The sequence below is a fragment of the Molossus molossus genome, unplaced genomic scaffold, assembly GCF_014108415.1.
Source record: "Molossus molossus isolate mMolMol1 unplaced genomic scaffold, mMolMol1.p scaffold_m16_p_13, whole genome shotgun sequence".
Classification (NCBI taxonomy): domain Eukaryota; kingdom Metazoa; phylum Chordata; class Mammalia; order Chiroptera; family Molossidae; genus Molossus; species Molossus molossus.
In genome coordinates this window covers 18392957-18464885 of record NW_023425348.1, presented here as the reverse complement: position 1 = coordinate 18464885, position 71929 = coordinate 18392957, and the positions used below count along the sequence as shown (strand labels likewise).

The following is a 71929-nucleotide window of genomic DNA, read 5'->3' as shown; positions in this document are numbered from 1 at the left end:
GGCCAGTGCCAATGGCACCAGCATTGCTGTCACTGTACTAAACCTGGGGGCACGGAAGACGCCTCCCAGACTTTGGTGCAGGGATTAAGTCCTGTGCCTCAGTGCCCTCAGCAAACAGGTTTTAACAATATGGTCTGGCGTAGGTAGCTTAAGCAACTCTCTTCACCTTGAAAGACGGTTGGGCCTGTTCAAATAGATTAATCGAAGGAAGTAAATTCTGAAATTCAGTTATAAACAACACGGCCAGTTCTATAAATCAATCTGTAATGAGTGATGCATATTTAAGGACCTGAAGCAGAAATTCAGAAATATAAAGTAACAATGAATTCTAACTTTGTGATGCATCAACGGCAAGGCAGCCCTCAGGAGAAAGAAGATCAAATATTTGCCCAGAAAGTTTACAAAACAATACTTTGGAAACAAAAGGAATTATCTACAGGTTAACATTGCTGTGGGAAAGATGTGCTTTTTGGTCATATTAATATTTCATCAACTAGTGTTACATACAAAATACTAATGATTTCTCTGATGTTGCTCCAAGAAGTGCAAATACCTTATTTAAAGGTGGGGCCTCCTTTTGCTTGTCTGCCATCACAGCTGTGTACTCTCCATCCCCAGGGAGCCAAGGTCCTCATCACCGTGAAATAATTTAAATTCATGAATAAATAAGATTAAACTACTGAAGAGTATTCAGTAATTTCCAGGAATAAGTGATATTATTCATACCAATTGGAAACTATTATTCAAAAATGTAAAAAATAAGCCAACACATTTAATAATACAAAATTATTTATTAGTAAAAAAAAAGTTAGAATTTGTTTATTACACAGAAAAGTAAAACAATTGAATGTTCCCTATGAAACTTTTAACTGTAAGCATACGAAACAGGAGTGCCACAGTGACCAGGCCTGAGGACGGCATCTGAATGCCTAAGATAATGTCAGAACATTGAAAATGTTTACATGTAAACTGCACCTGTGATGTTTTGTCAACAGGTTGCCTAGTTCAAGTTGTTGTTTGGCATGACAGAAAAACAGATATATGCATGCACATTACCAATTAATGAATCCTATGAACTATAGCAGAGGTCACAGTTTGCTTCCCTCATATAGAAATCACTGGTTGCTGCTGCTGAGGGGTTCAAGTTCACACAGTCCGTGCCAGGATAGGAGAAGTACTCGGATGCTCTGATGGTGGCCAAGTGTTCTGCCTCACAGGACACGCAACAGCATCCTGAGGTAGGGGCTGGGAAGAAGCAGTCGTACTGGGTGTGCGAGGGCAAGTGAGGGTAGGAGTCCTCTTCTGAGGGATAGCCACAGTTTCTGGTGTCCAGAGAAGGGGGAGAATTGTAATTCTCAGGAGCATATGAAGGTAGATGAGCCGGTGAGTAACTGTAGTCTAACGAGCCAGAGAGAGTGGAGGAATCTGAGGGTGATCCTGGGGTCTAGAGAAATAAAAACCAAGGAACAAAGAGCTTGATAACTTAGACAGGATTAAAAGGACTGAATAGAGTGGATTTAATAACTCAGAATAAGAACATTAGGGGTAAAGAAACAAAACACCCAACCCAACCTAAGTCTGCAGAAGTAATTTTATTTGCTGATTGCATGATTTCATGACACCACATTCTATATTTACCTATTTCTTTCCCAACAATAAATTGCCTTGCTTCACTGGCTTCCTTTGTTATAACCATACTTTAGAGGATGCTTTGTCCTTAAACCACAAAATCCCATTGTGCTTCAAGTCGCCTGCTCATCAAGCCCTGTTGTATGCCACAGTGCACGCTTCAGGCGCGCTAGAAGCTGCAGGTGGCACCTGGACGTTTCTCCACACCCTTGGCTGTGGAGAGCAAGGTGAACACACTCAGGCAGAACTGGGACCATCAATGAACCAAGGTCAGGGAGACTCCAAGACCAGAAACTACTCCTGCAGTCACTAAAGTTGCGTACCCTGACGAGAAAGGTACCTTCTGTTTTCTCCTAAGCAGGTATATGGCTGTTACTGAGGAAGCCTAACTTGGAAGTTGGATGGGAACTGGATGACTGGGGCCTCGTACACATATTCTGTGCAGTTAATTTCCTATTCTCTTATAATTCAGTCTGATACCTGCACAGACTTTTGAAAAACTAAAATAAAAAGAAATTTACATTAAAAAAACTTACTTCTTAAGGTTTAATAAAATCTGTGAGTATCTAAAAGAACTTCTAAAACAACTGATATCCTTCTGGAATTTTAAATAACCCATTTTCAAAGGCTTGGGGTCCATCAAGAACAGACCATGCAAATTCTTTCAAGTATGAGGGCTTCATGTTCCTAACCATCTCTGACTCAAATGAGTTCTGGTGCCTAAAACAGACCAAACCAACCAGTTAATACAGCCAATTCAATGTCAAAATACAACAAAACCCACTCATCAACATGACAGTTTGGTACTGGATAGAAATGGCCTTAATTCCATTTTCAAGAATCCCCAAATCCAAGGGTCATTGTTTAAATCAGTGATTTCCAATTAGTAGATGTCTTAACTTTATAGTTTAAAAACATTAAGTGCATATTGCCTGGAAGCCTTTTTATTGCCACACAGCACCTGGGCAATGTGTGGCTATTTCTACCTCCACTGAGTTGTAAATGGTTCTCTGCTTGCTTCCTGGACGGTTTCCGCCGAGATGGGGTTCTGCGCTTGCTCATGAGATGGTGCAAACATTCTTACAAACATTCTTACCCCGTAGTAAACCATACCCAGGCTTTGTAAGAACTGGAATACATTACCAGGCTTTGATCGAAGCAGAAAGGGGCAGCCTGGAAGCTGTCCAGGAAATAGTGTGGAGTACTTTGCATGGAATTGAGCAAAGGGTCCGGGTGTGTGTCTGTCTGAAGGTAGGAATCCAAGATCTGGTCAAGGCAACTTGGGTTTTCTTCACAAGAAACACTACTGGAAAATTCTCGTGGTTGAAAATAACTGGGTGTGGAGGGAATCGACTCAGGTTCAAAATAGACTAGGAGAGAAAGAAGAAGATTTTTTGTTGCTGTTGTTTAAAAATTGCAGTTATGGATCTGAATGACATTCTATCCTACATTCTGAAGATTTACTATGTCTAAGGGAAAAGGCGGCTAAGAAGTTCCAGAGAAGAAAACAACTGGGATGTGTTAGTTACCTTAGTTGATCCACGTTTCAGTGAAATGAATCTGGTTCATAATGTGAAAATTGGCTGTGAGCGTGGCTAGGGCTAAAATTAAAGGATGTCGATCCAGCCTGTGTCTGTCAGTCAAACAATGGTTCAAGCCTCCACTTCCTTGGACCATATAAAGCATCCACATTCAGCCCCCCTCTGCAGTTCAAGTAAACCTCTCAAAGAGCTTATGGAGTGGTTTGAAGCTTTAGGAAAACTTCTGATGTCATGGGAAATAATTCTTTTTATTTAGGGTTATTACTTTCCTAAACTTTTCACGCATACTCAGTGACTTAAACTTTGAGGAGTAAGATAAATGGCAATGCAAGTTATGAAAACAGAAACCAGGAACATAAAGGACAAGTTAGTAGTACTTGTTTCAAATTACAAAAAGCAAAAAATGTTTTCTTAGGCTTAACATGATAATGGAATTAAAATAAGTTGTTATAAACCAAACAAGAGTAATTCTGAAACCACGACTCCTTTTCCATTTTAGTATTATTGGGCCCAATCTGTGGTTATTATCCTTAAACGCTCAAAGATAGGTTTAGAGTGTATCCATCAGCGCAATTCTTAGAAGTCTTAAGTTTCCTGTGAGGTTAAGTGAAAGTGGCAAGTTCAGTGGTGAACCACCAAAGCAGGTTTCCTTGGATATGAACTCCTTAAACTCCTAGCTGTTGAGTGGCGGAGGTAGGAGTGTTTATGTAATAGAATTATTCATATTGGGCTGAGAACATTTACAGATGTTTGAACTGCTTTCTGGGAAGAGAGAAAAGAAGGGGAGGGAAGCCCCTGTCGGCTGGACACTGAACAAAAGCAAAGGCATGATTCTGGGACCTCAGGATGTCCTGTATTCCATCCAATACATGAAAAAACAGTTCTGATCCTGCAGTCTAGTTTAGTTACTTGGAGATGAGGAACTAGAACAAACGAGAAGAACAAACTCGGGATCGAGTAGACAGCAAAGAACAGACAGTGCAGAAAGAAGGAAACATTTACACTGGTTTCCTTGCGGGGCTTCCACCTGGAGTCACTGTGCCTTTTCCCCCTTCTGATTGGTTGGATTGTAATTAAATGGTGGTGCCTATCTTAACCCCTGCATCAAGCACTGAAAGACTGTGGAGATGCACTTTTGAAAGGATTTTTGAAGGAATTGTAATGCTGGCTGTACTGACCTGCAGAAGGTGGTGTGACTGGATCTGAAAGGTGGACACTGGTCGCTCCGGACAGCTGCAAAAGCAAGAATATAACCATAAAGCCAAGTGAAATGAAAGTTCTATCCAGAGAAAGTTAAGGCATATTGATGTGAACTCTGTTGCCTTCTACTCTAAGGTAAGCCAGATTCTTTCTTCTAAAAAAAATCAAATACAACCGGTGTCATATTTTATCTCAAGTCAATTTTTAGGTTTGCTTGGGGACCCCCCCCATATCAGATTCTCCCACTTGAATTTTAAAGGCTGTTAATTTTGATAAAATTTTAATTTAAATAGTTTTTATATAAAAGAAATGTAACAGTTCAAGAAAACTTCGTGAAGAGCCATTCTATTAAACCATTCAATTTAAAATCAACAAGGACTCACATTTATTTAATCCCAACCTGTATGACTTAGCCAATCATTTTCTTCAAAATTTTCATATAATATTCGGCTACTTAGCCTTAGAAATTTGTTTTTCCCAAAGGACATAATTCCTAACTTTGTAAATCCTGGATAGCTCAAAATATTCATATGTTCTTACTATCCATGAAATATTTCTAAACATTTTTTTTTTCCCTTAGAGCTGCAGTCTTTGAGTTGGTGCCTATCTATATTTTCTTTAATGGTCAGGAAATATTACAACTCTTTGTATGTTTTTTACTAATTTTTATATAAGTTGCTTTTTTCACTACTATAAATACTTGAAGCTTATGAGATTGTTTTTTTTAACTGTTGAAAGTAAAACAGCCTGTATCTTCTAGTTGAATTGATAATTTTACTAACCGAGTAATTTAGAATTTATTATTATTATTATTATTATTACTATTATTAGGTTTCAGGTAGCGGCTTTAAAGTTTAAAGGGACCAGCATTGCTCTGCGATTCTGTGCTAGGAAGCTGAGTTCACCACGTCTCTCTTGGGTTCCAGGGTACACTTACGCCCATACAGAGCCACGGGGAGATCCCACAGTCAGCCACTGCTGAAACGGAAGGTGGTGTTAATTTTGAAAACGATCCATGCTGTAATGTCACGAACCAGGAAGCTGGAATCCTTCACCAGCTTTTCATGCAAATATTTGGCTGCAGCTTGAGCTAAAGGACTTGGAAGGAGTGGGTTTTAAAACCTCTGCTTCATTGTAGAGCTCTCATTAACCCCATCCCGCACCCCATGGTCTGTTTGTCTGCCTCCCCATCTTATCTCCCTCAGGCATGTTTACAATATCCTACTTGATATTATCTTTCTAGTCATGAGTTCAATTTCTACTTTGCTCCAAGAATACGAAAAAAGGCACCTCTCTCTTAGATTTCAAACAGCACAAAAACCCACAATCTACAAGTTAAAAAACACATCAAGGCTGTTAAAAAATTAATGGTTAAAAAAAGAGTAAATTATATCTTTTGATTAGTACTAACTCAAGTTTCCCTTTCTCCTAATGGTAAAAGGTGTGTGTGTGTGTGTGTGTGTGTGTGTGTGTGTGTGTGTAGGGCTGCTTCCAAATTGATCTGGCCTGACCAAAACAAGTTTTTTAAAAAATCAAATTTACAAATACTGCACACACACATTTCTCCTGGCACTGTTTGAGACCCCGAGATTTGTCTCAGTCAATAACCTCCATTCACCATTGCCTTCTTTAAATTTCAAATTGTGGATACTACCTTCACTTTATAACAAATTAAGATAAATTTCTTCCTGCTTTGTATATTTTATAAAATTAACTCTCTCCTTAGCTTCAAGCTTTCTAGAGGTGCCGATACCCAATGAACAACTTGGAGATCATCTCTGTTAAACCAGAAGAGTCTACACCAAGAAGCAGGCATACATTATCTCCTGGTATCTGCCATCCTTGCCTACTGAGCATACCTTCACAGCTTTCCTGGAATCCTAGGTCCTCCTGATGGTTCCCACGGAGGGACTGTACATCTGGCTCTCGTAATTAAATCATCCGTGTGTGTTCCACCCGCCTGTGAGGGCATGGGCGATATACTGTACAGGGAACCTCTGCAGGCACTGGTTTGGAAGTGCTGCTTTATTATATCTCAGGGGGCAATTGAGGAAAACGTAGATAAGTCAACCTCTCCAGGGAACAGATCCTGGTCAGATACACAAGTGAAATACTTAACCCTTGCTTTCCTTCCTGCAGCTAGCTAACAGGGGAACAGTGGCCAAACCAACCTGCAAGAGGCCAACAGCAATAAAATCACCATGCCCAGAGGAACTTCTCCAGGTGTAGCTGAAGCAGAATTCTAACATGTACCAAACCTCCGTAGTGAAAGATTACATTTTGTTATGAACGGCTTGATGACTTTTTAATTTTTGCTCCAGAAGCATTTCCCAGTTCCCTTGTTCCTGTTTGATTAATTTTATAATTATTTATGAATTGAAGGGGTTGATGGCTGAGGTTATCAGATTCCTGCTCAGCTCAGTTGGATCTACAGAAAGATGAATTTAGGGAGCCAACAGGTGGGAAGATACATTTTTGTATTAAAAATAAGAAGACTTCGGTTCTACTTTTAGCTCTACCATCAGTTAACTGCAAGACTTTGAGCTTCAGCTGTAATAGAGGCATAGAGATCCCTGATCTACCTACCTTCCCTGGTTATTATAACAGTTAAATGAAATAATGAGTGTGCAAAAAAAAAAAAAATGCTTTTAAAGAACCACTGTAAAACTCACCACAAGTGGAAGGACGTTTTATCATGTTAGCTGAAATTCTGTACATGGAGGTAATAACTTTGCCAGCAAATTAAAAGTTGTGCTATACGTACCATATCACAGCCAGCTCACAGCTCACACCTGAACCTCACACTCTGTGCAAAGGGTGCAGATGAACATTATTGAAAACCTGGCTTCCAAGCCTTGGTTGTAATTTTAATGTAGTTGCTTTTCACAAATAATAATGATAGCTAACATTAACTGAGAACTTACTACGCGGAAAGTACTCCTCTAAGTGGTTTATACACAATAACTCAGTTAACCCTTACAGAATCTTATCTCCAGTTTAAAGATGAGAAAACTGAGGCAAGAGAGGAGGGACAACTTGCTCAGATACACACCATGGAGGCAGTAAGGTGTAAACTTACTCCACTGGCTCCAAGAACCTGTGCTCACCACCCCTACATCATTTCCTTGTCCCACAAAGTTCATTACGTGAAGTCGTGCCCTGCACACAAGTAGCACCAGGCACAAAACCTGCTGTGAGGGAGACAACAATAAGCTGGAGACAGCACCAATGCTGACATTGGCAACATGGGCCCCAGCTGTCAGATCCTACATGCACACCTAAACCAACCCACAAGCAATTGTACAATCAGGGGCTTTTAGCGATGAATTTCCCTGCCTTGGAAGATAACCAGACCTACTTTATTTGGTTCTGCAGCTGCCCCGAGAGCTTTTGGCGGTACTATCTGCTTAGAATGTATAGAGGTGGCAGGGTACTCTTATGACTGTGCAGGTAAGCTTGTGATAATCTACATAAAACTTCATTACATCTTAAGGAGGAGGTTCTACATTCCAAGCTGTCTCCTCTGCAGAGACATGGCCCCTTTCTGTTGGAAACTTTTAGTGACTGGTGATTTACAGATAAATTACCTCAGAGGCTGGGTTCCAGAAGACTGAGGAGGGAGGGGGTCTGTTCCACAGAGATTCTATCCTTGAAGGGCTTCCTAAAATTAAGTAAATTTCTGGGAGAGATTTTCTTTGCATATGTGTGGACACATGCACTGTCTTCCTAACAGAGTCACAACCTACTTATCTGCAGGCTGCTCTTCTCCCTACACAGAATCAGCAAGCTCTTCTTACTAACTAGGATCAGTGAGGGACAGGCTCCCCAAATACTGACCCCCATGACATGCCACAGCTGTTCTTTGTGGCTTCCTGTGCTGAACTAGGACGAAGCTGGGCACCAAATTTATAACAGCTGAGGAAGGCCAAGTCTGGGTGTGGTGACTGGGGCCCAGGGTGGCCTCCACACCTTCCCAGATGCAAGATTGAATGCAGCCTAACAAGAGTTGGGAGTTAAGTGAAGGGTTTATGCTTACGGTTCCCCCTGAGGCTGCCTGGTGCGCCCTTCTCTGCTGCAGCAGCTCCTTCACAGTGATCTTCACCCGGACACCTTGATACACCTTTGGTTTTTCTGGGGAAAGACAACCGAATCAGTGGTCCAGCTGGGTGCCAGGCTAGGGTGTGGGGGTCCTCTTTATAGACTAGGGCACCTAGAAGCCAGGTTTCGAGGTTTGGAGAACACAAAGAGAATGCTAGAAGGCAGGTGGGAGAGAAGCTTATAGTTGTCAAACTTGAAGGGGTGGAGAGAGGGTGGGCAAGTTGCAGGGCCTCAGCGGGAATCAGAACATGGAAATCTGTAGGGCCGGCTAGTTCCTATGCCCAGACAGAGAGCACACAGGATTCTCTGCTCAGGAATGTGGAGACCAGTCCAGGGAAGTTCAACACGTTGGTGAACTAAGTTGCGGGTACTTGGGCCAGGTTGCCAGCCTGGGAGGGGGTATTATGGACCAGGCAGGGGCAGGGCTCTGGTGCAGGGGCGCTCTCTGATCTGTAGCGGCCGACCTAGCCCACCCCCCGCGATGTTCCCACAGGTGTACAACCTCTGAGTCCCTTCCTTCTCCACCAGGCCAGGTGTGGCTTCTGGGGAGGCTCCGACCTCTATGTGCCCTTGGTCTGGAAGCCAGAGGGGCAGGCTGTGAGTCTGGGCGAGCCTTGTCCTTGGGCCGGTGAGAGACCTGCCAGACTGATTCCAGTAAACGGCCCTGTCCCTGGAAACTCCGTCCCTCCTTCCCGCCGATCTTTTTCTTCTGCCTTCCCTCCTTTGGCCCCTTCCTCCGCCTTTTCCCCTCTCCTTCTTTTCCTCCTCCCTCTTCAGGCCCCGCTCCTGCTCTCCCCTTCCTCCCGTCTCTCCCCACCCCCTCCCTTTCTGGTGCAGGCATTTCTCCGCGGCGCACGGAGGCTCCGAGTCGAGTCCGCGCAGCGCGAGTTCCGGGAAATCCCTAGTGCGGGGATCCCGAGGTTCGCGCACTCGGCTGGGATGCAGCCCTCCGGAAGGGGCCGCCCTCGGGGCCGGCGGGGCCCGGCCGGACTGTGCGGCACCAGCCGAGCGCGCGCCCGAGGGCCGGCGGGGAGGGAGCCCCAGCGCGCCGGGAGCTGGGCAGCCACGGCCCGGGGTCCCGCTGAGCCGCAGTGAGTAGGTCGGGCTAGGCTGTTAGGCTACGCCGGGCCAGGCCGGGCTGGGCGAACTTTCCCGGTCGCGAGTGGCCGCAGGAGCCTAGTGCTATTCCGACTCTGACCTCCACTTTGGAGTGAGCGCCGGGGAATCGCGCGGGGAGGGGCCGGGCCCTGCGCTTTGGGGCGGCCGCGATACCAGCCTGGGCACCTGGCGACAGTGCCAGGCCGCCAGCGCCTCGCCTGGTCATTGCGGAGACCGCAACTGGACAGCACGGAGCCCCAGACCAGGTCCCGGGAACTAGGGGTCTTCCCATGAAAGGAGGTTGCGCTATTTGTCACTTAGATCCAGGAATCCCGCGTCCCGCCCGCAGGACCTGGGGGCCGCGTCCTCTCCCCTGTCCAGTCTGTTCCTGCGATTTCCTCGCCGGCTTTGCGGCTCCGCGGGCTGCGGTCGCAGCTCGGGGTCCGCAAAGGGACGCTGCAGTTCAGCTCTGTGCGCCCCGCACGCCCTGTTCGCTTCCCTGGCTCACCGTGAGCCTCTAGCTCCCCCCGCCGCCGCTTTCGGGCGCACAGAATCCGCGCGGTGAAGTTCCCGAGTCACAACTGTGGCAAAGTGGGAGGGGGCCGGGGTACGCGGACGTCCGCAGCAGCCAACACGGCATCAGGGCCTCTGCTCTCGGGAGCAGGCGCCGAGTGGGAGCGGCCACAGTGTGGCCCGTGCCCTCTTCGGATCCGCGGCACACCCTTGTATGCTCTGACTTTGTGCCTCTCTGTTCTATGCAGGAAAAGCTGTGGAAATACACCCAGATCAAAATGCCCCTGGCCCGCGTGACCCTACCCCAGGAGAAGCAGCTGAGTTACCCGACATGGTGGTCAGCAGAAGCTGGGTCTGTGGCTGGATGCTGCAGCTGCAGGGACTCGGCGCCTAGGAGGGCTCCTGTGCAGGAGAGAAGCAGAGATGCAACATTTTTAAAGTTTCACAAAACATCCAGCTGCATCCAGGTTCCTGGAGCAGGAGACAAACAGAATTAATGTTTTATACCTTCGGGTATAGGTTTGAGTTTTTCCCCCCTCATGCCAAGTATTTAAAACCTCTAGAAACCCATGATTTGACAATCAATGATTGCGCGGTACTTTCAATTTGAATATTCAAAGGCTTAACAAAATGGACTATCTTCTGCAGAAATCCTGCACACAGGCACCCCACAGAGAGTCCAGAGAAACAGGGAGTGAGACCCCTTTGGGTCCTGATCCTTGCTTTTACTCTATTTTGAGCATTTTGCCCTCCTTCTCACAGACAGAGCAGGAGTGCTGGAAGATGCTCTGTATTTCTGCCTCAGAGGCAGCTCCAGGGGCCCGTGTGACTTAGGCTGCCCTTTGTAACTGCTTGGGCCGGCCAAACGGATCCCCACATCCCCAGTCTGTATTTTAAGGGGAAAATCTTACATTTTGGGGAGTTAGCACAGCAGCCTGTAGGTGTGGCACAGCAAGGAGTCACTCTGGGCCTAGATTGCAGGCCAGAGGCCCAGCAGAGGCCTTGGCTGTGTACCTCAGCTCCCTTTGGTCCCCCTTGGCCATGTGCAGGCTTCCCTACCCTTTTGTCCGCTCTCTGTGTGGGCCCCAGACACTAGGGTTTCAGCACAGAATTCCTGCCCATTAAGACCCTTTGCTCCTCCCCAAGGGGCTGGGGTCGCCCATGGGCTTCACAATCTGGAGATTTTCTGAGACTAGTGGTTTCTTCACTGTGAAGTCCTCTCTTCTCCCCCTTTTCTCCCTCTAGAGCATCCTTGCTGGTTTGCTGCAGGAGTTTATGTTGAGAAATGACAGTAAGCTTGGCTCCTGCTTATTTTAGCTGAAAGGACATGATGTATTCAAGCTTTCCCACTTTGGGGTGAGAGGTGGGAAGGAGGTGGTCTAGGCCTGAGCCCCTCACAAATGACCTGGGACTGTGTTGGGTCATCTTCTCCAAACACTTACTGAGCTTCTTCCATGTGATTTAGAAGCTAAAAAGACAGGAGTGCTTTAGAGAGGGAGAGAGTACCCCTGAGACAGAGGTAGGGTGGGATTCCCTTTGCAAAGAAGCCAGACAGTCCCATGAGACCAGGCTAGGCGATGGGCATACGTCTCTGCTCCCATTCCCTGATCCTTGAAATGCAAAAGTGAAGCTGAACCCCATAGGGCGTGAGAAAGTGTTTGAATGTCCTCAAATGGGTCTGATGCAGGTTCGAGCATGAGGTGATGGGGGAATGCGCTCTCTGAGAGTCACAAGACAACAGAGTCTGTGACAGGTAGGAGTTGCTTCGAAGCTGAAGCCTTGTCTCTGGGGGAGAGAATTGGGGCTGGGCATACCTGAGGTGGCACCTGACAGTAGAGGGCAGGATCGGGTGTGCTTGTCTCCAGCCCAACTGGAATCTGTGACAGCTTCTGGAGTGTCTTTCTCTAAAGGCCCCTGAGCCTGTGTCCTGAGTTTCCCTTTTGGAAGTCAGGCTGAAGACCAGACTCAGGAGGAGGGGAAGAACAGGATTTCAGAGCGTCCCCAGTTCCTTTCCCCCTGTCCTGCCTGGGCATTACTCCTTCTGCAGGAACAGGTAAAGATGGAGATGGGGGTGGTCTCTTGTCCTCATAGCTTTGTCTATTATTTCTTTTATCATCTACCTTTTGTGTTACACTTATTTTTTGGTTTTCTTTTAAAAATCTTCCTCTTTGTCATTTGGCCTGTTTATTTTTTGCCAAGTTTCTTTTTGTCTCTCTACCTGTCGCTGCTTTCTTCCATTTCTTGCCTGCATTGTGTTTTTTCTTCCTGACTCCCTGTGTGTATCTGTTTTTCCTTGTTCTGGGGTGCTTTCTCACTTTTTCAGGCTCAGTCTCCTTCCTAGCCTTTCCTTTCACATGGAGATGGACAAGGATGGCAGGAGGCCATAACGTTTCCTGGGCAACATAGCTGAACTTGATGCTGATGTTTGGCTGCCCTGTTGAGAAGTCAGGCAGCACTGGGTGAGAGACAGGCTCTTTGGAAGTCACTGAGTCTGTAGGGACAGTCAAGAACTCTTCATCCTTCTGCCAGAAAACCTCTGCCTGAACCAGGGCAACAGTTCTGGGGGCTTAAGTGTTGGCACCTGCTCCTGGGATGGATGGCCAGCAGCTTCAGACAACTGGGCTTCCTCAGGCCTGAGCCCTATTTTGGGAAATAAATCCCTATTTATTTTTTAGTCCAACATTAAGGGTTTTTAGTTTCTGCTGTTTCTATAATTATAAGACCCTAGGCCAGGTATTCAGGACCAAGCACCATGCTTGTGGGCATAAGGGAGAATCCTTTCTGAACGTGTCCTGTGATTCCTCTTATGGATCGGCATGTGCTAGGAGGCCTGAAGCAGCCGGGTCTGCCCTGATGCCCCAGAGAGTTAGATATTCCTCACAGGAGACTCCCCCCACCCCTACATTCTATTTATTTATTTGTTTGTTTATTTGTTTGTTTATTTATTTATTTATTTATTTTTGTTACAGATGTTTTTCCTTTTTCCCCCCATTGACACCCTACTTCCAATCTCTCCACCCTAAGCATTGTTGTCTATGTCTTTGCTTACCCATACATGCATATAAATTCTGTGGTTTATCCTTTCCTCCCCCCACACCCACCTCTTCTGAGGTTTGTCAGTCTGCACCCCACTTCCATGTCTCTGGGTCTATTTTGTTCCTCAGCTTATTTTGGTCATTACATTCTACAAATAAGTGAAATCATGTGATACTTGTCTTTCTCTATCTGGCTTATTTCGCTTAGCATAATATTCTCTAGGTCCCTCCATGTTGTCTCAAAGGATAAGAGATCTTTCTTTCTTATGGCTGCATAGTATTACATTGTGTATATGTACCACTGCTTTTTTATCCATTCGTCTACTGATGGACACTTGGGCTGTTTCCAGATCTTAGCTATTGTAAATAGTGCTGCTACGAACATGGGGGTACATATATTCTTTCTGATTGGTGTTTCAGGCTTCTTAGGGTATATTCCTAGAAGTGGGATCACTGGATCAAATGGCAGTTCAATTTTTAATTTTTGAGGAAACACCATATTGTTTTCCATAGTGGCTGCACCAGTCTGCATTCCCACCAGCAGTGTACTAGAGTCCCCTTTTCTCCACACCCTCGCCAGCACTTGTTTGATGATTCTTACAGGAGACTTTTTAAAGTTGTCATTTATTGAGTGTTGGTTGTATGGTATAGTCTCCCCATTTCACAAATGAGGGAACAGGCACAGAGGGGTAAGCAGCATGCCCAAGATTACTGAGCATATACATGGCAGGATTGGGAATCAAACTTTGATAGGTCTGATGCTAAAGGCTGTACTCTAAACGGTTGCCATGTCGTTGTCCCCATGACCTTTTATAGCACAGGCTTTCAAACTTGTTCAACTTCAGCCCACAATAAGAAATGCATTTTGCATGTTCTCATACTATATCTACAACAATATTTACTTATTTACAAAACAAACTTTTCATGAGACAGTGTACACCTATGTATACAAGACATTGAAAATTTTTATTCTACTCAACCTTTTCCATTTCATTCTATTTATGAAAAATCTATGTGGGTTGGGACTTACTAAGATAATTTAATGGCCCATTAATGTGTTGTGACTAACATTGGAAAAACACTTATAGGACAAGCAAACACAAGCATGTGGAAGTGTTTTGGTGTGTTGTTCGTTTTACTGTCGGGGTGTGAGGACTTGAGAGGATTCCATGGCATCGGTCACCAGAATCCTAAGAAGAGACACCCTCTATGGGAGTGTGGCTGTTAGTTATGTTAATTATAGTTTGTGTTTCTCAGACTGGGAACTCTTCCCAATCCCTGGGGGCACTGTCACCTCTAGGGTCTCCTAATAATTATTTTGGGGTCTTAATACAAGGCTGGAAAACATTGTGTCTCTAACTGGCTCACTTGCTTAAAAATAGAACACAGGGTCCTGATGCCTGAATGTTGGAAGGGATCTTTGTGGTGCTGAGGAACTGAGTCTTTTGCCAACATCCCTGCTGGTGGTCCAGCCTCAGGCTCCTCCATTGCTTGCTGGGCTGCTTCTCCACAGTAGACGTGCGCTGAGGAAATGGATGCTCACTATTTATCACGCAGTCTGTTTCACTATTAGACTCCTTTAAATAGGATGATCATTGATTGAGCCAAAAGTCAATTAGGCATTAATTGAGCACCAACTATGAAGTGGGCATGGTATCAAGTACCAGGAATGCAAAGATAAGTAAGTCCTGCTTTGTTATCAACTGCTCTGAGTAACATGGAATAACTTTTTCCTATTTCCACGCTACTGCTTCTCTATTAGAGGTTTGTTTGATCATTCATTGGTTGGTTCGTTGGTTCGTTGGTTCGTTGGTTCGTTCATTCATTCATTCATTCATTCATTCATTCAAGAAGCATATACTGATTATGTACTCTGACCAGGCCAGTGCTAAGTCTGAGGAAGTTATCATGCCCACTCCTCCCGCCCCCCCAAGGGCTTTCGTTTTGAGGCTTCCCATCTATAATTTCTCTAGTTCTTCATATATGATAGCTTTTCAGATCTCTGGGCCACTGAGCTCAGAAATCCTTTAGTTTGTCATTGACATTCTTAGAGTCACTCAGCAGGCAGAATAATGAGAACAGACATTTCTTTTTAAAGTTTCAAATGAACTATTTTAACTGAAATTTTGAACGTCTTTTATATGCAAATGACACTGCAAAGCATTATATTTTTCCCCAAAGTAGGAGACCGAACTTAGACACAAATATGAAAAGACTTGCAGTATAAGGAAAAGGGGGGTTATGCCCTCCAAATTTGACTACAGCACCATACTTTACTATTGCAAAGTTCTTTTATCATTTTGACTTTGGGACACTGTTACCAGTCTTTGTGGGAAATATCAAGTTCCAAAAACATGCAGGAAGGAAGTAGTTACTGGGCCCGGAGTGAATGTTTGACCCATATGAAAATGACCAGGAAGACTATTAGGTAGAGGATATTTAATGATTTGTGGTGAGTCAGTCTCTTCCCATAAAACATAGTCAGAGTTTTAACTTTTCCTTCAAAGGCTGCCATGGAGAATGAGCATTTGATAATTTTTGTTTAAATAAGGAAAATACCATTAGATACTGCTTGAAAAGTTCATCTTTTACTTAAAACATTTTTATTATGTAATATATATCATACAAAAACATATCTAAAGATTACCATGATAAAAGCCTATGAATATTTTACCAAGGTTAAGAAATAACACAGTTATGTGTGATCTTTCATTTATGACCAAATTAATTTATTAAGCATTAAACTATTGGATTATTCCACTCATGATACTTGGTTCGAGAGAAGGTTAATAGGGACATCTATCAATTTTCCTAATGCAAAAGGGTTAATACGTAGATTTGTTTTGTCCACATTTTTCCTTTTGGAATTTGTAAAATGTTGTACAGTTCTCTCCTCTTGGCTTGTAATGTACCGACAATGATATTGCACATTGAAAACCCACACATCTTATTTCTCAGAGTCATGATGAGAGGACACTTCTATAACAAATATCAGAGATAACATGGTATCATCGTTTACAGGTAATTATAGAAGGTTTTCTCACTATTTATTTAGTCTTATCTTTGGAGATTCTAGTTCCCGGTCTATTTTTCATATTTGTTTTACTCACCCTGCAGATATCAACCACTGAATAACACTATGGACTTCTTAACATTATAGTACATAGAGATATACAGTGAATATATAAACATTTTTATGATCTACTTCAAATCTTCAGGAATTTTTCTTTTTAGAGACATTTAAAGATACTAAATTAATTATTTAAAGTGTATTACAATTAGAGCCCAATGTCCACAACTGTCAGCATTTGCAGAGAGTATGGCTAGTGTGAAATACTAAACGTGGTGAGAAAGTTTCTCTGAGAGTTGTCACCCACAAAATCAGGGGTTAAATAGTTACTCACCTTTGTAGTATAATTTTAGTTCAACGTAACAAAGATTTTCCGGAGCAGCTACAGCACGTGGGGCACTAAGCGGGATGAGCCACTCGTGAGTCCCGCCTTGACCAGTCCCGGCAAAGAATCACTCTTTAGCTGGGGTTGGGGATTTTTGCATATAAGCCCTGTAGAGTCAATAGTTATAGAATGTGGGGTATAAGAGGCACAGTGTCCTGTGGCTTTGAATAGAGAGGAGATGTGATACAGAATCCAATAACAGAACCTAAAGAAAGATAATGATTTTGATGTGTGGTTGGTAGAATCACTGTAATGTAAAGTGACTTAAACCTAGGACATCAATTGTTATTTCAGTTCTTTTTAAAAATTTATTCTTTATTAAAGTATAGTGGTAATACAGTATTATATTAGTGTCAGGTATACAACACAGTGATTCAACATTTATATCCCTTACGATATAAGCACACCAGGAAGTCTAGTAACCATCTGTCACCATGCAAAGTTAATACAATATTATTGACTATTTTCCCTAGGCTGTACATTATATCCCTGTGGCTTATTGATTTTAAAACTGAAAATTTGTACTTCCTTCACTTTTTCTTTCATCCCCCTAACAATCATCAGTTTATTCCGTCTCTATGAATATGTTGCTGTTTTATTTCAGTTCTTCTAGTACTGAAGTACTTCTTCCCCATCACAGTGACACCATCATACTGTGTTATTAAATGAGCTGTAGCAAGTCATATGTTGTCATAATGTTTGTTCAGGAGCAGTTATCAAATAGAGCAGGTAAAGATGTGGCTTTCTGCTCTCATTTTTAGGGTTTGTGTAACATTGTAAGAGACACATGAACACTGTCTGCCTCCAGTGATTCATGGGAGGAGTGTCTATACTGCAACTTTTGCATTGGTAAGTTTTGCTTTCAAACTCTTTTTGACATTATCATCTAGTAAGCTTTCTTAAGTAGCTTGAACTTGACATCACCATCTCTGTTTCATCTTTTTTCTTTTTAATTGATTTTAGAGGGAGAGGAGAGAGTGAGAGAGAGAAACATTGATGTGAGAGTGCAGCATTGGTCGGCTGCCTCCTACCGGGGATGGAGCCCAGAACCCAGGCACGTGCCCTGACTGGGAATCGAACCAGCAACCTTTAGTGCACTGGACTATGCCCAACCAACTGAGCAACACCAGTTAGGGCATCTCTGCTTAGTCTTAAAGGACCTGAAAGAGATGGTGTTTTGAACCCGAGTTCTCTAATTTTCTCTGGCTTCCCCCGGAAAGCTGAGTGGAAGCACAGCAGGTTCAAGGAAGGAGAGGGAGGGAGAACATGCATTTTGTTTTCTTACGTTGGCATTGTGCATTATTATGAAAAGATGCAGTGGTCCCTGGCATGGAGCAGGAAGTGGAGAGTACTCGGATGGGAAATGGGGTAGGGAAATAGAATTAATTGCCCTGTCATAATTTTATAGCTTGGTTTCACTTTTTAACAAGGTGTTATAAATTTCTAGAACAATATAAAACAGAACCAAATTGAAGTATATGTAACATAGAAACACTCTGTGAAGATAAATAGAATTCTTAAAAATCATTTATGATGTGGAATGACTAGAACCATTCCCCACCCCCTGTCCCCACAAGACTAGATAACTTAAATGGATTCTAGATAGAGGATGGGTCTGTCTGTGTCTCCTTCCTTATAGGTTAATTTTGGCAAGCACTATGAAAGGGCTTGGATGCTTTAAGAACAATGTAGACACCACTGGTTGCTGAGCTGTACTCACCTGAGAGCCGAAGCATCCTGGGTGTGAAGAGGTGAACACGATGTGTGAGAAGATGACAATGAGCTGAGAGAGCTGAGCATGCCTACCGCTTGGCATTATAATCAAACAAAAGCTGAAGTGATGTGGAGGCATCCTTATGATGGACAGAGCCATTCTAGTGTGTGCTGCTTAGTAATAGATGGTAATCAGATGATTGTAGTTGTAAATTTTATACAACCAATCTAGAAAAATGACTTTGAGACCCTGGTGAAGATCCCTAAATCTATAGAGAGGGCTATCGCTCTTCTTTGAGATGCAGGGACCTGCTGTCCAGGTATGAGTGACGCTGGGTGACAGATGGCTCTGCCAAGGACACCAAGAACCAGGGCTGAGGTCTCAGTGAACTTAAAGAGCAGTTATCTCTCCCACAGTACAAGTTGCCCCCAATCCATTAAAGGGAAAATATTGAGCAAAGTAAAGATCAGGGGGTGAAAAAGGAGGGCAGGAGCAGAGCAGGGGGCCCGGGAGGGTGCAGCCCAGCAGCCCAGAAGCCCAGGAGCACCAGTGCTCTTGCATCTGCTCCCCCAGGAGGGCGCTGAGGCATGTGAGGTAAAGAAAGTTGCTCTATCCAAGCATTGCAGTGGTACTCCATACATTAGGAGAGTGTTTGCTTAACCAGAAAATACTCTTGAAGGCTCAAAGAAGGAGGAAGATCAATTTTTCACTTCTGAGTGTTAATTAATGCCTTCATTTGATTTCCTGGACTCCTACCTAGCTGAGGTAGAGTGTGGGACACTCAAAGGGGGCGTGATGAAGGCTCTTGAGAGGCTTTGGGCAACCAGGTGAAAAATGAGAGTATTGGACCCCCAAGAGATAGAGGGAAAACCCATTGGGTCAGGAGGGATCAGAGGGGTCAGAAAATGTGTTAAAGGAATAAAGGAAGGCGGTAAGGAGATAAGAGGAAGGGTATGGGTGTAACCTGTGGGCCTTGAATCATGCACTACAAAATCAAATGTGTGCAGGGCATTTAGATGGCGTAGGTACCGGCAGGCACACTGCTTGGTGGAAATTACTCTGGGAATTAATTGCCAAAGGAATCCACAACAATCAAACTTACAAGAGACAGATGACTGCTTCCAATGTCAGTTTCTTCATTTGTACATGGTAGGAGCTGTACTTCTGACCAGTGAACTACCAGCAGGGTCTTCCTTTAAATGGGAGATGTTGTGTGTAATGCTGCTGGCCCATACCTGACAATGTGTCCTTCTTCAAAGTCCCTTTACCGCTTGGTGTTCTGTAGTTTGTTGTTCCTTATAGACAGCTCAGTCCAGCTCTCTGTATTTTCTTTACAATGCACAGAATGCTCATTTTACTACTCCACTCTGACAACTAGTTCTATTCCATCAGAGAGACAATGTCTAGCTACATTGCAGCAATCATTGATCAAAATAACTTTTGGGCTTTATTGTTTTATTGGTGGCCTAATTTTTGCACATCCTGGGCTTTAGGGAAAAGTAAAGACTATATATTTATGCAGCCATAGTCTCCTGACCTCTTCCCATTCGAATGACAATAAAGCGTACATATATGGTGATATATTTGTCACTGGGCCTTTACAAGCCACTGTAAAGAGAGTGCTTTAAAGTCACATGGTATAAAATGATGTGTGTTTTATGTGTCCTAATCTACATTGTATCCTCTGCACTCTCTTTACTAAATAACACACATAGTTCATAATTAAGAAAAATTGAACAGGAAAATCAGTATGTTTTATGGATCTGCATAAACATTTTAATGTAATTTAAGGAAAAAATATATCAGTGCCAAAAATGACACTTTAAAGAGAACAGAAGATTCAGAATACAATGGGTTACTAGGGCTCCAAAAAGACCCCCTGTCAGGTTGTCTCATTACAATATGGTCCCTGATAAGTTGGGGAGTATTACACATAAATGCCATCGTCCATGAACAAAAGGTAGCATGATGGCTTATCCTGAAACTCCAGTTCTGAGTGAGCTGCCACACCAAAAATAATCTGTAGACACAGCACCCAAGTTAAAGAAAAGCAGAGAAGTTCTTTGGTGCACCCCTCAGTAAGCTCTGCGGCATTCGTATGACCCCCACACCATGCTCCCTTCCTCTCTGGTCCATGAAGAAGGGTCCTGAAGAGCAGAGGCATCAGCCCCCTCATCTGGGGAAAGGGGCACCACCTTGGGTGGTAGGTCATTGGACACTGTCGTGAAAGGGGTGAAGGGATATGGGGGTGGGGTAGGATACCCTGGTGTGTGGTACAGATCTTCCAATGCATGCAAAGAATATGACTGAGCCCCAGCCAAGGGGGGTCCCCAGCTTGAGCTCCTGTGCTGGGTGGTGCTCCCTGACTCCAGCTGGGAGAGGCAACTCGTGCTGGGTGGCAAGGTCTGCAGGGCATCAGTGGGCACAGGGTCCAGCAGGCTGAGGCCATCCGGCACTGTCTGCTCCCACGAGTCTCTCTGAGGAGAATGGAAAGGTCACGGGGTTACTCATTAGACGATACTCTGATGTGGACAGATTTCCTCCCCAACATGGGATGCTGCTGGCCCAGCCTGCAGAGAGGACTTGGTGTCCTCCCTGTCGGAGCCTCCTTCTCCCGCAGTTTTCCCTCTGGTGATTGACGCAGCAGTGAAAGTTGTAGTTCCCTTCTTTCTCCAGAACTAGGTTCCCTGTATGGATTAAGATTCTGTCTCCAGAGAACATTACATGAGTAAAATGTGAGCATAAGAAAATAAACGTTTATATAGCATTTTGACATTTATACGCACCATGTCTTGCGTTCTTTTTGAGCTTCGCTGTACTCGGATCCTAGAATGAATGCCCTTTGCACAGTGGGGAAGTTGGCCAGCGGCCCCTGGAAGGAGTGGGCCTCTAAACCACTAGTAGCCTTTTAAGTGGGCTGGAAAGTCCATTTGCCTGGCTGACAAAGAGGTGGGAATCTCATTGGCTTGGAGCTGGGAAGATTGTGGGTTCATTTCAGGGCTGTGACACTTCCTAGGTTCCTGACTGAGTTTTTGAGCTTGGTTTCTCCTGGGGTGTTGCTAGTAGTAAATAAGGGCACAGAAAAGTTCCTGGCTGGAGTAGGTACTCAGTAGTGTTAACCAGACCCCTCTCCCCCCTTTGTCTAATATCCCATCTTTAGAGAGATTCATTCCTTTGAGGGTGAAGGCTTTCCAGTTTTATATAGGGAGGTGTTAGTGCTCAGATCTTTATGAACTCCTCTTTGGAAGGACAGCGAGCACAAGGTTCTGTAGGGTAGAACTGCTGTGGAGGGGGGAGGGGGAGGGGGGGAGGGGAGGGGAGTGGGAGAGGGGAGGGGGAGGGGAGGGGACTGGGGGAGGGGAGGGGACTGGGGGAGGGGAGGGGAGTGGGAGAGGGGAGGGGCGTGGGGGAGGGTAGGGGAGGGGGAGGGGAAGGGACTGGGGGAGGGGAGGGGAGTGGGAGAGGGCAAGCACAGCCTGGACATATTGGCCCAAAGATCCCAGCCGGCGCCGTGCCGGCTCTTTCCTTGCGCTAGAGCAATGGCGGGAGGACACCTGGCTAAACCAGCACAGTGGTCACAAAACGGATATAAGTCCTGCTTTGCTAGTCACCCTCCCCCAAGCCCCAGGATAGGCCCTTCTGCTGTCCTGGGTGGCACGGTCTTAAGGAAGGTCCTTCGGAAAGCACCCTGGCAGAGCGGCTGTCCTGGCGTCTCTGGGGTCTGGAAGGCGCGCCTCGCTCGGGCTGGCCAGACCTTCGGAGCCACCGGTCGGAGTCACTCCCTGCCTCCCGGTCCGAGTCACTCCCTGCCGGCGAAAGCCTGCTTACTCACCAGCACGCAGTGCGTGGGGTCGCCGGGGAAGGGCGGCGGCAAGAGCGGCGGCAGCGGCGACGCTCCGAACAGGGGGCCGGTGCTGGGGGGCAGGGCAGGCGGCCGGTGGTCCCCGAAGGGCTCGGGGAAGTAGGAATCCAGGAGGGCGGGGTGGCTCTGGCTGGCGGGCGGCTCGCAGGGAAAGGGCTTCCCCACGCTGGAGCTGCAGACGTCGTTTGCAAATTGTTTGGTGTTGTGGAAATCGGAGTCAGACAGGAAAGCTCTTCTGACACCATAGTAGCCTGACATGACCGGTGAACCTGATGCCAAATGATAAGCAAACAAGCCAACTTTTCCTCTTGGGACAGTCAAGCCATCTGTTGCAAATGAGTCACTCCATCTGAAATGGTGCCACTCACACATGCCTCCATCAAGGCTAACACTGAAATGGATACTCTTGAAACTGTTAAATACCGCTGCATTACCTCGGTGATCTGGTCCAGCCCAGGTAATGATCTGTCGAAATGTCTTTGGGGGTGAGTTAGTTTAGGTGGTGGAATTAACTGTTCTATCGTTCACTCAAGTGTCATATACACAGAACCAGTAACAAGAGGCTATTTTCTGGGCATATTATCTGAGAGTCAGTATCTCTAGATAAGGTGATACTATGACATCTCCCCACTCCTCCCCACCCCCCATCAGGGGCAGGTTGTATTCTTGTCCTAATCCTTTGTCTATTGACTGACTTGTAACACCGTGTCTAGCACCTAGCAGGCATGGCACGCTAGCTTTGGAATGACATGGCTTCTGCGCAGCCAAGCAGAAGAACCATAACAAATATTTCCTGGCTTTGAAGGGACTTGTGTTATTTGCTGCCCTCTTGTGGCCATAGTGTGGGCACTGCAAGTTTGGGGAGAGAAGGTCTGGCACAGAATTTCCTTCAGGGAAAACGGGAAGAAGCCTAAATGGAGAAGTCTTATTAAGGTAAGGCGAGTGAAATGGACCCAAAAGGGAAGAGGTGTGTTTGCTAAAGACTTTCTGAGCAGTAGCTCAGTTGTAGCGGGAAACGTTATCATTCAAAACGTGTTCAGGAGCATGGACTCAATCAGTAAAACTGTTTGCAGCTGGTGGTGGGTGTGCTCTCCTTAGCTGAGATTTACTCCTTGAGGCCACAAAAGGGCTGAACTGGGAAGAAGATGGGGGTGATTGACTTTCTTACCTTCCCCCAACCACAGTGACCCACTTCTGAGCTTCGTCCCTGCCCACCTTGCCCGCTCTTCTGCAGGGAGAGAAGTCACATGGTCCTTTGTATCATGACTTAGTCAAATGTCACTCTACACTCACAGCACTTTGGCCCCAGTCACGTGATGTGAACTTCATATTATGTTCACTGCTCTCTCACCTGAGTTACAACCCTCTTCCCTACAAGCTCCATGGGGACAGAGCTTGTCTTATACATGTTCTGTAAGTGCAGTATTTTATTAGTGTTCAACAATTACATGTAAATGTATTCATTCATCCAGAAGAAATTAAAAGCCCTTGTAGAAATTTACAGCACAGCTCTACTTACTCCATTTTCATCTTAATATTTATAGTCCCCAGTTTCTAATCTGCTCATGAATTTGAAAGCTGCAGGTAGGGGTTTTCCCATAAGCATATTTCCCCAGATAAAACTGAAACAAACAAAAATAGTATCAACACATAAGGTTCTGTTTCACACCACAAATTTTTATCCACAGGAAGGTTAATGCTGAGAATAGAATTAAGACGATGTACAAGGCTCCCAGGGTCTTATGTGTATATTCCCATTGCCAAATAAAAACAACCACAAAGAGAAAATCCCTGCTCTCTTAAGCATATATATTTTCTCCTTAAAAAGAGAAAGAATAATTGTAGATGGTGAGAGAAGCTACAGAAACGTTTCTTCTTTAAAAAGGAGCAGAATCCAGTGACAGTACGCGTGATTGGGCAGCACACGTGAAGACATGCAGACCTGTGGATCCTGTACTGCTCTGTTCCTTTCCCTATCCATCTCTGAAGTTACCAAAACTGAGAATCACTCTGCCACTTCTGAGTGCGGGATCTGGAAGGAATGTGTATGTGCATGTATGAGAGTGTCCACCACTATTATCAAGAATGCCCCCTTTCTGTCCTCATAGGAATATTTAATGAGACATATGTATTGAAATGAATGCAAGATGCTTCACTCAGTGCCTGACATATAGAGGGCACTCAATAAATGGTAGTTTCCCATCTGCCCACGGATTTCCCTGCTTGGGGGCTAAAGCAGGTGCATAACCTGTCAGATCATGGGGCCAGAATTTTAGACATTTAAAAATCGCAACAAGGACCTACATGCTATTGCTTTTGCCCAGGAAGCTTCTGCTCGGCAGAAAGTTGCCCTCAAGACACATGAATTTTATGTTCAGGAATAACTGCATGAGGTCTGTCTTCCCTGATTTCATATTTTAATAACAACGATGTTAAAGAAGTAACATTTAAAATGGACTGTAAGACAGTTATGAAAGAACAGAAGCCCAGATGCCTATTGAAACTCAGAAGGAAAGGGAGGACCAGCTCGTAGAACTGAAGTACTCACCTGGCATCTGGACAAACGGAGACGGGGAGGAACTGGCGCTGCCCTGGAAGGCAAAGGCAGGGAGGTTTTCTTCCTTAGTTGCACATTTGAATTAAAAAAAAATTAGGAATATATTTTACAAGCTTTATTTTCTGATATTAAGAAATGCTATTTGCGGGGTGAGAGTGGTTAAGAGTCAAGCGAGAGCAAGAACGCAAGTCCTGGAGAACGAAGGTTTACAAGAGACAAAGAGCAACCGAAGTTTTGATTCTGGTGAACATGCCAAAAAACAAGGCTAGATGAGAATAAGTTATCCTTTGTTTTTATTAAGTTTAGTATCCATCTACCTACTTACCTACCTGCCTGCCTGCCTGTCTGCCTGCCTACCTACCTACCTATCTATGTTGCTTGGCATTTGACTTCAACGTTGAATGGCCATTTTTTTTATTGTCTCCCTCCATGTAGAATCGAAGTGCCCCTGGGGGGTGGGGGGGGACCTTGACTGTGACTTGTCATCAGTGCCCAGATCAGACTGTGGTTCATAGTAAAAAATACAATAAAAATATATGGAGCAAACATACAGTCCCCTAAGTAACAGTCTAGTAAGCATGGAAGGTTAGGGGATGTTGTCAGTTGAATTATGTTCCCCAAAAGATATATTGAAGCCCTAACATTCAGCACCTGTGAACATGACCTGATTTGGACATAGACACTTTGACGATGTATTAGTCAAATTAAGATGAAGTCATACGGGATTAGGGTGGGCCCTAAATCCAACAGGACCGGTGTCCTTAGAAGAACAGGAGAGAGACCCAGGCACAGAGGGGAGAAGGCTGCGTGAAGACAGCAGAATCTGAGTGGTACAGCCTCAGGTGAAGGAACACCCAGGGTTACCAGCAACCACCAGAAGTTAGGAAGAGGCAAGGAAGGAGCCTCCCCTAGAGCCGTCAGAGGGAGCCCGGCCCTGCTGACGCCTTAATCGTGGAGTTCTAGTCTCCAGAACTGTGACAATAAACGTGTTGTAAGCCGCCCCTCTATGCATTTGTTACTTCAGCCTTAGGAAACTAACACAAGGACTGGCTGATGGCGAAACTGACCGTGCAGTCCGGTGTGCAGCGTGGCCAGGCTGGGGCAGCAGTGGGGAGGAGGCACGGACGCTGGTATTAGGATGTAGAAACACGTCCTGGAAAAAGTGATGCCTAAGCTGACCTCTGTAGGGAAGCAGATCCAGGAGTGTACAGAGTCTTAAAATATAAAAGTGTAGATCTGGCCTCAAGAGGCTCAGGAACAAAGTTAAGTGGAAAATGTAGCTGTTTTATAAGTTAAGGGTACTCAATGTCCAGTTCTCTGGATCTGAGCTCTAAGGCCTGACCCTCACAGTCCTGTAGACTCTCAAGTGTGGAAGAGATTTTCACAGAGTCTCATCCAACTACCCACTCAGTGCTGAAATCCTCTCCATATTACCCCTGCCTGCAGTGAGCCTCTAGAGATAGAGAGATCAGCACTCACGACAAAGCCTATTTCTTCTCCAGAGATCTCTGATGCTTACAAGGCAGGCTGAAAAGAGTCACTTTATTAATTCTAGTCTCTTTGGTCCATACAGAAGTTTAACCCTCTTCCATTACATCCCTTCAAATACCTGACGACAACCCATCATTCCCCAGCTGTCTTAATCAGCTTGGGCTGTTGTAACAAATGCCATTGACTGGTGGCTTCACTTTTCCCCACCTCAGCAAACATTTCTCCCCAAGACTACAAACAGTTCTGCAGGCTGGCGTGTGAGGTTTGTCAGTGAGAGGATTAAACCATTGTTTGTAGTCTTTGCTAACTATGCAAGGTAAAATTTTATGGGTGACCGTAAAGAATGGCAGTAGAGGCTGGAGGTCTGCGAGCTGCCAGCACGTCGCAGTGTTGGCGAGGGCTCTTCCCGACTGGCAGTGTCAGAGAGATCACCTTTCTCACCGTCTCTCCTTCTAAGCACATTAATCCCATTCCCGAGGGCTCTGCCTTCAGCATCTAATTATCTCCCGAAGGTCCCATCTCCGAATACAGTCACATTCATTGAGGATTAGAGCTTTCACGTGCGAGTCCCAGCAGGACACCAATGCTCAGTTCACACACCTGGACTTCTGTCTCCTCCAGGCAGTGCTGCCTCCAACCACTCCGAAGCAGCAGAATGTGGAAGAGTGAAGACTCTGGAACCAAAGTGTCTGTGTTGGAAGCCCATTTCTGCCTCTTATCAGCTGTGTGATCTTGGGCACATGAAGATTAAATGAGGTCATGTATATCAAGCACTTAGAATAGTATCTGGTGTAGTGTAAGCTGGACAGAAGTGTTAGTTAGCTGTTGTCACTCAAATGCATTCTTACGTTCCCTCAAACCTATGGTATACTCCTCTAAATGAGTTCTGATGTATGTGTTTTCCTGTTTAATAAGTTAGCACCTTTCAGTGGCAGAAGGGAACTCCTGGGCTTGCGGGTCAAAGGTGAGTGCAGATCAGATGCCTGCAGGGGGAACCCAGAAGCACATTGCCCGGGCTCCCAGCGCCCTGCTGTCCAGCGTTTCCTTCCAGGTGCCAGCTCTGGCTGGCTGGGTCTTCTGTTGAAGGCCTGTGCCAAGGCCTATACCCCCTGGTTTCTTCTGCCTCTGCCTCCTTCCTCGCGTTGTAGGGTGTGGAGGGGGCAACTGCTCTGGTGCTGCCTGGGAGACGTCTTCTCCGCCTTCTCTCCCTGCCTGCTCCCCTAAGTTGCCCTGTGAGATGCAGGGCACATCCAGTTTGTGGGTGTAAGCACCTCCTGTCCCCTTAGCATCTGTCATCATTCTCTCACCAGCTGGCTTGGCTCTGCCTCTGGCCTGCCCCCGAGACTGGGAACAACCCGTACGCTGCCAGGGCCCCTCCAGCCTGGGACATCTCTGCCGTGAGAGCGCCTGGCTGTCTTCCTCGCCAGCAGCGCCCTGGGTCTTCCGCGCTCCTTCTGCCTCCCGCCCAGGTCTCATCCTCACGGAGGCCGGCCCAGGACTGTCCTCTCCCCAACCTGAAGACTCTATGAAAGTTTTACAGTTATGAGTGTAGTTGATTTTACTTATTATACAATGAAAAGAACCCTCTTCTCTTCATTTCTCCGACATAATTTTGCCCTCTGCCTGCTGTGGAAATGAAACTCTTTATTTCAGTTCTTTAGGGTTACCCATACAAGTTTACTTTCTGTTTAACAGACTGCAGACGGTCTTAACCCTCTCCCCGACAGACAAGACCCTTAGAACATTGACTCTTTCTACTGCCCTCCTAATTTATATGTTGGGTTTCCCTCCATTTTAGCTAGTTTCTTTTTGTTAAACTTACACAAAGTAGACATCGCCATCATCATTTTAAGTAAATCTGTATTACATTTACCTACATATTCACCATTTCCTCTGCTTGCTTTTCTTCCAAACTCTTTCTCTAGATTCATTGTTTTTCTTATCCTCACCTGAGGACATTTTTCCATTTTTTTCCCATTTTTTGTTCAGATAGAGTGGGAGAGAGAGAGAGAGAGAGAGAGAGAGAGAGAGAGAGAGAGAGAGAGAGAAACATCAACATGAAAGGAACACTTCGAGTGGCTGCCATCCAAACGACCCAACCAGGGCCAGGGACAATCTGCAACCGAACAATCTGCCAGGGACAACATGCCCTTAGCGGGAACCGAACCCAGGTCTCTCTGGACTGCAGGCTGACGCTCTAACCACTGAACCAAACCGGCCAGGGCCATTTTTCCTTCTAAAGTAAAACTTCAGGACATTCTTTTTATGAAGGTGGTGTTGATAATAAACTGTTTCTGTTTTGTTTGTTTTTTATCTGAAAATGTTATTTCTTTTGCTCTTGCTTTTGAAACATCATCTTGCTCAGTTCACAACAGTAACTTGGTAGTTATTATTCTTTCAAGATATCAAGAGCGGGCTTCCGTGATTGCTGCTGAGAAGTTGCTGCTAACCTCAGAGTTATTCTTTGTGACAATCTTCCTTTACTTTCTGGGTGCTTCTTAATAAACTCCTTTTGTCTTTAAGATTTTTCAAGTTCTAGATTCTAAGATTTTTCATTTATCTAGAGGTGTTGTTTTTTTTTTTTTAATGTATCCTGCTTGGTGTAGGTTGTACTTCATGTGTCTGAAGCTTTATGTTTTTCATAAGTTCTGGAAAAGTTTCATCCACTTTCTCTTTAAAGATTGCTTGTCTGTATTCTCCTTAGTGTCTCCTTCTGAGACTCTTGTTTAAGTGAATGGCAAACCTTTTCCTTTTATCCTCTGTATCCCTTAACCTCTCCTTATTTATATTCATGATTTTCTGTCCTACGATTTGGTAAAAATTAACAGAATTTTTCAAATCTATATCCAATTCACATATTCTTTCTTCAATTGTAGTTAATTTGCTGTTTAACTCATACATTGAGTGTTTAAAATGTATTAATCATTATGTTTTTTCATGTCTATAAATGTAATTTGATTTTTAAAAACATGCTTGGTAATTTTTGAGTATTTTGCTGAGTATTCTTCCATTATTAAGTTAGTGTATATTTTCTATCTGGTGATTCTAATATCTGAAAGTTCTGGGAATTTAAATTCATTTTTTATGCTGACTCTCATTCTTAGCTGTATGTTTCCTTTTACATTTGGTGATCTTTGATTGAAACTCATATTTGGTTAACCTTAATTTGTGAAAATTCAGGGTCCTAAATTGAGGTTGCTTTCCTCCAAAAGATTTATGTTTATATTTCTTGGGAGTCGGCTTCCTTCCAGGTTTCCCAAGTTAACCCTGGAGTCCCAGGTTCAGCTATTCAAACTTGGCAACAGCTCAAGGACTAGTCTTTACATGTAGAGCTCATTTGGACCCCTGTCCTCATGGGGACCTGTCTTTTGATGTGGTCACCTTCTCATTATTCAATGTCTTAATTTCTGCTCAAACCTTTTCCCAACCTCCCATGTCAACCCTACCCACCCCTAGACCCAGCCTTGGCGAATTCCCTCATTTCCCACTAGCCCAGCAACTCAGTACAATGTATTTCATGCAGGATCCAGTTCCGTTGGCGGTGAGATCTCCCACCCAGACTGCCTAGTCTGCCTGAAATAGAATCCGATCCCTAAATATTGAGACCAGATGTAAATACCTTCTTGATTTTTACATAGCACAAAAGCTTTTATTTTCCATGACTTCCAACATTTTCCACCACAGACTGAAATTAAAATAGAAGTAATTCATAAGCACATACTTGTAGTAATTTTATAAACACACTGTTAAACACATGACCAAATGTGTTACATGCATTATTTCATTTAATTATCACAACAACCGCAGAAAAGAATAACCCCAGTGCCCCTGTAGGTGCTGTGGTGGTGGTGGTGGAGGGGATTAAATTTTGCCTTCTAAGCATTTTAATAGCACAAAAATAAAAATAGGAAGGCATCATAGTTAATTTTTTTTAATATAAAGGAGACTTGGGGACATCCAAGAGGGATCATAGACTTCTCAAAAAGCTCACAAAAATGATCAAGTAGGATTTATGCTTCTCTGTCTGGTATCTGTCTATCAATAATCTTAGTCTTTCAATGAATATGCTGATTGTTGGAGAGTCATCCTTATGGAGGTATAATTTATATATGATAAAATTCACAAATTTTAAGTATACAATTTAATGAATGACAAATTTGACAAACTTCTCTGACCCACTGCCAAACTCATGACATAAAACATTTCCATAAAATTAATTATTTTATAGTTATAATAAGCTGCCCTCTCTATGGTGGCCTGGGAAATAGGTGACAAATATAAAAAGCAATGATAGTACATCACTTCAGCCTGTCTCACAGAACACAGAAGAGTTCTAAGGGCCTGCGCTGGGACTGTGCAGGATCTCAATGACCAGAAGACAATGACACAGGAGAGCTCTAAGGGCCTGCGCTGGGACTGTGCAGGATCTCAGTGACCAGAAGACAGTGACACAGAAGAGCTCTAAGGGCCTGCGCTGGGACTGTGCAGGATCTCAGTGACCAGAAGACAGTGACACAGAAGAGCTCTAAGGGCCTGCGCTGGGACTGTGCAGGATCTCAGTGACCAAAAGACAATGACACAGAAGAGCTCTAAGGGCCTGCGCTGGGACTGTGCAGGATCTCAATGACCAGAAGACAATGACACAGGAGAGCTCTAAGGGCCTGCGCTGGGACTGTGCAGGATCTCAATGACCAGAAGACAATGACACAGAAGAGCTCTAAGGGCCTGCGCTGGGACTGTGCAGGATCTCAGTGACCAAAAGACAATGACACAGAAGAGCTCTAAGGGCCTACACTGGGACTGAAGAATCTCAGTGAGCAGAAGACAATGACACAGAAGAGCTCTAAGGGCCTGTGCTGGGACTGTGCAGGATCTCAGTGACCAGAAGACAGTGACACAGAAGAGCTCTAAGGGCCTGCGCTGGGACTGTGAAGGATCTCAGTGACCAGAAGACAATGACACAGAAGAGCTCTAAGGGCCTGCGCTGGGACTGTGAAGGATCTCAGTGACCAGAAGACAATGACACAGAAGAGCTCTAAGGGCCTGCGCTGGGACTGTGAAGGATCTCAATGACCAGAAGACAGTGACACAGAAGAGCTCTAAGGGCCTGCGCTGGGACTGGGAAGGATCTCAGTGACCAGAAGACAATGGCACAGAAGAGCTCTAAGGGCCTGCGCTGGGACTGTGCAGGATCTCAGTGAGCAGAAGACAGTGACACAGAAGAGCTCTAAGGGCCTGCGCTGGGACTGTGAAGGATCTCAAAGACCAGGCTGCAGAGCTGGTACTTACCCCCCACCCCACGCTCAAATGCTGTAGGTTGAGAGAGAACAGCCTAAAGAATGAGCCTCCCCAGAATGAGCACTAGTTGCTACTGCTCATGTGAAGGGAAAGCTCACATTCCTTTCTTCCTTGTCAAGGTATCACACCCACACAGTCGCCTCTCACCATAAAAATACTCCAGAAATAATATCAATATGGAAAAGCCCACAACTTTTGACCAAACAAGATGGTATATAATTTTTATTTTGCATATTGCAAACAACAGGATCTTGCAATGCCAGGTACACAAATGTAGAGGTTTATATTTGAATGAAATTTGCCAGTCTGCAACTTCCTGTAGCCAACCCAGCAGCCTCACAGCTGCCCCCAAAGCCCTTCCATGAAAATGAGTTAATATGAACGAATAGCTCACCAAGGTAGTAAACTGATAAAACTTTTCCTTGAGCACCTTTATAGTCATTTTTATGACCCTATCATAATTTTAGGTGCCAACCTAGATGAAGGAATACATTGAAATGTACCAAGGAAGAGATCTTTGACTAGCATAAATATTTCACACTGCTATATAACATATTTTTAAAGTTTTGACTGTGTAGTTTCCAAAGTATCTCTTTAAACTTAAAGATATTGCTTAAGTATATTAAAGATATTATTAGGGCTTAAGTGATAATAATCATAGCCATTTGTGAATAGCTGTGGTTCCTTTTCAAGTAATTCATAGTATTTTATATATTTAATTTCTCATTGTCATTATATCTGTGATTGGGAGAGAGTTAGATCTGATGACATTATACTAAACATTCAAAACCATATTTTAATATCCATATTTAGGCTCCCCCGCTGCCCCAGAGGTCATATGATTTTCCTCCAACTTTGAAATGAATGGAAAGTTAATGCTGGATGCAAGATAGTCAGCCTTTACCTGGCTGCCCATGTTAGGTAGATACACCTTCCTCCTCCAGAAGAAAATGGGCAGAGAGAATTAGATACTTTAGTTATTGTGACAAGTATGCAGAACAAGGGTCATTCTGACTGGTGTGGAATCTTATACAGTGACTAAACTATACCAAACCTGTTCTAATAAATCTTACTGTTTTGCAAAGTTTGAACCAGGTTTTGATTTTTGAACCAGTTATCTGAGTTTTAAAGTATTTTAATCATACATTAGAAAAATACTCCATAAGCAATAGAAACTACAGTTATAAGCATCTATCATGTGCCACATGTTTTATATGTTATCTCACTATAAAGTGGTCCGTATCATCTCAGGTTTACACAGGAAAGCAAAGAGAAATTAGTAATTGTGTCTCAAATTATCAAACTAGTAACTTACAAAACTGGGATTTAAGCCTAGCTCCTCAGCCTCTCAATGGCATAACATTAGCCATTCCATCAACCACAGGTGTTTACTGGGCACCTGTGATGTACAAGGCGTAGTGCTGAATGTTGCAGGTACTAGGAAAAAATAAATGCAACCCAACAGCTTAGATTAGGTTCTACTCAGGGACACAACCATTTGTGGTAGATTAAAAATTGCTATAATTTCTTTGCAGCTCTTCCCATCAAGAAGCAGAGTCTATCCCTCTACCCCTTTGAACCTGGGTTAGTTTTGTGACTTACTTTGACTGATAGAAAGTGCCAGGCATGATGCTAGGTGAGTTTTAGAGTCTAGGCTTCAAGGGAATTTGCAGATTTTACCTTTGCTTGCTTTAAATGCTGCCTTACAGCTTCCTCCTAAGAAAGTCAGTTAGCCTTCTGGATGCTAAGCGACAGGGTAGAAGTGAACCCAGGGAGTCCTGCTGACAGCGAGCACATGCCAGACCTTGAAGGAGCTACCTTGGGCTCTAGCTAAATGCAGCTGCATGTGTGACACCTGGGAAGACCCATAGAGAAACTTCCAGCCAACTCACAGAATTGTGAGAAATCAGAATTATTATGATCAGTTACTAAGGTTCGAGTGGCTTCTCAAGTAACTGATACAGACATGCCCAGGTAACCGTAGGTCATGGTCCAGAACAGCAGGTACCTGGTTTCCAAGTGCATGGTTCATGCTCTACATACTCTAGAAGTTAGAAAAGGGAGAGATCAGTTTGCTGAGGTCTGGGCACTGAAGGGTGAGAGGATACAGAGAGGAGAAAGGGAGCTCCCAGGTGCAAGGACTTTTGTGAACCAAGCACACAGGTGGAAAAGCACATCCATCTCATTTTTAAGGAATAATAAGCAAGTTGGTTTGTCAGCAGCAGAAGTTTCCCTTAATTGATTAAACAAAAATGTATTGTGTGCCTACTATGTATCCGGATTGTGGTAATTCCCAGAAATACGAAGAGGAGTAAAGCATACATTCTGTTCTTAAGGAGCATATCATTCCATAAGGAACACAGTTACATAAATATATATACAGTTGGTGCAATAATAACAATGAGGGTTGAAAGGACTAGCATTTCATGAATGCTTACTAATGCCAGACTGTGTCAATATATTAGTGTGTTTCACCATTTTTAGTAACAATTAACATGTGTGCTTTATGTTCTTTGCACTATACTAGATGATTTACATGCATTATCTCATCAAATCTTTACTGTTAACCAATGAAATAGATTGTTGTTAATCATCATCTCTAGATTTTACATTAGAGAACTAATAAACAGTATAAAGGACTTGTCCAAGGTCACAAAGCTAGTAAGTGATATAGGCAGGATTCCAATCTAGAGTATTACAACCATGATTTAGTGTAGGTAGAGGGCAAGGGGTTGGATGGAGATAAGAATGAGGGGGGAGAGGGGGAGGTTGCTGTCTCAGGGGAAGGTGACTACATACATCACACTGTAGATGCTATTTAAGTCCAGTTGTGAAGGATGGAAGGAAATGAGTAAGCAGATGGGATAAGGAGTGCTATAACTGGGGACCAAGGCAAGGCTTGGATGTGTGCACAGCATGTCACAGACACGAACTGTGCAGGAAGTGTGTGGACAGGACCACTGGAGAGAAGCAGAGGAGGGTGCTGGAGCCAGGTTAGAAAGAACTTTTTTTTTCTTTATTGATTTTAGAGAGAGAGGAAGGGAGAGAGAGAGACAGATAGAAACATCGATGAGAGAGAGAACATCGATGAGAGAGAACATCGATTGGCCCCTCCTACATGCCCACCACTGGGGATTTGGCCCACATCCTGGGCACGTGTCCTGATCGGGAATCGAACTGGTGACCTCTTGGTGCATGGGTCGATGCTCAACCACTGAAGCACACCAGCCAGGCAGAAAGACTTTTTTCTTTTATTATTAATTAATTAATTATTTTTGTTACAGATGTTTCTCCTTTTCCCCCCACTGATTCCCCCCTCTCCCTCCCTCCCCACCCTGTCCCCAGCTTTGTTGTCCATGTCCATTGTTCATGCATACATGCAAATAAGTTCTGTGGTTTATTTCTCCCCCACCACCCCCTCTTCTGGGGATTGTCAGTCTGTACCCCATTTCTATGTCTCTGGGACTACCCCATTCCTCAGACTCTTACATTCATTATATTCCACCAGTAAGTGAGATCATATGATACTTGTCTTTCTCTGTTTGGCTTGTTTTACTTAGGATAATACTTTGAGCCATGCGAAGAACCTTGGTCTTTGTCCGGTAGCAGGCAATGATCCCTTAGATTTGTTAGCAGTGTAGACCTGGTGAAAGTGGCATTCTAAGTAATTTAATCTGGTGCTGAAAATGATAGGTCAGGAATGATTTGGGGGTGAGAAATGATTTGCTTAAGGCCTTTAAATGTAGAGAGGTAAAATGAAGATTAAAATACATATTTCAATTCTCTCTTGGGGAAAGGAATTTACTGTGAAAACATTAATATATGCCTTTTGTAATAGTGCATGTAAATACCTAACATTGATTTTGATCTTCATTAACTTGTTGGTGCATCAACTTAATTTCTTTCTAATATAATAACAGAGCAAAATTCTGGAAGATTATACGAGAAAATGTTTGGTGAGCCCTGGGAAGGAGAAGAGGGTGGGTGGGAGGCCAGGAATCAGTGGACTTCTACTTTTTACTTTATGCTCTTATTCTGTTTGAAATTTTACCATGCTTTACTTTTGTAATTAAAACAACTAACTAATAAAAGGTAAAAAAAAAATGTTAGGCCATACCTTTATCATAAATCACCAATTCTTTTTTAAAATATTTTTTTTCTTTATTGATTTTAGAGAGAGAGGAAGGGAAAGGGAGAGAGAGACAGAAACATCAATGAGAGAGAACACCGATTAGCCACCGCCTGCACGCCCCCCACTGGGGATTGGGAATGCAACCAGGGCAAGTGCCTTGACTGGGAATCGAACCAGCAACCTCTTGCTGCATGGGTAGACTCTCAACCAGTGAGCCACACCAGCAGGGCGTAAATCACCAATTTGTAATAAAACTATGATTCCAAGTGTCTTAAATTTCTGGTGTTTGAACTATTTTATATCCTTCAGAAAGCTATCACAGTTACAGAATTCCAATTCTCTGACAGTTTCTTGAAATTTTACTGTTAAGACTCCCCTGCTTGGCACAAAATTATGCCCAGGCTGTGTCTGTGAGGGAATGATTTCTGTTGCCTGAGTTACAAAATAAAACACTTTTTTTTTTTTTTTTTTTACCCCGGGGACTGTGTGTGCCTTTGGAATGCTTTTTGCACTTGTGGAGCTAGGTTGGAACATGGGAGCCAGGGGATGCTCATGGTAAGTGGTCCCGCACACTGCAGCCCTGCCAGATGGACTGGAAGACGGGCTTGCGTGGCTCATGCTGTAAACCCGATTCCTTCTGCAAGCTGTGCAAAAGAACTTACCACCAGGAAATATTTTGAATTTTATGACATTAAAAAAACAAGATAGAACAGCTGAAAAAATAAGTTGCTTGCAAAAGGTTTGCCTTTATTATTATTATTATTATTTTTAAAATGTTCTGCAATTGTGAAGGAGCAGGTGGCTAGGTAGGGAACACAGAGAGTCGTGGAAATGTGGTTCTCTAAACAGGGCTGGACAGCAGGCTAATGGAAGTCAGACAATGGGCCATTTTGAAAGCCTTAGATAAAACACTCATTCAAATGAACGCCAAGGATATAATGGGTACTCTTGTGTTCAAACATGGGTGTTTGAGTTTATAAGGCATTGCCTGCTTAGAAGAAAAAATGTTTTTCAGGTTCTTTCTAGGCTCACGAAGAGAGCTAGTTGGCAATGTTAACTGGCAATATGCAAAGCACTGTGCTACCAGAGTGAGCAAAACAGTGTAGCAGAGTAGACACTGATTCCCTTTATCAACAGCCTTGCAAATGTTACAAATAAATGGGTCCTTCCTCTGGCAATTCAGAGGAAAAGGAGGAAGGGCAAGGAGATGTACTTATTAAAAATTACAGTGTTTCTAAAAGATTTAGTAAACAAATACCAAGAAAAAGGGTATTGCTAAAAAATAAGAAAATGTGCCCTGGCTGGTTTGGCTCAGCAGTTAGAGTGTTAGCCCACAACTGAAGGATCACGAGTTCAACTTCTGGTCAAGGGCACATACCAGGGTTGCAGGTTCTACCTCTGGCCCCAGTCAGAGTCGTGCGGGAGGCAACAAATCCATGTGTCTCTCTCACATCAATCTTCTCTCTCTCTCTCTCCCTCCCTCCCTTCCACTCTATCTAAAAAAATATATTAATGGAAAAATATCCTTCGGTAAGGGTTAACAAAAATAAAAGGGAAAAGAAAAATAGTATAAGAGAAATAACACCCTAGCAAAACGGGACATACTGGGCCATCTGATGACGGTCTGCTGTGCCCAGGCAAGGGTAATAATCTTACTAACGCCGGAACACATTGTAGGATGGGCTCAATTTTTGAGACTTGAAGAGCTAAAACAAATGATTTCTATGGTAAATTTTAAGAAATCAAAGGGGAGCATGAACATTTTTTGCGATAGCAGTGGTGCAGACTTTTTGGCATTCACGTCTTCAGAGCTTGGGATGCCCACTAACCATGAATTCAATGTAATGTGTGTATGTGCTCTGTTGTAGATTTGATAATATAGTGATGGCTGCAATGGCTGTGATTTCTTCCTTGAATTTATATATGCCCAACTCCCTGAATTTAAGGAGTGGATTATCAGTTTGTTCATTTACATCAATTTATTTACATTCTGTTTCTTTTTTTTTTATTATTATTATTGTGGTACAGCACCACCGTTAGAATACCACAACATATAAATTGCCCAAGTTTTAGCAAGGTTTGGAGGCTATCTCTTGATTAAAATTTGGTATTAGTAAAGGCTTTCATATGTTTGTTTGTTTTTTTTTACTAAAAATCAGCTTTGTACTTAAGAATGGAGTCCGCTAGTGGTCCCCATCACCATATCTTTTCTCATGCTTTTATAAGAAAGGAAGGGCAGGAGGAAGTCACCCTCCCCTTTCCTTAGTAGCTCTTACATTTATTAAGAATATGCCCTGGCCAGTTTGGCTCCGTAGTTAGAGCATCGGCCTGCGGACTGAGGGGTCGTGCTTTGGATTCTTGGTCAACCTCATGTACCTGGGTTGTGGGTTTGATCCCTGGCCCTGTTCAGGGTCATGCAGGAGGCAACCAATTAATGTGTCTCTCCCACATTGATGTTTCTCTCCCTTTCTCTCTCCCTTCCATTCTATCTGGAAATTGATGGAAAAATGTCATTGGGTGAGGACACACACACACAAACACACACACACGATTCTTTAGTGTAAAACTAAGAGAGCACGGCGGCTAGGAGAGCATCTGAGAGGCGGCTCACCAGAGATAGCAAGTACAAGCTGGTAAGCTCTGAGCTTCACTGGGCTCAGGGATCTCTGCCAGCCCTCAGAGGGAGCTGCAACGGTTTCTACCTCCCCAGGCGGGAGAACTGGTATTCTACATCCAATCCCAGGAACAAGTCACGGGATACCAGCCTCTTAGATCAGCTTGGCAATATTCAGAAAAGAAATCACACATCATTACAAGGTTAGCAGGAGGGTCACTTCAGGCCAGAAGAAAAGATCAGAACCAAATGGGCTGAGTGAGGTAGGCTCTAGAAATCTCCAGGAGAGCAGCAAAGAGGCTTCTAGAAGGTCAGTGTGGTATGTTTCCTTCTTTGATGAAGAAGGCCAGGTGCCAGGGAGAACCTAAGGAATTGGGGGCCCAGCAGCAGTGGGGATGGGGAATGACAGAGAGGAACTGTTCTGGAAGCTCTGTGATGGCACTAGAGATAGGTTCTAAAAAGAAGTTAGGAACTTCATGCATGTAGATGTCTGAGTATCATAGGAGAACAAGGCTTTGTTCTGATGTGAGCCAGGTGTGGCATCATCTGAGCAGCCTACAGAATCCCTGCAGGGACCAGTGGGGAGACAGACAGGAGGTGGAGAGGGTGCAGGAGTCGTGATGGGACCGATCAAGTAGGGAACAGAAAGGGCGAGCTGAGCACTGAGCAGAGGAGCTGAGCAGAGAGATTATTCCAAATCTAGTTCTTCCTTGGACCAGAAATGTAAGTTTAGGGAGGCAGGACATTAGGTAAGATAAAGACCTTGGAGTCCAAAAACCTGGGTCCAAATCGAAGCTTCACTGCTTTCTATGCGTCTTTGTTTCCGTGTCTGAAAAATAGATGCGTGCCACTCGAATAAGACTGTTGTGCTTCTTGTTGACAAACGAGATGTATTTGAAGTGGACAGATAAAAATATGTGTACAGTCCCTACTTAGGAACCTAGTAGTAAATGACAACTATTATCATTAAGAGTTATTTTCTATTAAGAGTTCTTTTAACCCTCATTCTTGGAAGAATGAGGGTGTTCAGCTTGGCCTTGGAGGTAGGGGGTAGGAGATGGAATATGTTCTGAGGTTGGAAAAAGCTATCAAGTCAGAATGAGAAAGAGCTGTACCCAGTGGGGAGAAGGAGAAACATTGAAAGCACTGTGAGTACTGGTCCCCTTTCATCTGTACCACTCATAAGATTATATAGTCCTCTGTGGTTGAGGAAATAGAGGTTTTAAAAAGTCACATTACTTCAGCAAATTGGTAACAAAGCCTGATCAAAATGTTTTATTTTCTTCTTTCTGCTTTTTGAAGTTGGAGTTTTCATGAAACTGTTGCCCATGATTGGGAAGTATAACAGGTGTTTGTTCTCTAAGTCTAGCTAAGTCTGGATATCTATACCGCAGAATGAGAGCCACCGAATTTACTTTAATGAAATGTGCAAAGCTGGTGCTGCCATTGCCGCCACCTTGTCTTTCAGAACGGAGGAGGAATGAAAAAGTAAGGTTGCTGACTGAGGCTTCTACTGTTTTATTGTTTCATTCCTCACTGGGGATCAATTTTTCCATCCTACAAAAGTCATCCAGCGGCTTTCTAATGATTTAATTTACTTACATTATGTTAGAATCTACAGTAATGGAAACGGGTATCCAACTGCCACAGCCACTGTTCGGAGCGGCCACATCTCGTGGGTACATGCCTGTGTGCAGCACACTTTCACCGTAATGTTACCAAGTGCCACCATGCGCCAGGTGCCACCAACAACAGAAGAACTGCCTTTTTTTTTTTTTTAGGTACGTGCCCCTAACAGGAACTGAACCTGGGACTCTCTGGTCCTCAGGCCAATGCTCAACTGCTGAACCAAACTGGCCAGGGCCAGAAGAGCTGCCATTTATCGAGCACTTACCGCATGCCATGTACCAGATGTACCAGGGGCCTTATATACATGATCTAATTTCATTTCCATGACAACTATATGGTGGTATCATTCTCCCTATATACATAGGAGGAAACTGAGGCCCAGAGAACTTAGATCACTTCCACACATTAGGTCAGATCCTCCACCCGTCTGACTCCTAAACGCAAGCTCGTAACCAGTCTGTCACACGGCCATTCCTCCTGGGCTGCAGACTCCAGAAGGGACAAGTGGAAATAGAAAGACATCAGCCAGTTGGGGAGAGATGGAAGAATATAGACAGTTGCAATGCAATGGAATAAGTATTTTAGCAGATAAATATGCGGGAGTGTCTGGGAGGAGAGGGTCATGTCTGGAAGACCTTAGCAGGCAAGACTAACACTGAATTTTGAAGGGTCATGTACCAAGTCAGGCCTCTCAATCTGCTTTTTCACTTCACCCAGGGACCCAATTGGTCCACCCACTTCCAGCACAGACAGATGCCAACTCTCTTTCTAGACTACCCTGTGTTCTGTTTGAACTTCACCCCTCCTTGCTGCTCACTTGAGTTATCTTTTTCCTTCAAAGCTCAGCTCAAGGCTCTTCCTCCAAGAAGTCTTTTTCCACCTCCCCTGTTGTGCTTTGCTTGCCCTTCAGAGCCTCCACAGTGCCCTGGATGGCCACTCTCACATGTTTGGCTCTTGGAGCAAAGCCATCGTTTTATTTTTAATCACTTATTTCATATGTAATTCCTTCTCCCACAGCTGGGCTGTACATCTCTCCAGGTCAATCAATTTCTTTTTTTTTTTTTTTTTTTTTATCCTCACCCGAGGACATTTTTCCATTTTTTGCACAGATAGAGTGGGAGGGAGAGAGAGAGAGAGAGAGAAACATCGACGTGAAAGAGGCACATCGAGTGGCTGCCACCCGCACGACCAACCAGGGCCGGGGACAAACTGCAACCGAGGTACATGCCCTTAGCGGGAAACGAACCCGGGTCTCTCCGGACCGCAGGCCGATGCTCTAACCGCTGAGCCAAACCGGCCAGGGCCAGGTCAATCAATTTCTTACAGCACTTTGAATTCTAACATTCCTTGCAATACTTAATAGCAATAGCATCAATTGAGCACATACCATGTGCCAAGCCCTTAACAAATATTAAATATAACCTTTATAATAACCTTGCAAGGCAGATATTATCTTCCTTTGACAGCAAGATTCAGTCATCATACAGTTGGCAAATGGCAGGGCTGGGACCTGAATTCAGGTTATCTGGATCCAGAGCCCAAACTCTTCACCATGCTGTGTTGTCTGTGTCATAGAGGACAAACTTCAGGCAACCTAGTTCTGTAGGTTTCCAGACGGCAAAGTGATCTCAAACATCAGCTCAAGAATGTTCAACTTGGCCATGAGCTAGTTCTTAGAGACCCAAATCTATTTAAAGTTCTAAACAGTGAAATGGGAACATTTGAAACATGAATAACAATAATAAAGAAGATAAGGAAATGGGATAAACTAGTAAAAGTTTGAATATTAAAATTGAATACTGAAATGGGAGAGACTCAACTGTCGACTTTTAAAGACAAGTTCAGAGAGAAGAAAGAAATTGCCAGAGACCACGAATAGCTAGAAGGAGGGGTTCAAACAGACTGAGGAAGGGGCGATTTCTCTTTGAGTGTAGAAAAGATGACTTTTCCAAAGCATTTTCCAAAGCTTCAGGAAAATCAAAGAAATTTTGAGATGCTGCAATATACAGTTCCCCATTGTGTATTTAAAAAAAAAGATTTCTAAAGAAATCCAAATGCAAATCACAGATACGGACATCACAATGTCTACATTCAGTGGTAACTGAAGTGTGCCTGTGATTGGTGCCACAAAACAGCAGCTGGATATTAAACTAACAGATCTCTGACTAGCATTCCTGATAGAAAGACAGACAGCAGGCACTGAGCTGGGCAATGCACATCTGTTCCACAGTTATAGTTTACCTACTCCTCCACAAAGATCAAACACCTTCAATTACTCCAATGCAGTGTATGCTTCATTTCCCATCTGTTCCTCCCCATTTTCGATCAATATGTATCATTGTCATACTTCTCTCTGTGGGTTCAATGGTTTACTTCCCAAAATAGGAAAGACTTTAATCAATGCACCCAGCTAACAACATGGCCTTATCTGATGTGTTCTTGATGTGGAGATTTTAGCAGCTAATTTAAATGTCAGGATTTGGGAAAATATAGAAAATGAAAATAATGATTAGTAATTATTATTTGAAAAGCAAACAGTTAAGGTTAATATAAAAGAATCATGCCAAGAGGAAATAGTGAAACTTTGGTCTGCATATGTATAATACGTATAATGTGAGGTTGATATACTCCAAATATATTTCCCACTTGGGATATATCTCTTCAATATTTTCCTCAGTTCAGACCTTTCTAAACATCTAAAAATCTTCACTTATTTTTCCTCATGTGTATGTAAAATATTAACGTAAAATAACTTTCACAGCTATTTGCTTGTTCCTCACTATAGTATTTTGATAAATGGGCAGAGGATAGCTATCAGTGTGTCCACAAACAAACAAAAACACAAAGACTAAGGTGAACATCAGACCCTGATTCCCAGCCCATTTTAACCTCCCTTGAACAGCATTGTATTCCCCCTTTTCGTGACACAATTTTAACTCCAAACTGATGTTCATTTTCTACTCAGCAAATTTAAAAATGTCCTCCTCATGCCAGCTGCTGTATTTTCAATGATTGTAAATGAATCTTAATGATAGCTTAAGAAAAACATGATTAGAAAGCTCAATATCCTGCAAATTGTTCATTGAATTTCAAACCAAAATAAAAAATTGTGGTTAGTAGGCTTAGGGCTTCGTCATCTTGCTACCCCCCCTCCTTTACTATAGATAACGGAGAGTTCATTGACTTTTGTGATGTTATTAAACCTTTTCAATAATCAGCCTTTACAGATCACAATTAAAAGAGGGCAACTGAAAAAAAAAAAAGCAAGCTAAACCTACATCAAAATTCTAGTGGGGTGTGTGTGTGTGTGTGTGTGTGTGTGTGTGTGTGTCACTAGATGATGGTGAATGGCTCATATTTTAACTCTTCTGGTACAAGATCTAGCAGTGTAGTAAGGAATAACAAACACCTTTGAGAAAGAAAGAGAAAAGCCGTTATTTATAAATGTGAAACTCCAGGACCATGGCTACAATGTACAGAAGTGCTTGTAGGTACAGTCTTTGGTGAAAGCCCTGTTTTGATCGGAGGGATTCTTTCCCCCTTTGGATCCCTCCTACAAAGATGTGAAAAACATTTCATGGTATCACAAACAGATGCGCTAAGGGAAATTGTGGCAAAGATGGATCTACACAACCTGCAGACTTACCCAAGTGTTGCTGCAAAGAGAAGAGCAGCAGTTTGGACATTAACTAGGAGCTTCCTAAAGGGTACTTACTCAGGGGGACACCGTTTCCATGATATATGCGTATCAGCTTCCTAGGGGTGCTAGTAAAAATAATGACCACAAACGGAGTCATTTAAAGAGACTGAAATTTATTCTTTCACAGTTCTGGAGGCCAGAAGTCCAAATCAAGGTGTTCCTTATAGGACTCTAGGGGGAACTCATTCTTGGCCTCTTTCAGATTTTGATGGCTGCCCCCGCATTCCTTGACTTGTAGCTGTGAAACTCCAGCCTCTGTCTCAGTCATCACATCCCTCGTCTCTTTTGTGTGTCTCCTCCTCTGTATGTGTCTCTCAAGCTCATTCTTACAAGGATCCAAGTGATTGCTTTTAGGGACCACCCATAAACCAGGGTGTCCCCTTTTAAGATCTTTAACTTAATCACTTATTTTGCTACATAAGACAACATTCACAGGTTCCAGAGATTTGACATAATATTTTGGGGTCCATTTACTGGCCTAGCACAATATATATGGTGAAACTGCATAGTAGGACCTCCCATCTTTTCAAGTTAACCTTTGACTGGTTATAATCTGTCTTGTCAGTAACAAATTTTGAACATTTCTAAGGATGTTTTTCCTATCTGAAATGATCCAAGATATCCAACTCATTGTCACCTAGTGCACTGGTATGAAAAACAGGAGGTAGTTTTAGTATTACCCATGCAATTAGAGCCCCAAACTGCCAGCCAGTAATGTGATTCTCTATGATCCCAGATCTTGGGTTTCATTTGCAACAGGGACAGAAATAGTTCATCATGAGTGGATTGCCCAGCCGGTGTGGCCCAGTGGTTGAGCATTGACCCATGCACCAAGAGGTCAATGGTTTGATTCCCTGTCAGAGCACATGCCCAGGTTGTGGGCCCAATCCCCAGTGGGGGGCATGCAGGAGGCAGCCAATCAATGTTCTGTCTCATCGATGCTTCTATCCTTTTTCCCTCTCCCTTTCTCTCTCTCAAATCAATAAAGAAAAATAAAATAAAAGAGTGGATGATTAATAAATACAATATCCTTCTTGGGATATACAGATACTCTAGAATAGTGGTTGGGAAGACAAAACATGAGCAGATAAACAGTAAGTCACTTCATGAAGATTCCTGACATCCAAATAACCACATGCCAAGTATATATGCACTTAATTATCGAAGTTTAAAAGGTCATTGAAGTAAGAATAAGGGTAAGATACCAGCATGGAGACGTCAGGGAACGTATATAAACCAGGTTAAGGTTGAGCTCATGCTACCCCACACTCGATGCCTAAGAATAAGTGCATACACAGTTAGAGCTGGTTTGCACTTTTCTAGTTCTAGTTCTTTCTACATAGTTCACTTTCTTATGTTTTATTTCCTTTGCTTGCATACACGTGCTATGGTCTTAATGTTTCGGTCCTTCCCAAATTCGTATGTTGAAATCCTAATGTCCATTGAGATGGTATTAGGAGGTGGGACCTTTTGGGGGTGATTAGGTTATGAAAGCAGAGCCCTCTTGAATGGGAGCAGTGCCTTTATAAAGGACACTCCGAGAGCTCCCTGGTCCCATGTGAGGGTACAGTGAGAATCTACAAGCGGGAAGAGGGCCTCACCAGAACAAGGCCATGCTGGCACCCTGATCTTAGACTTTCAGCCTCCAAACTGTGAGAGATGTTTGCTGTTTGAGCTACTCAGTTTGTGGTATTTGGTTATAGCAGCTCAAATAGACAAAGATCGCATGAATCAGAGGCTTTTCTACTCTGGTCCACATTATCTTCCCCTTTAAAGGGAATTTGGGCCCTGGCCGGTCTGGCTCAGCGGCTGGAGCGTCGGCCTCCAGACCGGAGAGTCCCAGATTCGGTTCCCGCTAAAGGCACCGACCCCGGTTGCAGTTTGTTTCCGGCCCTGGTTGGAGTGCTGTGGGTGGCAGCTAGTCAATGTGTCTCTCTCACATTGATGTTTCTCTCTCTTCTCCCCCTCTCCCTCTCACTCTATCTGAGGATTAATGCAAAAATGTCCTCAGGTCAGGATAAAATAAATAAATAAATAAAGGGAATATGGAATTAGGACTCAGAAATCTTGCCACTTGCTGAGTGTAGCTTGAAAACAATCAATTCCCTTCTCTTGTTCTTAACCTTTTAATCTGTAAAATAGAAAATGTGTACATCACAAGCTCACAGATTTAGAGGGTCTATCAAATGATGTAACACGTAGGAGGTACACTTTAACCTGCCCTGATGCAGTCAGTATTGCAGTCTGTGCAGACTGGGCCAAGCTGCCTGGTCCTGTGTCTTCAGCATTCAGGCCACTGCTGGGTTACATGGTCTTGTATTTTTTAAATGGATAAGTATTCCTTTCCACCAGGTTAGTTGGTGTTTGATGGCACAGACTATGTATTATGCATTTCTTATAGCCACGTTCACTATAAAACTGTTTTAAAAAAATGTTTTTACTGATTTTAGAGAGAGAAAGAGAAAGAGGGGGAGAGTGAGAGAGAGAAACATCGATGTGACAGAGAAACTCTAATTGGCTGCCTCCCTCACACACCCTGACCAGGGATTGAACCCAAAACCTAGGCATGTGGCCTGACTGGGAGTAAAACTGGTGACCTTTTGGTGCACAGGATGATGCTCAATCAACTGAACCACAATGGCTCACGGAAAAACTTTCAATATCACTGGGCCAATGGCAATAGCTCAACAAGTTCTTATGTAGGTAAAGATAAGAACTGTGGCTGAGATGTGTGAGGCTTGGAAGCTTGTTCTTTCCTTGATGGTAAAGTTCTCAGAGCATGATGTGTAAAGAATCACCCAAGCAGCTGGTGAGCAATGACCATCCCTTGGCTCCAGCTCAATAACTCTGTTAGACATGGGAAAAGAACCAGGAAGCTGCATTTTAATAAAATAATATGCCTTATTATTAATTATGTTATATTTATATTGTTATATTTCTTAAAAAGTAGAAATATCAACAAATAAAGAAAAAACACTATTTATAGTCACAGATCGTGAACAAGAAGTCATGTTAGAAAATTTTTTAAAGAAAAATATTTATATCTACCATTTGGTCTTTTTCTATAACTCCGTCAGGTATAGGGCCTTATCATTTGCATATAGGTATTGGTGACAATGCCAAGGAATAACTTACATCCTCACTCACACTGGGGAAAAACAATATCTGCTCCTTGATTATGGTGTTACCCTCACTGTGACCCTTGTCTTTCCAACTGTCAGTTTGCCCAAACTTGCATCAAGCTGCCCAGTTTTAGCTATGGTTGTGGCCAAGCAATTCACAGTACTTCCATGAAACTGTGGTTTATTTGGAGCAGACTCTGAATACTCTCTCTGTCTCAACTAGATCAGTATGGGTATTTTTAATGCACACCCAGACCATTCTGAGCAGGTGCTATGAGAAACATGGCACTGGGAGCAGATAAGAAGCCGATTATTCAGATTTTTCTTTGTCGGCTAAGCTCCATTTGTTGAACCAGAAAAGAAGAGGTGGTTTAAAAGGAAAGGAGGCAGAAAGTGTGCAGCCAAAGATGTTTTTGGGTGGGAGAACATGGAGGCTGGGGTTGTTCATCTAAAACATGTGGTGGTGGAGCAGTGATGAGCGTGGTGCCAATGTCCCGAGCAGACACTGGGAGGCCAGTGCCCACTGCACCAGCCCAGCACCAGGTGCTGCCCATGGATGCTCTAGTCGTTCCTGATCATCTGCCCTCATGCCCTGCATCCAGTGATGCCTGACATTCATGTTGTTGTATTTTATTTAGTAGATTAATGATTATATACCATCTTGATAGCCAAATGCTATTTCCATCCTGGAATCAAGTTTTGGAGAATTGAATTGTTTAAACACTTTAGGCACAGAGTGGAGCTAAGTATGGCGACATCAATGGCAGATAAGGGTGTTAGAATTAAGACATCTCCTACCAGGATGTATTTTGTTTTTAAATTTCTTATTAAATGTATTAAGGTGACATTGGTTAATAAATGTATATAGGTTTCAGGTATAGAATTCTATAATACATCCTTGATATATTGCATTGTGTATTTACCATCCAACATCAAATTTCTTTCCATCACCATATATTTGACCCCCTTCTACCCTTTGCTACCCTCCCATGCCCTTTCCTCTCTGGTAATCACCATACTGTTGTTTGTGTCTGTGAGTTTTTGTTTGTCTTGTTTGTTCATTTGTTGCTTTCAGTTTTATATCCCACATATGAGTGAAATCATATAGGTCTTGGCTTTTTCTGTTTGACTTATTTCAATTAATATGATCTTCTCAAGATCCATCTATGTTGTTGCAAATGGCAGTATTTTATCTTTTCTTATGGCCGAGTCCTATTAGGATTTTAAACTCTGACTTTGCATGTTATGAAGAAGATTCTTCTACGTTGTCTCTATCAAGCTTAGAATAACATGTGATGACGGTCAGTGTTATTTTCACCAACTAAGTGTTTGTTAATTCATGACTGGGGGAAATGAAACTCGGAGCACTTTCTTCTATGGCCACTGACTGCAGTAGTCAGCCAATGAGTTCGCAGAGCTCTGCGAATACTTGTGTAGCTTGACAGGTGTGCCGTAGTGTTGATAATAGCACTTATACAGAAAGTGCCAGCAGAAGGAAGGCTTTGCTATTCAGAATATCAGACTCAAGATGTGAGAGATTGGTGTGTAAGTAAAGGGAGAGGGGAGATAACTAACTTTAACAGAAGACCCCCCCCCCCGCCAAAGACATCAGAGTGCATTAAAAGGAGACTTACGTTAAATCTTGAGCTAGTTGTCTGCCGGGATCGCTTTTCTGCCAGCAGATCTTTGACTGTGTGCTTCACTCTCACACCTTGATACACTCGTTTGCTGTAGTCTCCTGGGACTTAAGCAGATGAATAGTAACAATCAAATGTGAATGGAGTAATTAGATTAACTCCTGGAGGGATATATTCAGAGCTGATGATTGTGATGCTATTTCCTCGTTAGAATGATTGAGTTGAATTAGCAGTGGCTTCAATAGAGGTCATTTAGTCCTATCTCCTGGTTCTTAATGGAAACTCATCCAAGCTCATTAAGTGAAAGAAACACTATTCTATCTTCTACACAACTCTTCAAAGTGTCTTTTTTGAACTCTGATTTGTCAATATTTACTCAAGGAAGATTTAAAATGTATGCTTTAATCTCAAAATCAGGGATTGGATGCAGCTGGAAATAATGTTTTTACTACCTGATGCAACCTCTGCATGACTCAGGCTACAGAGTGACAGTTCCTGCTGCCTCACATCTCTGCCTGAGCAGGTGGGCAAGTCAACTGGAATGTTTTAAGAAAATTATGCTCTTAAAGAGAAAGTCATTTGTTTTTGTTTACTGTACCAATTTATGTATTTTTTATTTTTGAAAATACAGTGATTCAACATGAAGAGTCTCTGCTTTGAAACTAGGTCAAGGATAAGGGAAGTGTCATTCATTCACTTAAATTTTTATTGAGCACTTACCACATGTACTTATTGAATATATCATAGTGCTGGACAATGTACATGTATTATTTTATTTGACCCATTTTACAGTTGAAGAAGCTGAGGCCTGGGGCTAAGTTACTTGTCAATGTTTTATAGCTACTAATAAGCAGACTTAGGAGCTAGGATCCAGACTGAGTTGTGCACAGGACATTCAGAAAAACACAGGCTGTGTCACTCCCTCTGAGGTGGAAGGGTGTGGGGAAGGCAAGGCGACACCTGAGGTCCCGGGTGTGTGGTGATGGCAAAATGGGCACAGCACAGAGGACAGCAGGACGATGGCCTGGTGGCGAGCATGGAAAGCCATGTGGGGAAAACGAGTGAGCCGGGCTCAGTCATGAAGTTTCTTGTATGTGAAGAAGTTTGGGCTACATCCTGTCTACACCGAGCTTTGCAGGACATTAAGTATGGGTGTATTGTGATTAGATTTGCGTTTTAGATCAACTTTTCTGGCAGCTGTGTGAGGGTGGATTTAAGAATCCCATAACCACAGGAAATTGAGGCAGGAGAATTCTATATAATTCAGGCAAGAGGTAATGGGGTCTGAGCAGTGGTAGATAGGAGGATAAGGAGTAGACAGATTTGGAAATTATTTGTATGTGGGAAGGAAAGAAGCAGGAAGATCAAAGGGTGATTCTCAAGTTTCCACCATGGGGTTGGTCTGGGTACATAAGGTCCAGTGCCATCATGATGCTGACAGTAATAAAATCAGAAAAGAAGATGAAATGTCTTGGGGAGTGTTTGAAGGTAGAGTCACATGATGACACACAGAAACAGGATGTTCCTGGCACATTGGAATAAACAAGCCAGGCCATCCCCAAGGGCTGAGAGGATCAATATCCTGGGAACTCTTATAACACGATTCCTGAGTCACTGTTTGGGAGGTTTGGACCAAATGATTAAAGATGGAAATCTGGCGAACATCCTCATTTGAAAAGTTGAAGAAATGAAGAAGAAATGGTTGGAGAATAACCAGGAATAACCAGAGGAGTAAGATATCACAGAATTCGGGGTGTGTGTGGGGGTGGGGGGGTGTTAAGAAAGAAGGAGAAATTTTGAGATGCAGCAGAATGACCCAGGAAGATAAAGACAGCAGAGTGTTTATTGCTTTTGGTTCAATGGTTGGCTTTAGACTTTATCAGTGGTAAGTTGGGGAGTGTAGGGTAGCAAGAACCTTGTTCCCTGATACCTCTAGTCTCATCTTCTAATATTTTCCCCCTTACAGATAGTAACGTCAAGGGAAGAGGTGGAGACATGGAGGAAGATGGCTTCTTGAAGTTTGAATGAGAAAGGGAAGCAAGAGAGCGGATGGTAACTAGAGAGAACTACAGGGTCAGGGAGACTTTTGCTTATGTTTCATATCCACTTATGTATTTATGGGTGGCAGAGATTTGAGGACATTTAAACAGGACAGAAGAAGGATGTTTTGATTTTTTTTCCTTTTATTGATTTTTAGAGAAAGAGGAAGTGAGAGGGAGAGAGAGATAGAAACATCGATGAGATAGAACATCGACTGGCTGCCTCCTGCATGCTTCCCAGTGGGGGTTGGGCCCACAAGCTGGGCCTGTGTCATGACTGGGAATCAAACTGACGACCTCTTGGTGCATGGGTTGATGCTCAACCACTGAGCCACACCAGCTGGACAATGGAAAGATGTTTTGAAAAGGAAGCAAAAAAAGTGGGGTCAAGGAGGGTGTCTGGGGTGGGGTGGGGGAGGAGAAACATCTGTAACAAAAATAAATTAATAAAAGTTGAAAAAAAGAAATTGGGGTCAAGGGTACAAATTGGTTCTCAACTTCTGAGACTAGCATAAAGAAAGGGAAAGGGGTGGTGGTTGGCTGGTATGCTCAGTGACGAAGACACCTCTAGTGCCCCTGGAAGCAGCCTGGTCTAGGTGAGTGACTCCAGTACTCCATGTCAGAACAGGGCAGGGGCTAAAGCCATATAGACAAGTCAAAGTGAGGATACACATCAGTGATCCTCGAAGTGCTCTCCAGACCAGCAACAGCATCAGCTAGAAACTGAGACATGCAGATCCTCAGGCCATCCTCCAGATGTACTGGAGCAGAAACTTTAGGGGTGGGGCTCCAGAAATCTGTCTTAATGAGCCCTTTGGGTGATTCTGATGAAAACCACAGGTATACATAAGAGTGAGGACCTTAGAAAGTTCCTGTGGAGGTAGGGGCCAACTCTAACATGGGCATCCCTGGCTGTGCAAAAAGGGGGACATCTGACTGGTTGATGGCAGGTGTACACTAAGGTCTGAAAAGGAGGAAGTGGAAGCTAAAGAGGTCCGGGCTGAATCCTTCGTGGTTTTGCCGAGAATCTGGGCTTCACTTTTTCTGAAGGGCTTTTTAATTGATGATATCAATTTGAATGATCTATTTATGCTTTATGTGTATGCCAAAAAGCCTAGGGGAAATACACCTTTTCTAAATAAGTTTAACAAATAACCACATAGTAATCAACAGAGGGATAAGGTTCAGAAGATGGCAAATAATCAGATCAACATGTCTGAAGTTTTGTCATGAAACGATCCGGCTTACAGAGCAGTTGGCGCTGCCTCAGTGCGTGCCACAGGGATGCAAGTAAGTTTAGATCATGTAACAGATGTCCTCAAAGAGATTCTATTTTAGTGAGAGAAATAAAACATTCACATGTGAAAGTAGGGGAGAAGAAGAGTGCACTTTGGATCCTTGAACATTTTGTGGGAAGGGAAGGACTTTGGTTGGATTTAGAAGGATGTAGATGGATTAGGGGGAAGGAAGATATTTAGACATCACAAATGGCAAAAGCAGAGGCAAAAAACTAGTGTAATTGTGGTGGCTTAATCAAATTAAATATCATATATAGGACAGAAACTTTGACAAGGATTATAACTGCACATCTAAGAAGCATTATTAAAATTATGGTAATTAAAGCTATGAAAATGATGTCTCCCAGAAAGACTCTGTAGCAAAAAAAAAAAAGACTAGAAATCCAAGCACTGAGCATCAGGGAAAAGCTACAGTCTGGTTCTCGGGGGGGGGGGGGGGGGGGGGAGCAGAAGACAGAGTAGTGGGGAGGGGGGCGAGAGGGTCAGGGTAGCCTCAGAGAAATGAAAGAAAGAGAGAGTGTAGAGAAAGAGAAATAAGCAGTGGTGTCAAGTATTTGGCACCTGGTAGGCGCTCAATAAATACTTGAGTAAATGAAATGCCTGAGAGATTGAGGAAAACGAAGGCTCAGGAAGACCGCAGCCTTCAGGAAGGTGCCGCTTTCTTAGAATGCAGGAGAGGAGTTTTGGAAGAGATGGCAACGCAACCCCTTCTCTGCTGGTGAGAAAACAGGGGTGGTAGTGGCCTGTGTCTGAAACGTGGTACAGAAAAGCAAATACCGACATTTGACACAGCACCTAAAGTAAATGAAAATAAATGTTAACTAAGTAATGGAACCTAGTACAAATTTTTTAAACTATCACCTGGAATATTCTTTGTGTTTTTGAGAATTCTCTAAGTTCCCTGGCCTTCCCGCCCCTCCTTTGTTTTGGAGGGCGGTGAGAGAGTGGGAAATGTTACCAGTTGTCCTGTGCCCAGACAGTATTTCCCCTGTGCATTGTGTCTATTTAAAGACTCCACACCTGCATAAACCTGGAGGCTCTCGAGTGTTTATTCAAATACTCTAGATACAAGCTTGCATTCAGATCAGTTGTTGAGAAAACAAAGATGTGTTTCCGGAGAGAAGGCAAAAGCAAATTTATTAATAAGAATCTATCCTTTAGAATTTTGGGGGAAACTTTTGTACTCTACTATTGTGATTACGTATATGCAGCAAATTGCCTCTTCTTATTCCTGTGTACTTTGCTGAAGAATTTGGCCCATCATAAATTTAATGGTGCTGTTACTTTTATATTGTTTTTGAAAATTAAACATTTTCTACACCAAATCAAATTCATATATTTTAAAATTAAATATTTAAAATGCAGGTGATTCCTAAACTGTTTTTAGTTATTAAATATCAAATACATTTATGGTATTTGAAGCACATTCTTTTTATTTTTTTGTTAATCCTCAGCTGAGGATCTTTTCCCATTGATTTTGAGAGAGAGTGGAAGGGAAGGAGGGAGGGAGGACGGGAGAGAAACATCCTGTGAGAGAGACACATCAATTGGCTGCCTCCTGCATGACCTGGACTGGACCAGGGATGGAACCTGCAACTCAGGTTCGTGCCCTTGACCAGGAATCAAACCCACGACTCTTTGGTCTGCAGGCTGATGCTCTAACTGCTAAGCCGAACTGGCCAGGGCTGGAGCACATTCTTATTTAACTATTTTTGACGACATTGTCTGGAATGCATTTTCTTGCTTTAAAAGTTTTAGAGTCTCTAAGCAGGTTCTTGTTACATAGTAAGGGAATAGAGAGCTCATTCAAAACAAAACAAAAAAGAATAAAACAACAACAAAAAAACTCATCTCATAATTTTAGAGAATAATTTATATTTTGAGTTACATCATTAGACAATGCCAGAATTAAAATAATAGATGAGCCCTGGCTGGGTGTTCAGTTGGTTGAAATGTTGCCCCATATACCAAAAAGATTGCGTGTTTGATTCCATCAGGGCACATGCCTAGGTTCCGGGTTCCATCTCTGGTAAGGGCACATACAATCGATGTTCCTCTCTCACACACTTTTTTTCCCCCTTTTCCTTCCTCTCTCTCTAAAATCAATAAAAATATCCTCATGTGAGGATGAAAAAAAGATAATAGATGATGTCTTCCCACATTGTAGACTCTCCAGGCATGGAATAAAGGCACACTCTCACTAAGACAGAGCAGAGTAAGAAAATGATGAATAATTTAATTTGGGAAACCTTCAGGAGAATACAAGGAGAGGAACATTCAGCAACTTATCTTGAAATGTTCAAAATATTAATTATTAAGCAGAAAATAATATATATTGCTTATGAAATCTTAAACTGGAGACAAAGACCAAAACTTTTAAATAAGTGACACCAGATTAGTTAACCTGTTAGGATTTTGTCAGAGTTTGGTTTGTCTGCATAGCAGGCATCCATCCACAGGCCCTCCCAGCAGCCACCCCTCCCCCACCTTGCAAGCCTCATAGCTGCATAAAAAACAGCAATTCTATCGATAACCAATTCCGTGCTTGGAACACAGATGCTTTTGTGGCTCTTGCTGTCTCCTTATCTTTTGTAATCAGACTTTGAAGAGCTGTGACATTTTAAAAAATATTAGTTTGTCTTTCAAAGTACTTTTTTACAAGGTGTTTTTGAAATGGTTCTTGTCATTGCTTATTGACATTTAAAATGCCCACTTTTTAATCTCATATTGGGTTTCACTCTATGCTCAAACTAACATCTGTATGTTCTGAGCAAACAAACTGAGAAAGATCTGTATATAGTCTGAATTCATGAAATAACGGCTCAGGTTCTCCCTTGTCTTGTGTATGGGGAAAGCCCTTCATCTGTAGCTTAAAAGCTCAAAGCAAGAGGCATGAATAAAAGACATTTCAAGTTATAAATATATGTGAATTCTTCTCTTGCACTTTCCTTATAACAAAGGGCTTACTGGAAGTAGATACATTTAACATCAAATTTCACTAGACTAAAAGAAAATGCTTTAATATCCAAGTCCTCATTTTATAAAAAGAATGTTCAATAGACTTGATCTTTCAAAATAAAGACCCACCTAAACTTTATGCAGCAAAAGTAAATCTAACCATTAGAAATTAAATGTGACTAGAATTATGAAAATGTTACCAAGAGTTCTAAGTTGTTGGTGTTTGGTATATATTTTTATATGTTCTAGCCAGGGTTAAGGATATGTCTTCTTGTTCTCTGCTTTGTTTATGAGTTTGTGATGTCAAAAATAAACATTAAGAACATTGAAAGTTTTAAAATAATCAACACTGACTCACCACCTTCCATTCTTGATTGTTCTGGTGAATTTCCTTCTTGACAGTACTGCAGGGTTTCTAGTGAATGGCGTGTTCTCCTTGGTCAAGGATCCTGGTGTCCTGCAAAGGTCAGCCTGATCCTATGGGAAAGGCTTCTGTACACGGCAGTGATGCTTCTGAAATGTCTTGCTTTAGATTTTATTAAATGCAAATCGTTGGTGTCTGTTTCTCTACTATTTGCATCCCCAATGTAGATTACATAGGAAGGTAAGAAGATTTTTATTCAGTAACAATGAGTTTTCATTAGGAACACACTCTTTTAAAAGTTTATTATGGAAACAAGAAACCCATTATTTTTCTTATGAATAGCAGTGGCATTTTCTATCCTTTTAATTTAGAATGAGGTTTTTAAAAAATACAATGTATGAAATACAGGTAGTATGCCTGTAATACTTAGATTATGGGTACATAGTTTTTAAAAGCTAGGTGTCTTTCAGATATAGGCAGAATCTTAGGAAGAGATATTTTCATTTGGGAACAAAAATAAAAATGAATATCATTTTAATACAACTGAATAGCCTTTTCTTTATATGTAAAACATAAAGACATGATCTACAGCAGAGGTCCCTGACCCTGGTGGTGCCTCAGACTCCCTGTGGAGCTGGGTAGGAACACCTTTGCCTAACCCCTACCCCGTTCTAATTCTGAATCTTTTTAACAGAGACCTAATGGCTATATTTTAAACAAACTTTCTGTTGTTTTAAGAAAGGGTCTTTTATAAATAAAAAACATGAATGCCTTGGCTGGTTTGGCTCAGCAGTTAGAGTGTCGGCCTGCGGTCCAGAGAGACCCGGGTTTGGTTCCCGCTAAGGGCACGTACCTCGGTTGCAGTTTGTCCCCGGCCCTGGTTGGGTCGTGTGGGTAGCAACCACTCGATGTGTCCCTTTCACATCAATGTTTCTCTCTCTCTCTCCCCCTCCCACTCTATCTGAATAAAATGTTGAAAGGTGTCCTCGGGTGAGGATAAAAAAGTATATATATACGAATAATAAAATGGCAATAAATACATATCTATCAAAAATTGAATCTAAAAAGCAAAATAAATGAACAAGCATACCAGAAACAGACTCATATATACAGAGAACATTAAAAAATTTTTCATTATTGATTTTAGAGAGAGAGGAAGGGAGAGGGAGAGAGAGAGAAATGTCGATGAGAGAGAACATTGATTGGCCGCCTCCTGCATGTCCCCCACTGGGGATTTGGCCCACAACCTGGGCATGTGCCCTGACTAGGAATCAAACTGGCGACCTCTTGGTACATGAGCTGATGCTCAACCACTGAGTCACACTGTCCAGGCAAAATTGTTATATTTTATTATAAGGTTATCTCTATCAATATGCAATGGGTCATTATTGTTATTTTATGTGTTTTTTAATTGATTTTTTTTAGAGCGAGAAGAAGGGAGAGAGAGATAGAAACATTGATGAGAGAGAAATATGGATCAGCTGCCTCCTGCACGCTCCCTACGGGGATCAAGCCGTCAACGTGGGCATGTGCCTTGACTGCGAATTGAACCAGGACCTCTCACTCCATGGGATGATGCTCAATCCACTGAGTCACACTGGCTGGGCCATTATTGTTAATTAATTAATTAATTAATTATTTTATTTATTTATTTATCTTTATTGTTGAATGTAAAATGTATTACAGATGTTCCACATTTTCCCCCATTTACCCCCTCCTCCCCACTCCCGACCCCTCCCGCCTTTTCCCACACTCTTGTCTGGGTCCATTGGTTATGCATATAAGTTCTTTGGTTTATTTCTTCCCACCCCCTCAACCCCTTTCCCTTTGAGATTATTTTAAATTAATAATAAATATAAATATTTTAAAAACTTTTAGTTTTAATTTCTAATATAATAAATATATTTTATGTATATTTTTATAATTCATATTGAAACAAAGTTATTTGGGGTCTCAACAACTTACGAGAGTAAAGGGGTTCTGAGACCACATGCTTGAGACCCGCGCACCTGGAAGGGCAACTGTGGTTTCAGTGAGTGTCTGGGGTTTCAGGTGCAGTTAGATTTGAGAGCTCTGTGCCTGTACTTCTGTGACTGACAGAGTACATCTCTTATGATTGCCACATTTCTAAGGAAATCCCTGCCTTGCCCACCGTGCAATTCTTTTTTTCTTTAATTGAATTTATAGGAGTGACATTGATTAATACAATTATATGGGTTTCAGATGTATAATTCTATAATATATCATTTGTATATTGTATTTTGTGTTCACCACCCCAAGTAAGTCCACTTCCATCGCCATTTATCCCCCATACCCTGTTCTACCACCCCCAAACCTGTTTTTGCTCTGGTAATAACCATACTGTTGTCTGTGTCTTTTTTTTATGTTACTCCCTTCACCTTTTCCACAAAGCTTCCCAACTCCCCTCCCCTCTGACAGCTGTCAGTCTGTTCTCTGTATCTATGAGTCTGTTTCTATGTTGTTTGCTAGTTTTTGTTCATTAGATTCCACATATAAGTGAAATCATATGGTATTTATCTTTCTATGACTGGCTTATTTCAGTTAGCATGATATTCTCCAGGCCCATCCATGCTGTCACAAAAGGTAAGATTTCCCTCTTTTTAATGGCCCAGTAGTATTCCACTGTGTAAATGTGCCACAGCTATTTTATCCACTCATCTACTGATGGACACTTGGATTGCTTCCAAATCTTGGCTGTTGTAAATAACACTGCTATAAATATGGGGATGCTTACATTCTTTCAAATCAGTGTTTCAGGTTTCTTCTGATATATTCCCAGAAGTGGAATCACTGCCACCCATTTATTCTTAATAAATACTGAAAGTTGAGGGCCCCTACTCGGTTCTAACTGGTAACTCAGTGGTTTTCCAGATTGAGTACCAGTGCTCCCTCGTCCACGCAGTTTGCTTGTATATGCGCCAGGATGGATGCAAGGGATCATTTCACGGTGCTTCTTACTTGAATCTCTGTAAGGACACTGATTTCATGCTGCTTTCCATTCTGGTCAGTGGTTTGCATATCCATCCCCATCCCCAGCCAGATAGTTTCTTTCTTCTCCTCTGTATTCCCACAGCACTTAACTGTGCTTATGAGGCTGTCCACATAGTAGGTCCCCAGTGAGCGCCAGCCACGCTGAACCCACCTTGGACCCATCAGAGATGATGGTCTCTGAGTATGAGCAGCAATACTAAAAGATAAATCATTTTTCCTGGTAAAAACACATTACGAGCATAACTCCTTTCTCTTTCCACAAACTGAACACAACACTGAAGAGTTTGTAACCATTGCCCTCTAGGCTGGTCCTGTGCCCACATTCAAAGACTACTGATTTTTTGGAGGAAGTTTGACGAAGAAATGTCCAGTTCCTTGCAGAAGCATTGCAGATGTTAAATGTCAGCGGAAGAGCTGACATGCACTGAAGCTGAGAAATTGATTTGCAAAAGCTACAGGCTCGTGCTTTCAAGCGCCCTCAAGTACACTCGCTTCATTTGCATAGGACTTCAAAATTGTTAACATAGAATGAAATACATTTTAAAAAATCCAGGAAAGGTTGTTTTCATATACCAAAGATACAAGTCTTCTGCAGATTTGAGCAGATGGTGTTTCAGGAAGGATGTGGCTGGTGATGGGTGTAATCCGTTTGGCTTCAGTTGCTGGTGGGTTCAGAAACATGGCACATGTCAGGCGGGCTCTTGGTCATGGTCGGCATGGTGATGGTCTGGGGCCGCCTGTTGAGGGGAAAACAAAGGCAGGTTTGGGTAGAGCAAACACAAGTCTGCAGAGCACAGGCAGGATTAGTATTTCTCTCCTTTCTCTTGTATCGGGAACACCACTCGGATCCTCTCAACCACAAGGTTCCGTGTCAGCTTCCTTGCTCATTCCATGGCTGGGTGCCTGCTGCATGTTGGGTAGCTCCTGACAGCTTAGCAGACATGGTGGCAGTGAGGGTGTGGAGGGCTGGTGTGAGGGACCCCGAAACAGGCACCGCTTGCTTCCCCACCCTGCCTTTGCCCCAGGGCTATGTATTTCTGAGGCCTCTCTGTGACAAGAGTTGAAGGGAGCAGTAAGGCTGCTCAGTGGTTTGGGCGATGCCATGCTCCATTCACACGGTGCCCAGGGGCCCAGGGACACCCTGACTTGCCTCAGGGTCCAGGATAGGAAGGGAGAGGATTCTACTGGGAGGCAGGGCAAAAATGTGCTAGTAACGTACGAGATACCTCAAATGGAGGAAAGAATGAAAGTGTGACAAAATTAGAAATACAGTCGTCCCTTGTTTATCGCGAATAATCCATTCCAGACTCTAGCAGCTGCACCTGGCGACGAAGGATTCCTGGGGTGCTCGAACACATAGGCCTACAGTCCATTCGTACAGTAATTTTAATTTAAATTATAATACAGGAGTGTATAATTAACCCAGACAATCAAGCATGCGCTGTATCATTTTCACTGTCTCGATCAACTTTTTAATGAATATATTTGAAAAAACTGTGGTAGAGTGAAGCCGCGAAAGTCGAAGCGCGAAGTGGCGAGGGGCGACTGTATATATTTGGTTTCTGCCCTTGGTTCTTGACACAGAGCTCCTACAACCCTTATAGTTTCCTGAGCTATAGGAGTGCTGGGAGCATCTTTTTTTTTTCTAATACTTGGTATTTGATTCCAGCTACTTCCATAGAGCTCCTGCATCTTTTGGCATTTCCTGAGTGGTTGGAAGGTCTTTGTTCTAATGAGGCCACACTTGGTGGCTCCTGGACAGCTTCAGGATGGGGGCTGGTCACCAGAAAGACCAAGTCATGATAGAAACTTGGAACTTTCAGCCCTGTATCCCATCCTCCAGGAAGGGGCTGGAGATTGAGTTAAAAATTGATCATACCTGTATGGTGAAGCCTCCTTAAAAACCCCTCAAATACAGGCTTGAGAGAGCTCAAAGGTTGGTGAACACACTGAGATGCTGGGAAGGTGGTGCCCTCGGGGAGGGTATGGCAGCCCTGTGCCCCTTGCCTCATGCATCTCGTCTATTTGGCTATTCCTGAGTTGTATTCTTTATAATAAATCAGTTAATAGTAAGTAAACTCTTTCAATGGGTTCTGTGAACAGTTCTAGCACATTGCTGAACCTGAGGAGGGTGTCATGAGAACTCCCAAATTCTAGCAGGGTAGTCAGAAGTACAGGTGGCAACTTGGGACTTGCAATTGGTGTCTGAAGTGGGGAGAAGTCTTATGGGACTGAGCCCTTACCCTCTGGGGTCTGCAGTAACTCTGGGGAGTTTGTGTCAGAACCAAGTTCAATGGTAGGACACCCAGGCATTCTGCCAAGAGCTGGAGAATTCTCAGTGTGTGAAAACCCACACATTTGGTGTTAGAAGCGTGTGAGTAGAGCACGTTTTCACTTTTTTCCCTTTAGGTGTGAGAAAGTACTTGTTCAGTGGGCCGGTGGGATTCTCACATGCGGACAGAAGTTTTTTTCCTCCTACAATCGAGGAGACGAGAGGATCGGTGGCCCAGGCACCTCTGAGGGTCTGGTCCACCAGCTTCATGCTTTCTTGCAGGGGTCATAGTCATCCTGATGAAGACTGAGCAGGGAGGAGGGCTTGACCACCAGGGTTTGCCACATAAGGCTGAAGATGGTTTGAGAACAGAGCTAGTGGCTGGCCCGAGGCACAGTGCAGGGCAGGGAAGATGGCAGATGTGGCCACTCAAATCCAGCTGAATTTTCCTGTGGAGAGAGCTGTCTGGCATTGAGGTAGGGTGTCCTGGCCACTCATGATCCTTCTACATGCAGCCAATTTCATGGCCACAAGCTTTCCCTCAAATCCAAACAAAGCTGTTTTGCAAGTACTCTGAGATTGGGCATGTGGACCCTCAGTTGAAGAATTAAATGTGGGTAATAGAGTGTTTCCACTGGAAAGAACATTGGAGATTAGACAGCTTATATTCCTTAATTTGCATATGAAAAATCATCTACCTCCTGCACGCGACCCCAGTGGAAACCAAACCCAAAACCTAGGTATGTGTCCTGACAGGGAATCAAATCTGCAGCCTTTTGGTGTATGGGACGGTGCCCCAGCCAACTGAGCCACCTGGCCAGGCTCCATGATGACATTTTTTTGGTATCACAGGCACACTGGAGTTAAAGATGAGAGGGGTCTGGAGGTCTGCCCCAGGGGCCTGCTCTGGGCAGGGCATGACGGAGGGGTAGGCTGACTCCCAGCCCAGGGAGGATGAGTGGATGGCCTAAAGAAGCCTTTGGGGTTTTATTTTGTTTCTCACACCACTTGGTGACATCCACCGGCCCCTCCAGGAAGCAAAGAGATTGCTCCAAATATCTCTTTGGGGCAGGGGAGGGGGGTTGGTACAGAGTTTATTTGCTGACCCATGCATAGGGCCTGAGGAGGGTCTTGGACCCTGAGCCTTACACTTAAAGACACCAGTCGATTTCTTGAGCCTATTCCCAGAATCCATTAGAGAGAGAATCTAGGGATCGGCGGAAACAGCTGAATGAGCTCCTGTGGTGGTGCAGAAGGCGGGTGCTTGCCCATTCCCACCCCTGACCCTCACACCTCCTCTCCAGTGGGAGAGCCTGGCTCAGAGTCCCTGAGCTATGGCGTAGTGATGGGGAGAAGCAGCGATGGGGGAGCTGAAATAAACCCTCTTCCTAACCACAATCCTTGATTAGCAAAATGCCAGGATTAGGATCATAAGGGTTCCATATCCTGTATCCTGAATGTGAGTTGAAGTAGACAGCTTGACTGTACACATCAAGTAGATTTTATTTAAATAGGGATTTTCTTTCACATTCTTGGCTACAAGAGGCAGTAAGCCCACTCAGAGAATCTCACTTCCTGGCAGGAGCTAGGCCTGAAGTTGGCCTAAGCACCCCTGTGGGAGGAGCCAAGGGACAAGTAGTTTCCAGTCAGGTATAACCTGGTCTGAGATGATGGGGTTGGTTTTCGCATTTATCTGGCCAAAGTATTGCATTTCTTGAAGCTACGGTGCCACAGATTGTAAAGCGCACCATAACTTTGTGTGTCACTGAGAAAGAAGCAAATCTGCCATTTATATGGTCAGTGACAACAGTCCTGGTATATGAACTGGTCACAGAGCCTCTCCTTGCTTTGAAATTCCTCTTTTCAATTTTGAGGGAAGTGATGATTATTCCCGCCTTTAATCACATTGCTTAGCATGTAAATATGTTCATTAAAAATAGGCTTTTGCAATATATTTTCTACCCCAAAATGTAACACACCTCTGTGGACTTGAGGTATTTACTTTACTTAGCATTTGCTTGGTTAGAAAATATGGCGTGTGGTCATTTCTTCAAAAATGAATATTCGTTTTACTAACATCAAATTTATGTTCCACTGCTGTTCCTGAGCTTTTTGTTAACCTCCATGCTTATCATACTGTCCTCTATTTGAAGACATTTTGAGTGACATTTAAATTCAATATACCTAGTACTAACAGGCATCACTAGGGTGACCCCCTGTCCATGTCTGTGTAGGACAGCCCTGTTTACTCTGGTCGTGGCATCCCATCTGGTCAGCGTCCCCTTTGCTATCTAAAGAGTCTTAGTTTGGAGGATCAAATTCTGTGGTCACCTTATACTTGCCTCCACTGAGGTGGCAGCATGAATGGCTGTGACCGAGAGGCAGTGAAACAAGAGCGACAACCAGCTAAACCGCTGCTCCAACTGCAGGGATTGGGAGGCACACTCAATTTCAGAGATGCTGAGATGTGAGAACATAGGTATCTCAGAATCCATAACATAATAAAGAACTCAGAAGATTTGTGTGTCTGAATATTCACTTTTCCAAGCTGCCAACCTTTTCCTCTAGTAAGGAAAATAAATTCATTCTCATTCAGTTCTTCAAATGGATCCCTGCTAAGAGCGAGGAAGCTACACAATCCATTCCCTTAAGGGCTCCTCCTTTAGTGGGGGAGGCAGGGTACTGAAGACCAGCATGCCCTGAGGTAAGTGCTGTGTGGAGGCGATGACCCTGCCCACAAAGTGTTACAGGGTAGTGCAGTGTTTCTCAACCATTTAAAAATTCATGTTTGCCCGGCTGGTGTGGCTCAGTGGATTGAGCGTCATCCCAAGAACTGAGAGATCCCAGTTGGGCAGCCGATTGATGTTTCTCTCTCACATCAATGTTTGTCTCTCTCTCCCTTCCCCTCTCTATAAAAAGTCAATAAAAATATATATAAGAAAATAAAACATCAAGTTTTTTTTTGTTAAACATTAAAAATCTTCTCCTCCTAAAGATTCAGAAAGTGGCACTTTTCTCCCCAATGTTTCTCCTCCTTTTTTTCAGTTGAAAAAAGAATTCTCCTCAAATTAAAATAATTTAAAGAAGACTATAGCTTCCCAAATATTGTCAAAAATGTCTTATATTGGCACAAGGTGTCCATGAATGGCCTAGAGAAGGTGTTCAGAAGGCAGGAAAGGCAGAAGAAGGCATTTGAGCTGAGTCTTGAAAATGTGTGTGTTGGTATGCAATTAAAAGTTTTCTATCAACCCATCTCTTTGACCCTATAAGTTATTATTATTATTTATTTCTTGTGTATTTTTTCTAGGGGTTCTTTATGTGTTCACTAGTAAATACAAATATAAACCCTTATCTGGCTCCCAGTTTAGCACACTGTACATACTATTCTCCCACCTTCTGTTTTTTGCTTCCTAACTTTATTGTATTGGAAATTATTCTTTTAAATTATGCATGGTATTCTTTTGTACGAATGTACCATCATTAATTCAATTTGTTTTCTACTAATAAATAGTTGAGTTGTTTCCAATCTTCCATTACAAATATTGCTACAATAAATAATCATGGACATTCATCGTTTTATCTACATGCAAGTATATCCATAGAATCGATTCTCCAAGTAGAATTGCTAGGTTGAAAGTTATGTGCATGTAATTAATTTATTCAAAAGTTTTTAATTTTTATGAAATTTTTTCAGTTTTATTGGGATAGAATTGACATCTAACATTATAGTACTTTAAGGTGTGCAACATGATTATGTTTGATATGTGTGTGTATTATGAAGGTTGCATACATTCGAAATCTTGAGAGGCATTGCCAAATTACTCTACATAGTCCTTGCAACAATTTCCTTCCTACAGTCATGATGGAGTGCGTGTGTCCTACAACCTTACTGGCAGTGTGTGAGGTTGGGAGAATAATACCTTCCCCCAAAGATGTCCAAGTCCTAATCCCTGGAACCTGTGAACATGTTAAATACCGTGGCAAAGAGAAATTCAGCACACCTTACAATAGAGAGATTATTATTATTATTATTTTTGCATTATCTAGATAGGCCCAATGTAATCACAAAGGTCCTTGAAAGTAGAAGAGGGAGGTGTGAGTTCTCTACATATTTTGGATATTAGCCCTTCTCGGAGCTGCTGTTTGCTAATATCTTCTCCCATTTGGTTTGTTGCCTTTTTGTTTTGTTGGCAGTTTCTTCTGCTGTGCAGAAGCTTTTTAGTTTGATTTAGTTCCATTTGTTTATTTTTGCTTTTACTTCCCTTGCCTTTGAGGTCAAATTCATAAAATCCTCTCTAAGAAGAAGGTTCATAATTGTACACTTGAAACCTATATAATTTTATTAACCAATGCTACCTCAATATATTTAATTAGAAAAAGATTTTCAGTAGAAAAGGGAAGGAGAAGACTTAGTCAGCGGGAGATGTGACCATAGAAGAAAAGCACAGAGATGGATGTTACTTTAAGATGGAGAATGGGACCATCAGCAAAAGAATGTGGGCAGCTCTAGAAGCTGGAAAGAGCAAAGGACCCGGATTCTCCCCTAGAGCTTCCGTAAAGGAACATAGCCCTGTTGACACCTTGATCAGCCCAATGAGATTGGACATAACCTATAAAACTGTAAAACAATTAATTTGGCTTGTTTAAGCCTTTATGTTTGTGGTAAATTGACACAGTAACAACAGAAAACTAATACATTGTTACCAAATTTATAGATGATTGCCATCATAAGGTGATGTTATCTCACAGTAGTTTTAGTTTACATTCCCCTTATTATGAGTGACATTAAGCCTATTTTTATAGATTTATTTCCTTTCCTTTTCTGTGATATGGCTCCTTTTTTCTTTTTTCCATTTAGTCCTCACCCAAGGGAATTTTTGCACTAATCTTCAGATAGAGCAGGAGGGAGGGAGGAAGGAAGAGAGAGAGAAAAACATCAATGTGAGAGAGACACATCCACCGGTTGCCACTCACACGGCCCCGGAAAGGGGGACAAACTGCAACAGCAGCACGTGCCTTTAGCGGGAACCGAACCCGAGACTCTCTGCGAGACTCTCTGGTTCGCAGGCCAACGCTCTAACCGCTGAGCCAAACCGGCCAGGGCTGATCTGGCTACTTTTATATTGGGTTGATTGTTTTTCATTTTATCAAATTCTAGGAGTATTTTATGAACTGAGATCAGCTTTTTCTGTGATATGCATCGCAAATAATTTCCTCCAGTTTGTCATTTATCTATATCTTTTGCTATGGTTTTAAGTTTTTAAAATATGTTTTTATTGATTTTTCAGAGAGAGAGGAATGGAGAAAGAGATAGAAACATCTAAGTGAGAGAAACATCAATTGGCTGCCTACTGCATGCCCCTATTGGGGATCGAGCCCCAAACCCAGGTATGTGACCTGACCGGGAATCAAACCAGAACCTCTCAGTCCCTGGGACTACACTCAATCCACTGAGCCACACCAGCCAGGCTGGTTTTAATTTTTGCAGTTTTTACTTAGTTGCACTTTTTTTTTTTTTTTTTTTAATTTGCAGGATTTATCTAATTTTTTTTTTTTTTTTTCTCTAAGGCTTTTAGTTGTAGAGTTAGAGGAAGGTCTTTTTCATGCCAGTTTTATAAAGAAATTCTCCCATGTTTTTCTCTGGTATTTTTCTTATTTCATTATTTTTAAATATTTAACTTTTTTTACCCTGATCGGTTTGGCACAGTGGTTATGGTCATGGCCCGCAGACCAAAGAGTCGTGGGTTCAATTCCGGTCAAGGGCAAGTACCTGCGTTGTGGTTCAATCCCTGGCCCTGGTTGGGGTCCTGTGGGAAGCAACCAATCAATGTTTCTCTCGTACATCAATGTTTCTCTCTCTCTCCCCCTCTCCCATTCTGTCTGAATCAATGGAAAAATATCCTCAGATGAGGATTACAAAAAAAACCAAAATTAACTCTTGGATCCAACTGGAATTTAGATGAAAAAATATTTTCTGAATAATTAATCTTTTCTGCATTGATTTGAGATGACTCTTTTTTCATAATTGAATTTTCTGTATATATTTAGTGTTTTTCTTGACTCTGTATGCTGTTGCATTAGTCTATTTATCTACCAAAACACCATTTGAATTATTGAAAGTTTATGTTTTAATATCTGATAGAGATAGTCTCTCCTCTTGGTTCCTTTTTCCCAAGGGTTTTTCAAGTGATTTTAATTTGTTTTCTTCCATATGAACTTTAGACTTAGACTGTCTCATCAAAGAGGAAGAGAAGGGGAGAGAGAGAGAAAGGGGAACAAAGAAAAATATCCTTCTGGTATATTTATTTATTGGGTTTATGTTACATTTACAAATTAATATTTTCTTGTTCAATAAAAAAAATACCTTCTTTGTTATCTTTCTCTAGTGCTTAAATTTTATTTGTATGTTTTCCCATTTCTTATTGTTATTCCAGTTACTTTATCTATTTTGTTGTTATTGAAAATAGAGTCTGTGCTTATACTCCAACTCATAACTGTATATATGAAAACTGTTTATTTCTATATATTAATTTAGCACCTCTCTATGTTACCAAATTCCTTATAGTTTCTAGTTGTTTTAAAGTTATTCGTATTGTGTTTTTCAAATATACAATCATATCATTTAGGGATGTTATGATAAATTACATATCGATAGAAAATTATACTTTTAAAAAAATTCTCACCAAAGGATATTTTTTTTCCATTGAATTTTAGAGAGAGTAGAAGGCGCAAGGGAAGGAGGGGGGGGGGAGAGAGAGAGAGATAGACACATCTATTGGTTGCCTTCTGAACATGCTCCATGCAGGGTTGGAGATCGATCCTACAAACCAGGTACATGCCCTTGACTGGGAATCAAACCCATGGCTCTTTGGTCCAAGGGCTTACACTCTAACTGCTGAGCTATACTAGCCAGGGTGAAATTATACTTTTATTCTCAATTTTTAATTTTATTTGAGTAGAGTTGAGCAAAGTAGGCTATTATGACTTTCCTCTAATTTCTTCTTTATTTGTGGTGGTATCTCACTTATTTATTTTTATGTATATCAGTGCTTTATCTTTTTGTTAACTAGGTTAACCAGCAGTTAATTTAAAAAAAAAAACACACACACACATCTTTTTATCCATTTATTAGTTCTATTTTATAATACACTAATTTATGCTTTATTCATTTTTTACTTCTACTTGCCTTTGGTTTATTTTGTTGTTCCTTTACTGACTTTCTATATTCTTTTTCTAACTTTCCTAACTGACGGATTAACACATTTGTTTAACCTAGTTTATGAAAATACTCTTGGAAGCTCTGACTTATACACCAAATATCAGATTAAATGTTTCCTCCACCTGCACCCTCCTTGAGTTCCCTTCATTTTTTAAAAACTTACTTTATTAATTTGTTTTTGTTTACAGATGTTTCTCCTTTTCCCCCCATTGACACCTAACTCCCCACCCCACCCCGCCTCATCCCCAGCTTTGTTGTCTGTGTCCATTGGTTATGCATACATGCATATAAGTTTGGTGGTTTATCTCTCCCCCCAACCAACACCCACTCTTCTGAGGTTTGTCAGTCTGTACCCTACCTCTATGTTTCTTGGTCAATTTGTTCATTAGTTTGTTTAGTTCATTATATTCAACAAATAAGTGAGATCATGTGATATTTGTCATTCTCTGCTTGGTTGTTTCGCTTAGCATAATACTCTCCAGGTCCCCCCATGTCATCTCAAAGGATAAGAGATCTTTCTTTCTTACAGCTGCATAGTACTCCATTGTGTACATGTACCACAACTTCTTTATCCACTCATCTACTGATGGAAATTTGGGTTGTTTCCAGATCTAGGCTATTGTAAATAGTGCTGCTGTGAACATGGGGGTACATATATTCTTTATGTTGGTGTTTCAGGCTTCTTAGGGTATATTCCTAGAAGTGGGATTCCTGAGTCAATGGCATTTCAATTTTTAAGTTTTTGAGGTAAGACCATAGTGTTTTCCATAGTGGCTGCACCAGTCTGCATTCCCACCAGCAGTGTACTAGAGTCCCCTTTTCTCCACACCCTCGCCAACACTTGTTTGATGATTTGTTAATGGTAGCCATTCTGACAGGTGTGAGATGATACCTCATTGTTGTTTTAGTTTGCATCTCTCTGATGATTAGTGATGTTGAGCATTTTTTCATGTCTCTTGACCATTTGTATGTCCTATTTGGAGAGGTGTCTACTTAGTTCCTCTGCCCGTTTTTCAATTGGGTTCTTTGTCTTACTTTTGTTCAGTTGTATGAGTACTCTATATATTTTGAAAATAAACCCCTTATCTGATGCATCATTGACAATTATGGTCTCCCATATAGTGGGTTCCCTTTCCATTCTGATGTTTGTTTCTTTTGCTGTGTAGAAGCCTTTTAGTTTGATATAGTGCCTTTCATATGTTCATTTTTTCCTTTGTTTCTATTGCCTTAGGTGTTGTATTAATGAAAATTCTACTGCGTATGATGTCTGAAATTTTGTTGCCTACATTTTTTTTCTAGAATTGTTATGGGTTCATGAGTTACATTTAAGTCTTTTATCCATTTTGAGTTTATTCTTATGAATGGTGTAAGTTGGTGGTCTAGTTTCATTTTTTTGCAAGTAGCTGTTGAATTTTCTCAACACCATTTATTGAAGAGACTGTCTTGACTCCATTGTATGCTCTTGCTACCTTTGTCAAATATTAATTGAGCATATTGTCTTGGGTCAATTTCTGGGTTCTCTATTCTGTTCCATTGATCTATCTGCCTGTTCTTGTGCCAGTACCAGACTGTTTTGATTACAGTGGCTTTGAAGTATAACCTGATATCTGGTAATGTGATCCCTCCTACTTTGTTCTTCTTTTTCAAGATTGCTGTGGCTATTCGGGGTCTTTTTTGGTTCCATATGAACTTTTGAAGTGTTTGTTCTAGTTCTGTGAAATATGTCATTGGTATTTTGATGGTGATTGCATTGAATCTATAGATTACTTTGGGTAGTATGGACATTTTAATGATGTTAATTCTTCCAATCTATGAACATGGTATATGCTTCCACTTTTTTATATCTTCCTCTATTTCTTTTTTCTTTTTTTTTTTTTTTTTTTTTTATCCTCACCCGAGGATATTTTTCCATTTTTTGTACAGATAGCGTCAGAGGGAGAGAGAGGAAGGGAGAGAGAGAGAGAGAAACATCGACGTGAAGGGACACATCGAGTGGCTGCCACCCGCACGACCAACCAGGGCCGGGGACAAACTGCAACCGAAGTACGTGCCCTTAGCGGGAACCGAACCCGGGTCTCTCCGGACCGCAGGCCGACGCTCCAACCGCTGAGCCAAACTGGCCAGGGCTCTATTTCTTTTTTCAATGACCTGTAGTTTCTGTGAAGAGGCCTTTTACTTCTTTGGTTAAGTTTATTCCTAGGTTTCTTAATTTTTTTGCTGCAATGGTAAATGAGATTTTTTTTAAGTTTCTCTTTCTGTGAGTTCATCATTGGTGTATAAGAATGCTGTCGATTTTGATGTTAATTCTGTATCCTACTACTTTGCCAAATTCATTTATTAACTTTTGTAGATTTTTGATGGAATCTTTAAGGTCTTCTATGTACAATATCATGTCATCTGCAAATAATGACAGTTTCACTTCCTCCTTTCCAATTTGAATCCCTTTTATTTTTCCTTCCTGTCTGATTGCTGTTGCTAAGACTTCCAGTACTATGTTAAATAAGAGTGGCAAAAGTGGGCATCCTTGTCATGTTCCCGTTCTTAAGGGGAATACTTTTAGTTTTTGCCCATTGAGTATGATGTTTGCTGTAGGATTTTCATATATGGCCTTTATTATGTTGACATATGATCCCTCTATTGCCACATTGCTGAGTGTTTTTTATCAGAAATGGGTGCTGGATTTTGTTGAATGTTTTTTCAGCATCTATTGATATGATCATATGGTTTTAATTCTTCGTTTTGTTTATGTGGTGTATCACTTTTATTGATTTGCGAATATTGTACCAGCCTTGCATCCCTGAGATGAATCCCACTTGGCCATGATGAATAATTTTTTTGATGTATTGCTGGATTCGATTTGCTAATATTTTGTTAAGAATTTTGGCATCTGTGTTCTTCAGGGATATTGGCCTGTAGTTTTCTTTCTTTGTAGTATCTTTATCTGGTTTTGGAATTAGGATTATGCTGGCCTCATAAAATGAGTTTGAAAGTGTTCCGTCTTCTTGAATTTTTTGGAATAGTTGGAGGAGAATGAGTATTAGATCTTCTTTGAATGCTTGGTAAAACTCCCCCATAAAGTCATCTGGGCCTGGGCTTTTGTTTGATGGTAGTTTCTTAATCGCATCTTCAATTTCCTTTGTTGTTATTGGTCTGTTCAAGTTTTCTTATTTCCCTTCATCTTTTACCTAGTTGGCCTTGTTAAGGGCCCCTTCTTTTCTTTCCCAGGATTGGCACACTGCTGATGTCTTTATTTAGCTCTCCTGTGTCTTCCTTTTCTTTTCTTTCTTTCCTAAAGATTCTTCCTTGTAGTATCATTACAGCAATGTGTGGGTTCATGAAGCCCCACCAGCTCCTTGTCTTAAACCCCATTCTCTACAAACTGCTTTCATCCTCCCGAGCTCTCCCTGCACCTACTGGAACTCCATACCTTACACTTGGAAATAACATCTTCTCAGCTTCAGACTTACATTCTGAACTGGTTTAAAAACCTCTGAGTCGGCTAGGAATTAAAGATAACATTTGAAACTGAAGTCCTTGCCACGTTCTCGCCTCATCCTCACCCTGTCCTTGTCCCGTCCTCGCTCTGTCCTCGCCCATGCTCACTCACACTCTGATTTTATAGCTCAGTAGCAGCATTTCGTGAGAAGCTGAGCATTGACCATCTGGTTATGTTGTATTTCTCCACTTCACCTCCAACATTCCACCAGCTGCCGAATCTCCTCTGTGCTGTCTCCATTGTGGGTTTCACTTCTGCCTCCTTTCCCTTACCTACAACCTGACTCAAGCCAGTCTCCTTCTTGACCATAGTAGTGGTTTTCTATTAGTTCCCTCATCTCCAATCTCCCCCTTTCGTGCACCTATACAAATCAACGTCAGAGCTCTGACCCTTCAGTCTTCAACTTCAAATCCCAAAAGATAGCCCACGGCCCCCACCTGGAGGATTGCTTCCTCATCCACCCTCTACTGTGAGGCTCTCGCCTCCCTCCGAGCCTTGTCCTGCTAATACAGTACATGCTTATGCTCACTGCTTCCGCTACTGTTTGCAGTTCATTGTCTTCATGCTTTGGTCCATACTGTTTTGTCCATTGGTAACATTTTATCTTCCCCTTCTTTGCCTACTGAAATTGTATTTATCCTTCACATCCCAGCTCACATACAGCTTCCTCTCTGAAGGCTTTCCTGTGCACCTGAATTGAAGGCAATTCCTCCCTCATTTCATCCCTACAGACTTTCTGTTGTGCTTGTTTTTCTTCTCTGAGCATACTTATTCATGTACTTGTTTGTCTTCCCATTTGATCAGGACTTCCGAGGAGGCTGGGATGGTATCTCCCATGAAACGTAACCCGGCAACTTTGAAACAGTTATGTGCTCAAATATCTACTTGAATGTAGGCGAGTTCTCTAGAACATGCTGAGGAAATAAAATAGATGAGACCTGGAATG

General features: G+C 42.6%; 2 protein-coding genes across 2 annotated transcripts; both read right to left on the bottom strand.

Moving 5' to 3' along the window:
* Positions 1–1004: 1004 nt before the first annotated feature.
* Positions 1005–4427, bottom strand: COLCA2 (colorectal cancer associated 2). The gene is made up of 3 exons (XM_036260225.1): positions 4349–4427; positions 2773–2999; positions 1005–1444 (listed from the first exon to the last, which is right to left on the bottom strand). Exons 1-3 carry the CDS (start codon positions 4425–4427, stop codon positions 1070–1072), a joined length of 681 nt encoding a protein of 226 aa, XP_036116118.1. The 3' UTR covers positions 1005–1069.
* A 15931-nt stretch (positions 4428–20358) lies between these two features.
* On the bottom strand, positions 20359–60309 carry CUNH11orf53 (chromosome unknown C11orf53 homolog). Its single transcript, XM_036258266.1, has 5 exons — positions 60240–60309; positions 48323–48432; positions 24694–24736; positions 22116–22414; positions 20359–20760 (listed from the first exon to the last, which is right to left on the bottom strand). The coding sequence occupies exons 1-5, from the start codon at positions 60307–60309 to the stop codon at positions 20359–20361; spliced, it is 924 nt and encodes a 307-aa protein (XP_036114159.1).
* Between the last annotated feature and the right edge of the window lie 11620 nt (positions 60310–71929).

Coding starts and splice junctions, on each gene's coding strand:
- COLCA2 (XM_036260225.1), bottom strand. CDS start 4,427: ATGGTTATATTCTTGCTTTTGCAGCTGTCCGGAGCGACCAGTGTCCAC. Junction 3,000..4,348: donor AGTCACACCACCTTCTGCAG/GTCAGTACAGCC, acceptor TTTCTCTCCTAG/TCTATTTTGAACCTGAGTCG. Junction 1,445..2,772: donor TCTGCTTCGATCAAAGCCTG/GTAATGTATTCC, acceptor TTATTTCTCTAG/ACCCCAGGATCACCCTCAGA.
- CUNH11orf53 (XM_036258266.1), bottom strand. CDS start 60,309: ATGCCTGGGTGTCCTACCATTGAACTTGGTTCTGACACAAACTCCCCA. Junction 22,415..24,693: donor TCCGTTTGTCCAGATGCCAG/GTGAGTACTTCA, acceptor ATTTGGCATCAG/GTTCACCGGTCATGTCAGGC. Junction 20,761..22,115: donor ACCCCACGCACTGCGTGCTG/GTGAGTAAGCAG, acceptor CATTCTCCTCAG/AGAGACTCGTGGGAGCAGAC.